This window comes from Oryctolagus cuniculus, chromosome 1, assembly GCF_051225735.1.
Source record: "Oryctolagus cuniculus isolate XC-2025 breed Fujian yellow rabbit chromosome 1, ASM5122573v1, whole genome shotgun sequence".
NCBI lineage: Eukaryota > Metazoa > Chordata > Mammalia > Lagomorpha > Leporidae > Oryctolagus > Oryctolagus cuniculus.
In genome coordinates this window covers 117,388,651-117,460,739 of record NC_142867.1, presented here as the reverse complement: position 1 = coordinate 117,460,739, position 72,089 = coordinate 117,388,651, and the positions used below count along the sequence as shown (strand labels likewise).

The following is a 72,089-nucleotide window of genomic DNA, read 5'->3' as shown; positions in this document are numbered from 1 at the left end:
TATTTAAATGTCGTATGTTAAAAACAAAATTATCTTTTGATTTAATGCAGAAGAAGTAATTACAGGACATTGTGTTAGTATAGGCAATGTCCTACGGAAAGAACAGCCTCTGTGATCCATTATGCAAATAGAAGACTAAGCCAGACAGAATATAAGAAAATGGCAGTCTCTTGAAAATCAAACACACTTAGTTTAGAGCTAGGAGAATCTTTCAAGAAGTGACTCAGAGTGCATTCCCATTTTACACTTGAAAAAACTGAGTTCTAAAGAGAATAGTGGATAAATAGTGGCTAAAATTTCATACAAGTCTATGTAGATAAATGAATTTATTCAGTTCTGGGAACTGGAGAGCCTACAGTTCTGAATTAGTACAAAGCAAAAAAATAGATCAATAAATATTTGTGTGTGTTTTTTTTTTTTTTTGACAGGCAGAGTTAGACAGAGAGAGAGAGAGACAGAGAGAGACAGAGAGAAAGCAGAGAGAAAGGTATTCCTTCTGTTGGTTCACCCCTCATATGGCCGCTATGTCTGGCGCGCTGCACCAATCCAAAGCCAGGAGCCAGGTGCTCCTGGTCTCCATTGCTCCTGGTCTCCCACGTGGGTGCAGGGCCCAAGCACTTGGGCCATCCTCCACTGCCCTCCTGGGCCACAGCAGAGAGCTGGACTGGAAGAGGAGCAACTGGGACAGAACAGGACCCCAACCAGGACTAGAACCCAGGGTGCTGGTGCTGCAGGTGGAGGATTAGCCTAGTGAGCTGTGGCGCCAGCCTCAATAAATATTTGTTAAAATACTTTTTGCCTAGGGCAGGCATTTGATGAGGTGTTAATATGCTGCTTAGGGGATATGCATTTCATATTGGAGTGTCCTTTTGAGTCTCAGCTCCTCTGCTTCTGATCCAGCTTCCTGCTAATATGCACCCTTGGAGGTAGCAGATGAAGGCTCAGGTACTTGGATTCCTGTTATCCATGTGGGAGAACTGGATTGGGTTCTGGGCTCGTGGCTTCTGCATGGATGAGTCTTGACTGTTGCAGGTATTTGAGGAGTGAACCAGAGCATGGAAGATCTCTGTCTCTCTGTCTCTCTGTTTCTCTCTCTTTATGTCTTTCAAATCAAATGGACATTAAAAAATAAAAATGTGGGGCCGGGGCTGTGACACAGTGGGTTAAAGCCCTAGCTTGAAGCATCAGCGTCCCATATGGGCGCTGGTTCTATTCCTGGCTGCTCCTCTTCTGATTCAGCTCTCTGCTATGGCCTGGGAAAGCACTGGAAGATGACCCAAGTCCTTGGGCCCCTGCACCCACATGGGAAACTTGGAGGAAGCTCCTGGCTCCTGGCTTTGGATAGGTGCATCTCTGATCATTGCGGCCATCTGGGAAGTGAACAATCAGATGGAAGACCTCTCTCTCTGTGTCTACCTCTCTTTGTCACTTTTAAATAAATAAAACAAATCTTTAAAAAATGTAAAAGCCCCCTTTTTCTAATATTAATATACTTCAACTACTGACTTTGAGCCATTCTGTTGTGCAATAAAAAATTCCTATTTATTGAAAAATGCTTATTTAGTGTGTGTGCAATTTTTAAGAAATATATTGTGGGACTGGCATGTGACATAGCAGATAAAGCCACCTCCTATGGTGCTGGTGTCCCATATGGGTGTCATTTTGAGTCTTGGCTGCTCCACTTCCAATCCCTTTCCCTGATAATGTGCCTGGGAAAGCAGTGGAAGATGATCCAAGTCCATGGGCCCCTGCACCCACGTGGGAGACTCAGAAGAATCTCCTGGCTGCTGGTTTTGGACAAACTTAGCACCATTGCTATTTGGGGAGAGAACCAGTGGATGGAAGACCTCTCTCTCTCTCTCTTTGTAACTCTGCCTTTCAAATAAGTAAATAAATCTATATAAAAAATAAATATATTGTGAAACACTATGTTGTACTTGGTTTATTTTTTGAATGAACCCTGAGTTAGAGGAGTATGTGATTTACAGACTAGGGCTTTGGTTTCCAGTTCCAAAGTGGGTCCTTGGCTTAGGAGGGTAAGCCACACCTTTCATCTCTACTAAGGAGTTTCAAAGTTGTTTTCTTTCATTCTCCTCTCCTCTCCTCTCCTCTCCTCTCCTCTCCTCTCCTCTCCTCTCCTCTCCTCTCCTCTCCTCTCCTCTCCCCTCCCCACCCCTCCCCTCCTCTTCTCTTCTCTTTTCTATCTTAGATCTCCCTTTCTTCACTACTTCATTTTTTATTCAATGGAGACATGGTAAGGCGTTGTGAAACTTCTTGAAAAAGGCACTATCTTAAGGCAGGAGAGAAAAATATTCAAACAGTAATGGCCTAGTCCTTTAAAAATATTTATTTAGAAGCCAGCATTGCGGTATAGCAGGTAAAGTTGCCTGTTACTCTGACATTGCATATGGGTTACCAGTTCTCATCCTGGCTGCTCTACTTCTGATCCGCTCCCTGCTGGTTGCCTGGGAGAGCAGTAGAAGATGGATCAAGTGTTTGGCCCCCTGCCCTCATGTGGAAGACCCAGCTGAAACTTCTGTTTCCTTGCTTCAGCCTGGCCAAACCCTGGCTATTGTGGCCATCTGGGGAGTGAACCAGAGGATGGACTCTGTCTCTCTCCCTCTCTGGAACTTTGACTTTCATATATATATATATATATATATATTTTACAGAACATGACTATGCAATCTAGGCTTGGCCAACAAAGTGTTTCAACTAGACTTTGAATCTGAAGTAAGGGACAATAAAAACTCACATAAGAGTGTGTTCATTTAGATTCATCGTTAGGGATTTTCACTTGGTTTTCTACTGCTTTGCTAATATAAGCCATGCATCAAATCAAACACTTGAATAAATATTTCTATGTATTGGCCTTTTTATTTTAATAGAATAGATGTTTAGAAGGGAGTAACTAGATCGCAGAGTATCTATATTATAAGCCTCATTAATTATTTTCATATTACTTTCTCAAAAAAAACTTCTATAACTCTTCATATATGTGCCCAACAACATAAGGTAAAACTTCATTCATTCATATCAGCAATATATGGTTTTTATTAGTTTTTTTTGAGTATGAATTGGCAGCTTGTTACATTATTTTGCATCTCACTGACTAATAATGAGTTAAAGCATTCTTGCTGGTTCAAGTCCCAGCTTCTCCTCTTCCAATCCAGCTCTCTGCTGTGGCCTGGGAAAGCAGTGGAAGATGGCCCAAGTCCTTGGGCCCATGAACCCATGTAGGAAACCTGAAAGAAGCTCCTGGCTCCCGGCTTTGGGTAGGCACAGCTCTGGCCATTGTGGCTATCTGGGGAGTTAACCAATGGATGGAAGACCTCTTTCTCTCTCTCTTACTCTGCCTCTGCCTCTCTGTAACTCAGACTTTCAAATAAATAAATAAATCTTTTAAAAAACCACATTCTTTCAACACTATTTGGATGTGCTCTCTTGATCCATATTCTTTTTTAAAAAAATTGAGAGGTAAATTATAGACAGAGAGCGGGAGAGACAGAGAGAAAGGTCTTCGGTCCATTGGTTCATTACCCAAATGGCTGCAATGGCTGGAGCTCGGCCAATTCAAAACCAGGATCCAGGAGCTTCTTCTGGGTCTCCCATGGGGTGTATAGGGGCCCAAGAACTTGAGCCATCTTTCACTGCTTTCCCAGGCCATAAGCAGAGAGCTGGATCAGAACAGGAGCAGCTGAGACATGAACTGGCGTTCATATGGAAAGCCGGCACATATACAACTTCCCAAGACTTTAAAACTCTGTAGAAACAAAAATATTTAAACAAAGACAAATTTCAAATCATATTTTACATTTTGATAAAACAATGCATTAGTAGTCTTGATTTACATATATCAAAAAGAAAATGAATGTTAACTCAAAGGAAAGAAAATGCATAAATTCTTGAAAAGCTGATTCACAAAATAAGATACACTTATGAAATATGAGTACTAACTAATAAAGACAATTAAAATTATGTGAGAAGAGTGGGTAAAGTGGCCCAGCAGGTTAAGCCACCATTTGGAATGCCTGCATCCCATATCAGGGTATGTGGTTTGAGTTCCAGCTCCTGTTTTCAATCCAGCTTCCTGCTAATGAGATCTTGGTGAGACAGCAGATGATGGCTGAACCCCTGGCATACACATGGGTGACCTAGATGGAATTCCAACATCAACTTTGGACTGGAACTTTTCTGACAGTTGAGAATCAAGCAACAGATGCAAAAATCTCTTCTCCCACCATCCCACCTGTCAAATAAATTGAAAATAAGTAAAACTCATTTAAAAATAAAATTATGAGAGCAATAAAATTTAATTATTACTTATACAGTTGTGAAATATTTATGTACCTGTAGGTATTTCTTTGGGAAAAAGCCACTCTAAAATTCTAGACAACAACAACAATATTTGGGAGTTGTTTTCCTCTTAGGTATAAATAATAGTTCTCAAAAGACATCAGCTACCCCAGGAGTGTTCAGTTAAGAAATGCATAGACAAACATGCCACATTCAGGGGAAACCTTTCATTGGTCTCTTCTTGCTGTTTTTTGTGCTCATCCAGGGAACCTGAAAACTCAAGAGCAGCTTCTTCCCTGGAGACATCAAGTCAAGTTAAGCTCCTACTCATCCAGTCATCTTAGTTTTTATTGCCTGTACTTCACCGGGGTTGGTTCTTGAATAGAAATGAATTACTCTTCCTCAACAGAGTGTATTTGTTCATCAAGTGACATCTTGGGAACTAATACCTGCACATAGCAGATAGAATGAAAAATATTGTGTAGAAATGTCAGACAAGTTTTACTGTTGAAATTCAGTAGTACTGTAAGGTAAGTTATAAGAAAGGAAGATATAGCTTATATTTCAATGTTTTCCTTCCTTCCTTTATCTTAAACTTCCTTGCAGAGAAATGTTATTTGGATCTCATCCTAATATCTGTTATGTAATCTCTCAGAGAGGTGGATGAATAGATAGATGAGAGATGAATGATAGATGAGTATTATAGATAGATAGATATATAGATAGATAGATAGAATGGATATATACAGGCAGAGTAACCCAGTGGCTACAACATTAATAAACTTGCAATAGCAGATAAACATGTCAAACCTTGACTAGGATGATTGAGATTCCTGTTTCGGGCTCCCTTGGACTTTTCCTTATGAAATTTTTCATATTTTATGACAAATGTACATGAAGTTATCCTGGTGATTTGACATTGTTTATTATATAGTAGAAATTTCAAAATTATATCGTTCCAGTTTTGGAGTTCTAGATATCCATCTTGGTAATTACAATCATTCTGTTTCTGTTACTTATTTTCATATCTAGAAAAAATATTTTAATGCAAAGTAAGCCACATTCCCTAGAGATAAGATATAGTTTACCTGGTTTATACTCAGAGCAAGCAGATCCTGGTTTCTTTCTTAGTGGAGAACCTGTTACATAACCTTTTCCCATGGGAAAATTAAAAACAATACTGAATTCTGGAAAATAGGCCAAAAAATTCATTTCTGCCTTTTTAACTTATACAAAATACTGATTTTTCTTGACATTAAGTTGACAAAAGTCCTCCTCTAACACTGGATTGTTTTCTTTTCTCAGGCACTAGATTATAAACAAGAAACATAGACTTGGCAGAACTATCCTCTTGTATATGAGTGTTTCTAGAATTACAAATATGTGGGGCAGAGAGGAGGATGTGAGCAAAATATGACCTCTAATGAAGTCAATATTGGGCAAATTTTACATGTCTAGGATAGAAGGCTCAAACAGTTAAGTGGTCTCTACCTGAAAGACTGTGATTGGGAGAGAACATATAAAGTTTATATCCTTAGAACTTCATAACAGATGTTCAAATGGAGGAGAATCGGGGACCTGCACTGTCTGAGACCGGTTGTTCACAAGACCATATGAGAGGATATGGGGAATACCACCATGGAGTTCGACTGACATGCTCACTGGTTCTGAGAGAGCAAAGAGATGCCCTTTTCAAAGCAAGCACTGGTAACCATGGCAGGGATGAAGGTTTCACAAACCTAGCTTTGAAATTGAGAAGAAGCCTCTGGAAACACTAACAGATTTATGAATTCTGTCTTTCTGTCTGAGGTCAGAACTGCAAGACACAGTGTTGTGTGATTCACCATCACATACTGAGCAGTTATCACAAGCCAGGTACTATACTGAGTACTTGATTTGTGTTACCTTATCTCATACTTTTAACTACCCAGTCAGTAGAGATGTTAACAATGCCAGGCAGCAGATGAGGAAACTGGAGAATGATTTTTGGGAACTGTGGAATTTTCAAGTAATCATTACCATCAACAGCTGCTAAGTTCTTGGCTGTTTAAGGTTCCCTATGAACCCTGAAGAGGAAGTAGAATGTGCTGAGTAGAATCTCAAATAGCCTCCAAGATCACCACTGCCTAGTGTACTCTCCTTGTACAGTCAGCTCTGCCTGAGTGTAGGTTTGACCACTGAACATGAGGGTCATCACTCCCTTGAGGTTTTATGCTATGTGACACTTTGTCTTAAAAGTAGAGACACTCTGCTGTGTCTGAAGGACAGGGCTGTGTTAGGAGAACCCTAGGGACTAGGGCTTTCTGGGTCTTGGGGTGACTTCTCAGGGCTGAGAGTGATACAATCTGTCCACAACTAGGCAGATAGCAGTGTCTTCATTCCCAATGTAAGGAATTCTGCCAACAATCTTGTTACAATGGATGAGGATCCAGAGTGTAAGAAGAAATTGTAGCCTCAGTTGAAACTGTCATTAAAACATGCTGACACCATGAGCAGAGGGCCCAGCTACCTTGTCCACAGAAAAGTGAGAACATAAATTTGAATGCTTAATGACACTAAATTTTCAGTAATTTAAAATATAGCAATAAAAAGCTAAAAGTACAGGTTTCTCCTATGCTTTTTCTGCATACATTTGTATGCATCTCCAGAGGTTTGTGTGTGTCAGTGTATGTGTATCACAGCACTCTAAAATCCTCACAGTATATAGAATAAAAACAATTTTATCCTAGAACATAAATGTTTTGTAATCCAAGCTAGATTTTTTCATAGCAAACATTTTTATTGCACATTTAGAAAACCCTGCATCTTAGCATATTTGCGTGTGTATGAGTGTATGAAAAAGAGACACACAATAAGATGCTGAAGTTATTTCATTGATTTTGCCAAGCAAAATTAACAAGCAAAATTAAGTATAACCCTATAATTATCGACCAAAGTTATCACAGTTGCCACATAGAGAAAGAAATCTCTGTCTCAGTTAAGTGCTAACTGTCTTTATACCTCATCTCTAGGAGAGAGGCCAATGGAAGCGGCAGTGAGGAACGTGAGCCTTGTGACAACGTTCTTCCTCACGGGCCTTCCCCACACACCAGCCCTGGGCTCCACACTCTTTGGCGTCTTCCTGGTGGTCTACGTCCTCACCGTGCTGGGGAACCTCCTCATCCTGCTGGTGATCAGCGTGGACTCTCGCCTCCACACCCCCATGTACTGCTTCCTCACCAACCTGTCCTTCATCGACGTGTGGTTCTCCACTGTCACGGTGCCCAAAATGCTGATGGCCTTGGTGTCCCCGGACGGCGGGGCCCTCTCCTTCCACAGCTGTGTGGCGCAGCTCTGTTCCTTCCACTTCCTGGGGAGCACCGAGTGTTTCCTCTACACAGTCATGTCCTATGACCGCTACCTGGCCATCAGTTACCCGCTCAGGTACACCAGCATGATGAGTGGCAGGACGTGCACCCTGCTGGCCGCTGGCACCTGGCTCAGTGGCTCCCTGCACTCTGCTGTCCAGACCACCTTGACATTCCGCTTGCCCTACTGTGGGCCCAACCAGATCCAGCATTACTTCTGTGATGCACCACCCATCCTCAAGCTGGCCTGTGCAGACACTTCAGCCAATGAGATGGTCATCTTTGTCACCATTGGGGTGGTGGCCTCGGGCTGCTTTCTCCTGATAGTGCTGTCCTACGTGTCCATCGTCTGCTCCATCCTGAAGATCCGCACCTCAGAGGGGAGGCACCGAGCCTTTCAGACCTGTGCCTCCCACTGCATCGTGGTCCTGTGTTTCTTTGGCCCTGGAATATTCATTTACCTGAGGCCAGGCTCCAAGGATGTCATGGATGGGGTTGTGGCTGTTTTCTACACTGTGCTGACCCCACTGCTCAACCCAGTTGTGTACACCCTGAGGAACAGGGAGGTGCAGAAAGCTCTCCTGAAGCTAAAAGACAAAATTGCTCTTGTTCTGAGTGAATAAACAAAGAAACACACATGCTCATTAAAAAAGTGACGTAATTAGTTATCCATGTTCTCCATGTTTGAAATTATTCAAAATTGCCCATTCAGTAATGTGTCTTTCAACAATTTCCTCATGAATTTTTTATTTATGTTGAACATATCATATTTTATTGTTCTATTTTCCTGCAATAGAATTCTTGTTACTTTTTTATAAACATTGTGATTTGGTTTTGGTACAGAGAATTCACTTGTTTATATAATTACATAGGGAATATGCTTTTTTTGTTGATTAGTTTTGCATACAATATTGGGAACCTACAGTCATGGAAAAACGCTTTAGGGGTATTAATAAATATTAGAGATCATTTCTTTCTGGCATAGAGGCGTGAATACTTTTAACTGTTCTATCAGTTGTACAGTTTCCTTGTGTGTAAGCACACCAGGGTGGAAATTCCTCCTTTATAATAGCTACCCCCTAATTTTCTAAGTAGACTTTTGTCTCTCTTCACAGGATTTCTTTACCAAGTTCTTGCAGTTATGTGATCCTTTTGTTACTGGAAACAACAACTACCTTATGAGAACCCTGCAGGTTTTTTATGTTGGTAAATGAGATTGGGTCCCAGACAACGTTATCAGTAGATAAGATATTCTGATCTGGAGTTTCCTATTTTACCCAACAAGAAAGAAGTCCATTTGTAGTTCAGGGCAGGCTTATGGTGGTTCTGCTTTCTGTAGATGGTAGTGGCTGGCCATGCTGTCCAGATAGTTCCTTCTGCCATCATCTTCGAGTCATGGAATTCACCTATATCAAGCTACAACCTGTCCAGAGCCGGAACGAACAACATTACAGACCAGGACCAATGGTACTTTTCATTTAGAAGGTAGAAAAGAAAATGAGTGTTCTTCAAACAGTCTGTTGAAAATGAAGTTAGAATATGAGTTGAATTAGGTGCACAAAGTTGAAAGCTGTATCTAGTTTTTTTACAGTACACATTTTCCAAGAACTTTTGAAGACAATTCATGTAGATAGACAACTTGTTATCATGGGATTTCAGTGTATTTATTGCACAGAACAGACAAAGTCTGGCACAAACAAAGCACTCGAAAAATCCTAATGCATAGTTCTGTAACCCAGGTGCTGTACATCTTGTGGGCACCTACATGGAATGGAATAGAAGTACTAGGACTTCATATAAAACAAACACAAATTCAAATCGGTTTAGAAGCAATTTTATGTTCTGTATGTGAATTTCCCACCTGTGAAAGTCTTTCTCAAAATACTGTTATTAGGATTAAAAAAGTTATTAGAAGTAAAAGTGCACTGAGAAGGGTTAATTTATAATAAATTCTAATTAACAGTTTTAAAATTCAAATCTGTTACCACCTTCCAGGGAGTCTGATTTTGAGAGTCACATGTTTACAGGTTATTTCAATAATTTCCTTACCACTAACATAGTAATTGTACTGATTTTTCCAACTTTTGACATATGTTTGAGAAATGAATGTGTATATATATATTAGAATATGTTGTTTTAAAATAAACATATTTTGAAATGATTTTGGTAATAAAGCTAATTAAATCCATTGCCTCACAGGTTACCTTTGTTGATTGTGTGTTATCACTTGGATCTATGCTCTTAGCAAATGTCCACTACACGTATATTATTATGAACCACAATTGCCATCCTGTACATTAGTTCTCCAGATCATGTTCACCTTATAACTGCAAGTTTGCATCTTCTGACCCATATGTCCTCTTTCCTCTCAACCCTCATTTCCTGGTAACCAATGTTCAATTTTCTTACTAAGTTCAGCTCAACTTTTCCTTTTTAGTTCCATATTACAGTATTTGTCTTTCTGTGACTGATGTATTTCACTAAATATAATGTCATCCAGGTTTATCCAGGTTGTCACAAATGACAGTTTAATTCTTTTTTTAACCCTGAAAAAATTTATTATATACATGTACCACATTTCCTTTACTGTATATTGACAATAATACTGCAAGAATCTGGTGTACAGAATCTCTTTGACATATTAATTTGTTTTCCTTAGGATTGTATAATAAGGTGTAGAATTACTGCATCATATTGTAATTCTATTTTAATTGTTTATTTGTTTGAAGGAGGGAGTGATGAGAGAGAGAGAGATAGAGAGACAGAGAGAGAGAAAGAGAGAGAGAGAGAAAGAGAGAGAGAATGAATCTTCCATTCTCTTGTTCACTCCCCAGATGGCTTCAAGGTCTGGTTCTGGTACAAGCTGAAGGCAGAAGAAACTGAGGGCTCCATCTGGGTCTCCCAAATGGACGGAAGGAACACAGTACTTGGGCCATCCTCTGCTGCTTTCCTGGACATGTTAGAAGGGAGCTGGACTGGGAGCTGAGCAGCTGAGACTTGAACTGCCATTTTGATCGGGGATGTCAACATCGCAGGCAGCAGCTTTGCCGACCCCTAATTCATCATTTTTCTAGAAATCTTGATACTGATTTCCTTAGTGGCTTCACTAATTTATATTCTCATCAACAGTATACGAGAATCCTTCTTTTCCCACATTATTGCCAGAGCTTAACTTTTTGAATGTTTGATAATAGCCATCTGAACAGGTGATCTTCGTTGCACTTTTGATGTGTATTTCCCTGATTATTAATGACGTTGAGCATCTTCTCACATATCTTTTGTACTTTTATATTTTTTCTTTGGCAGAAGCCTAATCATACTTTTTACTGATATTAATTAATCTATTATATAATTTCATTTATAGTGTTTATTCATATTAATGTAATGTTATAAATAATGCAGCATTAAGCTATTATGTGCCATATTGTATATAACATCGCAGTGTACTCCTGCTCCTCCCGCCGCCGCCGCCCTGAGTCACTGCCTGCGCAGCTCCGGGCGCCTGGCTCTCCCTGCCAGCCCCCGGTAACTGATGGGGGCCTGGAAGGGCAGGGGAATGAGGAGCTGGCCGGGCGGCCGGCGCGGAGGGAAGGGACACAGGGACGTTGGGACGGGAACCGCGAGAGCGGAGGCCGCTGGCTGCTTGGGGCCCCTCCGGGTCGCGCTGTGAGGCTGGAGCCGCTCGCGGAGTCTGGACCGCGTAACCTGAGAGGGACCCTGGGACCGGCTTGGGGTGGCAAGGGGAGGGGGGGGACGCGCCTTGACTTTTGTTTGGGAATGTCTTTAGCGCTCCATTTTTAAAGGATACCTTTGAAAACCTTTTTTTTTTCGTTTCTTTTTTTTTAAATTCAGTCCCGTGAAAATCTTACTCGACTCTCTCCTAACCTGTGCGTTTTCTTCTGAGAAGTCTGCAGTTAGGCAGACTGGGGCATAGGTGTTTCTTTTCTCCTATGGCTTTGAGAGTCTTCTCTTTATCATTACTGTTGGAGAGCGTGATTATAATATCTTGGGGTAGACTTGGTTGAGTTGACTCTGACTAGTGAACTGTGACCTTCCTGTGAATAGATAGTTGTATATTTCTCTATGTTTGGGAACCTTTCTGTTTATTTTTACTTTTAAAAATTTTGAAAATATAGAAATATGGTTTTCTTCAAATCACTGATAATGAATTACTTTTAGTCATTTTATTAGTTATTTTTCATTACTTTAAAACATCTAAGAGGAGTTCCTTGGGAAGGAAAAGGTTTATTTTATCTTGAAGTTTGGAGGTTCACAGTTCAGAATCAGGCAGGTGCATTAGTCTGGCATCTGATGAGGTTAGAGGCTGGCCACGGGGAAGCAGGTGTGGGGAAACAATGATGAGCAGATGAGCCAGGAAGCAGAGAAGCTATGCCAAACACAACTCACATAGCTGACTCTTAGCAAGAAGTGTGAGCACCCTCGTGACTAAAGACCTCCCACCAGACCTATTCTCAGATGCTACAACTAGGTCAATTCTCCACCCCTAATCAACTTGGACACTGACACCAAACTTTGAACACCTTGAGGAGTTTGAGGAGCCAAGCTCTGTTCAACTCATAATTTACACAATATTTTTAAAAGCATCACACTTCTGATTAATTAGCTATTTTGACAAATTTAGTTTTCTCTATTAATTTTCAAGGAATTTAAATATAATAAAATACATGCAATGCTGTAGTTATGCTAAACAGAGTCACTCTAGACTAATTTATAGGCAAAACACTTGTAATATAATAAATAGTTCATAAGCATTCTCATTTTAATCATTATAAAAATGCTATTATACAGATAATGTAATCCAAATTCAGACAAATAGTAAGAGATATAGGCTTGCTTTGATCTTGAATTATTTGACACCAAAATCCATGCTGCTAATGTCTATACTACATTGTTATCAGGAAATCTCAGGAACATTCCGTGTTTTTCAGGGTGCAGGTCAATATTGATGAATATTAGTATCATGGAAATAACTAAGCATCTACTTTTATATAGTTACATTTTAAACATTAGTGTAAGATTTTTTTTTAAAAAAACTTTGTTTTCCATAGATTCTAAAACAAATCTCATGCATTCTTCAACCTCTAACAGATTTACACTCTAAATACTTAATCTAACTATATCATCCTATTTGCTTTCTATTGAAATTGTTCCATATTAAACTTTAGACTTATCAAGGAAAGGTATTTTCCTAGCCTATAGCAATCTACCTAAACCCACATGAGTCTTGGTTAGGTTCACTTTAGAATGTTCTCCTGGCTACTGACCCTTCATCTTCTTAAACAGTCACTTTCTGTCTGAAGTGTTCACAATATCAGATGTCACTTCTAAACAGGCGATTTTCCTTTGTGTTAATCAAGCTTCAACTTTCTTGATTTGAGTCCATAATAATTTCTATTGGGTAGAGATTTCCATGTAGATATAAAGATTTTTCTTCTTTTCAATTCCATTATTTGTCTCTTGTGAGCCAAGAATGGCCTGAAGCCAACACCTGAAACTTGGAGGATTTCCTTTGATCCTTCCTCTGATGTTTCTTCCTCATGTAATTGAAAAGGGTACAAGAGATGGATAAACAGAAAAGACAAAGGAGACAGGATGACTTGAAATGTTAGGGAATGATCTGAAATATTAATGGGATATATTAATACTTCAATAATGAACATTTACATCATCAAATAGTAATTAGGACAGCTTTCTTCTATAATTACTCATGGTGTCATTATTAAGCTCTAAATGCTACCAATACTGTTTTCAAAAGTAAGAAAAAGAAGAGAAATCAGAATAGGGAGCATTGTCTGTCTCTCTGCCCTCCCACCTCCCCTACCCCATTTCTCTCTCTCCTTCGCAAATAAATAAAATAAGGTAAAATAAAATAAAATGAAACCAAAATAGATGTTTGCATTCCACCTCATCAATCTTTCATCACATTCTACATTATTTTGATTTCTTCTCTTGAGTGTCTCCTTGAAAGAGTAACCCTGAATTACTGAACTAAGATGCTACCCACAGGGGATAATTATTAGTGGTGTAATTTCTTTGTTAACCTGTATTTCTAAAATACTGTGTGAGTATGGTCATGGTGTGTCTGATCTACATTCCCTGAGTCAACTAGCAGTTGAAAGGGATTTAAAGCCGGCGCCGCGGCTCACTAGGCTAATCCTCCGCCTAGTGGCGCCGGCACAGCGGGTTCTAGTCCCGGTCGGGGCGCCGGATTCTGTCCCGGATGCCCCTCTTCCAGGCCAGCTCTCTGCTGTGGCCAGGGAGTGCAGTGGAGGATGGCCCAGGTGCTTGGGCCCTGCACCCCATGGGAGACCAGGAGAAGCACCTGGCTCCTGGCTCCTGCCATCGGATCAGCGCGGTGCGCCGGCCGCGGCGGCCATTGGAGGGTGAACCACCGGCAAAGGAAGACTTTTCTGTCTCTCTCTCTCACTGTCCACTCTGCCTGTCAAAAAAAAAAAAAAAAAAAAAAAAGGATTTAAAATAAGAAGTATAGTGTTAAAGCATAGGGCGAATTAGATCAAATCTTGAATAAAGTGACTTTTATAAAAGTCCAAATGCTGATACTTGTTCATCAGTTCAGTTTTGCTCTTTCTCAGTTAATCAATTGAATAATTCCTTCTACCAATTTAATTAGGTAACTATTATTTTAGGATCAGAAGATACAGAGCTTCAAGACAGCATTTATGTTCCAGAATGCCAGTGTCTAATGGAGAGCACACAAGTAATTAGAGGACTTTAGTGTCATGATGTATTAAGCGCTGTTCTAAAAATCCATGGAAAATGTGTATTTAAAAGAAAGCTATGTATGAATTCAAAAATATTTCAGCACCAAAGAAGCTTATCTTTCAATTCCATTTTTATATGAACTGATTAAAGTAACCTTATATATGTGAGATGCCATGGTAAGACATATGCAATCTAGCCTAAGTTAAGCAGTGAAGTGAACCACCTTCTGAAAGTAAAGAGAATTAACATGCAAATAACAAAGCCCTGCCCTAACTATGTAAGTCATTATAATCCACACACATAGCTTGGACAATATAAAGTTAACTACAATTTATGTGTTTTGAGGTGTACCTTAAATTCATAAAATTTCCCTTTTCCTTTCACTAGAATTAAAAGATTCAAATCAATTTAAAATATGAGGTCACAAGGAAAAGGGAAATTTTATGAATTTGACCTCATATTTTAAATTGATTTGAATCTTTTAATTCTAGTGAAAGGAAAATGAGGCATAAATGACCAAGTCCAAGACATTTAACATTTTCTTATTCCTTAGTGATCCAGACCATACATCATCTTGGCAAGAACCTGCACCCAGTCAGCCACATGAAGGTCAGAAGGTGCTATCCTATCAGGACTCTGCAGGTAGACAGAGTTTTGGGTGGATGATATTAGGATCTTAACTCAAACGTTTACCATGTGATTCGGGTTTTCTCATGCTGTGGGTGAAATTGCTAAGATAAAAGGGACCTCCTCCATGGTAGAATAGAGGAGCATTTTACAGATGAGTCTTATCATACCTTAACTCAAAGTTACTATCAGCAAATGTATTTTTACTGGACTTCATTTTCACATTTTGTATATCCCTCAAAACATACCAGTGTATGAGCTTTTAAGATCAATAAGACACTTGTGCCATCCTAAAGATTCAATATCATCCATAGAGTTGATTCACATTCAGCAGAAACTGGAGGGAGTCACAGGAGTGCTGAAAATATGACTGAGATTTGTGCAGCAACAAGATGTCCTAGTGACAGTGCTCAGGACCATCAGATACCAAAAGAAGATAAAGGCTCTGGGTTTGAAATCTTAATAGATAAGACAAATGAGGATTTTTTACTACTCCTTTAAATATAAGACGTTGGCTATCTATTCACATGTCTGGTGATGTTTCTAAAAAGATTTCAAAGCATAATAAAATATGCCAAGTCATTCACATCTGGGAAAAGCTCTTCACATCAGTGTGAAAGAATCAGCATAGTAGGGAGCCTGCTGCTTACTAATCAGCATTCCTAACAGAGACCATACTAATTTCTGTTCAGCATTAAGAGTGAAGCTGACAGACTTTCCCGTGTGTTCAAAGGTGTCTGTGGTAGACTGAGTATCCTTTGCCACTACAAATCCACTCCTATGTCTCTGCATGGCTTCACAGTTTTTTTTTTTTTTTTTTCTAAATGAGATTAATGAGGTTAAACTTTTCCGAAACTTGTTGACAAACAGTACAAACATTCAGCCTATGAGGGCATCCTTCACCTGTATTAGTGTTTCCAATTTTTAGCAGGTCCTTTTGTTTCTATCTTAGAATTTCTGGGGCCAGCGCTGTGGCACAGTGGGTTAAAGCCCTGGCCTGAGGCGCCTGCAGCCCATATTGGCACTGGTTCGAGACCCGGCTGCCCTCTTCCAATCCAGCTCTCTGCTGCGGCCTGGGAAGGCAGTGGAAGATGGCCCAAGTCCTTGGGAGACCCAGAGGAAGCTCTTAGCTCCTGGCTTCGGAGCAGCACAGCTCTGGCCATTGTGGCCATCTGGGGAGTGGACCAGCAGATGGAGGACCTCTCTCTCTCTCTCTCTCTCTCTCTGCCTCTCCTCTCTCTGAGTAATTCTGACTTTCAAATAAATAAAATAAATCTTTAAAAAAAGAATTTCTACTGTTCTGCTACATCACCTACCTATTTTTTTATGTTGTCTATTTTTTCCAGTAGAATATTACTGTGCTAATTATATTTTCATTCCTTCTATGATAATTCCAACATCTCTGTGACATTGGAATGGTTCTGATGATTATATTTCTCTTTGTGTTTATATCTTGTAATTTTTTGTTGATAGCTGGGCGTGTTGTAATGGGTAACAGGCCTGGAGATGAAGAGGCCTTAACATGATGTTTTATTCTAATCTGTAGAAGTTGGACTGTATTTAGCGATTGTAGTTGTAGTGCCAGAGGCTTCACATTTTTCTACAGTCCTGTGTTGTTCTGCCTTTTATACTTGGTAGCATTATTCTCTACAATCACTTTGCTGAATCCCCTTCTACTGCAATGTGCTGTTATTATATTTGTCTTGTTGATGTGATGATAAAATTTGAGGGAAGACTATTGCCCTATAATATTTTGTGACTATCACGATTCTTCCTTAGGCTCCTCCGTGCATCATCTACTGCCATCCTCCACTGCCTTCTCGGGCCACAGCAGAGAGCTGGACTGGAAGAGGAGCAACTGGGACAGAATCCGGTGCTCTGCCCGGGACTAGAACCTGGGGTGCTGGCGCCGCAGGTGGAGGATTAGCCTAGCTAGCCACAGTGCTGGCCATATCAATTACTTTTTTTTTAGTACAGTTTATGGATTACAATGGCTTCCCCCACCCCCATAACTTCCCTCCCACCCACAACCCTCCCATCTCCCGCTCCCTTTCCCATTCCATTCGCATCAAGATTCATATCAACTACTTTTTAAAAAATTGTGCTATTTTTCATTGCAAAATTTCTCATCCTTTTACTTTCCATTTTGTGTGTGTGTGTGTGTGTGTGTGTCTTTTTACTTGGTGTAGTTTCTTTTAAATGACGTGTAATTAAATGATGACTCCTTCTTAGGTTGCCTGTTAATATTTTTGTTTATTTGCACTTGGCTACTGCTTCTGTAATAGTCTAACCTTTTGCTATATGTGTTGAGTTCATGGAGAAGTCACATAGGTCTCTGGTAATAACAAAGTACCTAGCAGCAATAAGAAAATTACTAGTGACAGAAAAGCCCCTAGCCAGTGACAATCTGCCCCAGATATAAATATATATCTCCAAGATTGTAATCGATATTTCAGCAAGTGTCAGCTAATAGTTGGCCTGCTTGCCCATGCTCCCTTATGGCAGATTTTAAGAAGTCTAACTCCACTCATTCTCGGTTCTGGTGAATTCTCACCATCCATTCTTACATTAAATGCTTCCATGTTTCCCTTTATCTTGTTTTTTCTTTCTTCTTTTGTACTAATCAAATTATTTAATGAATTTATTAACTATTTTCATTGTTGTATTTTACTTTTTCATTACCTTTTCTGTTTTAATTATTAACAGTCTAAGGTTTTTCTGATATCCAATATCATTTAAATAACCCATAATCAACTTTAATTGATCCTTTTGACATATTCCACAATCTTACAACCATTTATCTCCATGTAGCTATTTCATACAATTTTGATATCATCCTGATTTTGTTATAAACCCCACAAGATATTACTGTTGGTACTTTAAACAGCCAATATATTGCATGTGTGGCAAAGCTCAAACTTTCCTTTTGGATGTTTGGTAGTTGAGTCAGTTGAAACAAACTGACAATAGGCAGATTAACTGGAAAACAGGCAACACTTTTATTAATGCACATAGGTGCTCAGGAGCCATAGGGAATATGAAATTCAAAGAGGGAGCAGATGGTTGAGACATACATATCCTGCTCTTAGAGAAGGAAGCAGGGGCCGCAGGACATTTTAGAGGGGTCCCAGTAGTTTTTATAGGTGAGAATTAGTATAGAGAACAGAGGATGGCCTGAGACAAAGTTCCTCTGGGATCCAGGTGTGGGGCTTGATTTTTCAGTCTCTTCCTCTGTGATATGAGTCTGACATACCTTGCCTTTATGTGGGGAACACAACTTCCCTGCATCTACTGGTCCCTGCATACCCACAGTTTGAAGTCCCAAATTGCATATTTTGAGTACTGTTTTCTGAGTCCAAATGTCCTGTGCCCTGTCCAGTGCTGTTTGTTCCTTCTCTCTCTGTTTGATCCCTCCATCTGGCATCATTCCACATAGTTGTAGAATTTCCTTTAGCAATTGTTATAATATATGACTACATTTTACACAGTTTTATATTTATTTATTTTTTTAAGGGAAAGAGTTTATTGATGGGGAAAATCTGACAGGCAGGGGGAAGGGGCAAAGAAGAGAGAAGGAGGGCGGTTGAGAGAGAGAGAAATCAAGAGAGAGCAACAGTTATATATTTATTTACAGGGGGTTAATTCTGATACCACCAATTTTGTCATGGATATTTAGAAATAACAGTTTTATTTATTTATTTTTAGTTTTTATTTATTTGACAGGTAGAGTTATAGACAGTGAGAGAGAGAGACAGAAAGATCTTCCTTCCATCAGTTCATTCCCCAAATGGCTGCTACGGCTGGCGCTGTGCCCATCCGAAGCCAGGAGCCAGGTGCTTCCTCCTGGTCTCCCAGGCGGGTGCAGGGGCCCAAGCACTTGGGCCATCCTTCACTGCCCTCCCAGGCCACAGCAGAGAGCTGGACTGGAAGAGGAGCAACCGGGACTAGAATCTGGTGCCCATATGGGATGCTGGTGCTGCAGGCAGAGGATTAACCAAGTGAGCCACGGTGCCGGCCCCAATAGTTTTATATTTAAAAGTTATAATTTTGTCTTTTTTCCCCTACCTTTGTGAACTTTATTGAGGCATATTTGCATTCTCTAAATTCAACATTTTATTGAGGTTTATTAAGGGGTAGCTGCTTTTATACCTGCTGTTTTGGGCTTCTTTCAATTTACAGTCTTTATAAGAGTTTGTGTGCTGCTGCGAGAAACAATTCTGGGAGTAAGGTGCATTAATAAATTGTATAAAATTCTAAATCTTCCTTTTCTTGGACTTGCTAGTATATGCAGGAGGGTTAATGGTTACCATTTCCTGATCTGCCTCCTCTTTGTGCTAACACACAACAGAAGTTTTCTTCTCCATGTTCAGGAAATACATACTCAGCAAGCAACACAAACTAAAGCCTAGAGTGACCAGCCCTGTTGCTCACTCAGCTCTGTAGGCCACTGCTGTCTCATCTCAGCCACGCTGCCAATCAGATAGTTTTACCCGACACTTTCACAGGTACTCAACCCAAACATTCCAAAGTTACAACTTCATTCTCCCTTAAGTTGCTGCTTCTCTGTTTTAGTGAGCTATATCCAAGCTGCCAAATCATACAAGCTTCTCCATCAACTTTATCTCTTCACAAAGTGGGCCACTATCTGCTGCCTATCCACACTCTCAGTTCTTACTGCTGCTTCCTAAACTTGGATTTTGATGCTTTTTTCTTCCTAATATGCAATTGAAAAGCTCTTTAGTTTATCTCACAGCCCTAAAGCTTATTTTTCTTCAGTCTTGTTTGTATGTTGATACCAGGTGTGTCTCCAAATATAACTGTTACTCGATTACTGATTTGTGTTTCAGTAACTTACCCACATTTGTAAGATTAAGAATCACTTTTCCCATTAAGTATTTCATGATTTGTCTAATTTTTAGGACTCATCTTCATATAAACCCTGTGCTTCTTATATATTGTGACTGCAAGCTTTAGAAAGAAGAGCAAGGTCTGTTTATTATTTATACTCATAGTGAGTAGTAAACAGCAGACATTCAAAGCATTTTTTAGTTTTTGAATGGATAAACAGATGGATTCAGGAAGGAAAATCCTCTCCTTTCTAAAACACGAGGAAATAAAACATAAAAATCCCCATAAAATCTGGGACAAGCATTTGACATATAGTTGAGATGGAGCCTGGTTGAAATGGCCCATGTGAGAGAGCTTCGGTTCCTGCTCCAGTCTGCCTCCTGATTCTGGTTTTCATCGTGAACAGGAGACGACAGGTAATGTCTTAGTGGTTGGATACCGTTCACACACATGTAGGCCACGATTGCATTCCTTGATTTCAGTTTTGATCTGGTTCAGCCTCAGCCATTGTGGACGATTGGAAGTGAACCTGTAGATAAAATCTCTTTCATTTTCTCCTCTCATTCTCTTTCAATCTCTCCCTCCCTCCCTGCCTCTTAAATATATAAGACACAAACAACACAAATTTGAACTGTATAACATTCAAACCAGTAAAATACCAGTACTTGACAGCTTTATGAAGTGGTCAATGTTAGCATCAAAGAGTATCACACAAGAGAGTGTTATATTCCTGTAACTTCTCAATATCTTGATCTGATGCTGGGTACATAAACCTAGAGTTGTGTTAAAAATGTGGAGTACTTATCCACACACACAAACACACACACACACAAATACAAGTAAACCAGGGCAATCAAAATAATACCTGTGGGTTATATTAATTTTGATATTTCTTTGCACTTTTGCAAACTGTTACCATTAGGGCAAACTGAGAAAATAAGCCAGGATCCTCTCTGTGCACTATTTCTTACAAATTCATGTAATTCTATATTATTTCAATAATGTTTTCAATTAAATGAAGACATTGATTTTTATCTTGTATAGCATCATTAAAAGTTGAACTTACTTTCAGTATGGTTTGGCATATTACACATTTTATAGCATTTATAATCTTCCAGCATATTTCCAAGTGAAAACTGAGGTGGACATCTCTAGCACACACTATGCTCAGCACGATGAGCCTTGGTGATGCCACGTTGTTTCCTTACCAGAGAATGAAATCCTTGCTTAGTATATACTAAGTTGATCTTCAGTATATGAAGGTAATTGAAAATGAAACTCGATGAAGGGCGGGATGGGAGAGGGAGTGGGAGAGGGGAGAGCCACGGGAGGGAGGGAGGTTGGGGGGGGGGGAGCCACAACAATACAAAAGCTGCACTTTGTAAATTCACATTTATTAAATAAAAAAAAAAAACTATATAACAAACAAACAAAAGAAACAGAAAAAAAGAACTTAATACTTTACCCTTTAGTATTTTTTATGTTCTACTTAAAACTATTGGTTGAACTCTGTAATTAATACACAATTACTCTTAGGTGTTTAATTAATACTATAACTAGTACTCAAATAGTATTTTACACTTTGTGTTTCTGTGTGGGTGCAAACTGTTGAAATCTTTACTTAATATATGCTAAATTGATCTTCTGTATATAAAGATAATTGAAAATTAATCTTCATGTGAATGGAAAGGAAGAGGGAGTGGGAGAGGGGAGTGTTGTGGATGGGAGGGAAGTTATGGGGGGGAAGCTATTGTAATCCATAAGCTGTACTTTGGAAATTTATGTTCATTAAATAAAATAAAATATAAATATAAAAAAAAAGAAAAGTGTGTTTCCAAAGTCCACTGATCAGTAGCACAAGCATCAAGGCATGATCACTGCATCAGGCTATCCCCTTTCACGGTCTGTCTCCCATTCTTTGCCGTACCCTATACCATACCTTCCTAGTCATATCAAAATCTGAGCCGCAATGAATGCATGAATGATCAGATTACAGTTCCCTTCCTCTTAACCTATACCCATTTATATTTATGAATTTTTATTATTTATTCTATGATTTTAAGCCATCTAAATACAACCATCTCAAATATGCCAAGGAGGATTAGATCTGCCTGTTTAGTAAAGAGGACTAAGCAAAGATGCAATGTTTACAGTCACAGCTGCAGCACATCTTCACTTCTGGATCTCTGATAAAGCAGACTTTTCCACTGTTAAGCTGAACTGGAACTGAGTTGCAACTGAAAGTTGTAATGCTAAGGCTTCCAGAGAAATCATTATATTATTTTATGATTTTATAGAAGTTTGAGACCTTTACAAAACTATGCAAAGTTGAATCCATATGTCATGACTAAGGCAATCTTAGTCAAATATGAAGAAGAATGAGGAAACACATAATAAATGCAAACACATTGTGATTCCCCCAACATGTTCAACAGTAGGAAGTGCTGAGGTTTTGCCAATTTTTACTACTCACCAATTTTACAACTAGGTTTTTGACAAAACTCTATGTCTATAATGAATAGTGCAATTCTTTTTGGTTCAAAGAAGAAATCAAGAAGAAAACTCTGTAGAAACAAACTCTTCAAATAGGGCTTTAATTTGTTTTGCTACTCAGGGTCCTCAGGAAGAGGTTAGTGTTTCAACATTGTCTAAAATATTCTAAAGTTTATGCAAATGCAGCTGCGAAAGTTGTTTCTTTATTTTCTAGGTCATCGTTCTACAAGCTGTATTATTTAGCTCAAAATTAATTTCCAAAATAAGTAACTATGGCTTGCTGGGTTTCAAAATTCTTTGTGTGAAGAATGATTTTTTTTCTGATTTATTTTCTGAGTCCAAAAGTAGAAAAAAATAGATGTCCATCCCAGGGGAGACAATTCTCTTATGAGTTCATAGGGCCCTTGATGAATCTTTAACTTTCTAGTAACTGTGCTAAGTCAGCAAAAGGAGCCCTGGGTCTTCGGTGCTCCAGGGATAATGTGTATCATTTCTTCTAGGTAATCATCATACTCATTAAACTTTGTCCCTCTGTGGTTTGGCAGACTTGTCCTGTGAGCAAATTCCTAGCCAACAATGGATGCAACCTCACTGGATCTGGTTCAGAGATTTCCTTTTCTCAGAATTTCTAGCCTCTTAATTTAAAACATATTTACATTTTATCTGAATGCTCTTTACCTTGAATTCATACAGTTAAAGAGATGTGGTGTATGATTCTTTCAGAATTAATATATGTCTTAGCTATCAGGAAAAGGCATTTTAAAATCACGGAAAAAAAACTAGTCTAAGGCAGCAGAAACCCAAATCATCATTAGTTTTGGAGAAAGAAAATAGTTGTAGCTACACAAGCCTTTTGTGCTAATAGAAGCTTTTGTATCACCTGTGTATGGAGAACATAACTTGGGATTTTGAAGAGCTGAAGCCCCCTAAATCAACATTTCTGGCAATTAAGCTACCACATTAATCTATTTTCTAGTATTGGTTATACATAATTAATCAATGTAAGATCACAATGCTATCTAGAAAGACTATTTAATAAAATATTTTCAACTGAGCTCTGGTTAATATACTTCAAAATTTCCTTATCAAATAGATGCTTAAACTTCTATGTAACTTTCTTCTTCAAATACTTATGAATGCTATTAACTTCCATTTTATTCTCTTGGGTTATAAGCTTTTTTACTATAATGTGAATTTAAAATGTTATCTCAAAAACAAAAACAATGAAAGGTAGAAGGAAGAAGGCTGGGAGGGAGAGAGGAAGGAAATATCATTATGTTTTTAGACTTGTATCTACAAATCAAATTGAATCTGTTAAAATTAATTAATATTACAAATGAAAGAAATTACATTTTTTAAAAATACAGACTTTGTATTTTTCTTCCCAAAAGTAAACACTCCTTTCCTGTCTTACTGTGTCGGTGGAAAACACTGTTGCTGCCCACCTATCTGTTGCCAGGGCTTCCTTTGAACTCTCAGGAGTGCTGCACAACTGGTTCTGTATCTCTCCATCAAGAGATTTCTGAGGTTCACCTTCTTCAGGAATAAGAAAGGATGACTTGTCTTTCTTGGCTTTATTTCACTAAACCCTACAAGAGTCTATGTGATAAATGAGCTGGGACTTCCAACATCATGAAGAATTCTGCACTGATAATCCCTGGCATGTGGAAAAGACACAGCCGAGACCACCACAAATTCTGTGACTTGTGTTGATTTCCTAACCAACACTGTAGAAGGGTAGAGCTCTGGGCGCTGGTGTTTACCACATAGATTCATCACGGGGCCTGTGCTGCCAGTGAGCAGTTTTTCTGACATGAGTATTTTCACAATTATTTGTGCTATACAAAGTCTTTCGCATTTCCATATATTTTAGAATCAGCTTATTAATTTTTATAAAAATCTGCTGGAATTTTGATAAGAAATGCATTGATTCTCTAGAACAATTAGGGGAGAATTGACATCTTAACAATATTATGTCTGATACATGGCTACTGCAAACTTCTTGTTTCTCAACACCGCTGTGTAGTTTCATTGTTCAGATCCAGGACAGTTTGTCAGATTTATCACTATTTACCATTTTGATGCTATTTTAAATGGTAGTTTTGGGCCGGCGCCGCGGCTCACTAGGCTAATCCTCCACCTAGCAGCGCCGGCACACCGGGTTCTAGTCCCGGTTGGGGCGCCGGATTCTGTCCCGGTTGCCCCTCTTCCAGGCCAGCTCTCTGCTGTGGCCAGGGAGTGCAGTGGAGGATGGCCCAGGTGCTTGGGCCCTGCACCCCATGGGAGACCAGGAAAAGCACCTGGCTCCTGGCTCCTGCCATCGGATCAGCGCGGTGCGCCGGCTGCAGCGCGCCAGCCGCGGCGGCCATTGGAGGGTGAACCAACGGCAAAGGAAGACCTTTCTCTCTGTCTCTCTCTCTCACTGTCCACTCTGCCTGTCAAAAAAATAAAAAAAAAAAATTAAATGGTAGTTTTAAAATTTACATTTGTGTTTATGTATTGAAAATTCATAGAAAGACAATTGATTTTTGTATATCCATCTTACATCCTACAACCCAAAGTCATTCATTCTTGTAGCTTTTTCAATTTGTTTGGTATTTATTTCAGAATAGTTAATTTATAGAAAAATAGTCATGTAGTACAAAGAGTTGTCACATATGGTATACCTACCTTCCCCTATGATTACAATCTCATATTATTATGACATATTTATCACAATTGATAATCATAGTTGATAAATCATCATTAAATTGATAATAATAATGATAATTGATAAAAATAATGAACCATACCCAGCATCCTTTGTTTTTTAATTTGAACTTCATCCATCTGGGGGTAATAGATTTCAGCTTTTCTTAGTTCAGTATGATATTGTGCTATATAGACTTTATAATTTTTAGGTCTGTTATTCTATACTTAATTCGTGGAAAGTTTTCTTTTTGTAAATCATAAACAGATGTTGAATTTTATCAAATGCTTTTTCTCCATTTATCGAGATTATCATTTTGTCGTTTATTCTGTTAATGTGATTTTAATATTCATTGATTTGCAAGTGCTGTACCATGATTGCCTGATGTAAATCTCACTTGATTTTGATATATGAAAATTTTCATGCAGTGTTAGACTCAGTTTGGTAATATTTTCTTGAGAAATTTTGGATCAATGTTCATCAAGTATATTGATCTGTAATTTTCCTTTTGCGTTATGTCCTTTTTTTTTTGGACAGGCAGAGTGGACAGTGAGAGAGAGAGACAGAGAGAAAGGTCTTCCTTTGCCATTGGTTCACCCTCCAATGGCCGCTGCAGCCGGAGTGCTGCGGCCGGCGCACCGCGCTGATCTGATGGCAGGAGCCAGGTACTTATCCTGGTCTCCCATGGGGTGCAGGGCCCAAGTACCTGGGCCATCCTCCACTGCACTCTTTGAGATGTGTCATTAGATTGCTTATTTGAGATCTCTTTTTTTAGTGTAAGCACATAATGCTATACAATTCCTTCTTAATACTGCCATTGCTGTATCTCACAGGATTTGGTATGTTGTGTTTTCATTTTTATTTTTCCAAGAAAAAAATTTTTATTCACTTTTTAATTTCTTCAATGACATATTGGTCATTCAGGAGCATGCTGTTCCATTTCTATGTATTTGTAATTTTTCTATTGTTCTTGCTGGTTTCTAATTGTATTCCTTTGTGGTGTAAGAAGATATGTGATGTAATTTTCATTTTTAAAATTTACTGACTTTATTTGTGGCCTAATATATGGTCTATCCTAGAAAATGTTCAGGTACTAATGAGAAGAATGTGTTTTCTGTAACTTTTGGATGAAATGTCTGTAAATGTCTGTTAGGACCATTTGTGATATTGTATGTTTCAACTCTGATGATTCTGTTGATTTTCTTCCTGGATGATCCATCAATTGATGAAAGTAGGATGCTGAAGTCCTCCGCTATTAAATCTGTTGGAATCTCTCTCTCTCTCTCTTAGGTCTAATAATATTTGCTTCATATACCTGGGTGATCTTGTGTTGAGGATATATTTCAGAATTTTTATATTTTGTTGACTTGATTTTCTAGTCAAGACACAGTGTCTTTCTTTGTCTCTTCCAGTTTATGATTTATAATCTATTTATCTTATATATAAGGTATAACTACTTCAGCTGGTTTTTGGTTTTCATTTGTATGATATATCATTCTCCAACCCTTCACTTTCAGTCTATGTATCTGTACCTGTGAAGTGAGTTAGTTGTGGTCAGCATTTCACTGGGTCTTGTTTTTCTATCCATTTAGGCAACCATATCTTTTAACTGGTGACTTTAACCCATTCACATTCAATGTTAATTTTAATAGATAAGAACTAACTCCTGTCATTTTGTTGATTTTTTAGTGATTATATCTGCTCTGTTAGTGAATTTGGCTTCTAGTGTAGGGCTTCCTTCAAGTTTTTTTGTAAGGCTGTACCAGCAGTGATGAATTCTTTCAGTTTTTGCTCTGCTGAGAAATAATTTATTTCTCCTTCATATCTAAAGGGCAGTTTTTCTGGATATAATACTCTTTTTTAAAGATTTATTTATTTATTTGAAAGTCAGAGTTACATAGAGAGAGGAGAGGCAGAGAGAGAGAGAGAGAAGTCCTCTGTCTGCTGGTTCACTCCCCAAATGGCTGCAACAGCAGAAGCTGTGCTGATCTGAAGCCAGCAGCCTGAAGCTTCTTCCTGGTCTCTCATGTGTGAGCAGGGGCCCAAGGACTTGGGCCATCTTCTACTGCTTTCCCAGGCCATAGCTGAGAGCTGGATTGAAAGTGGAGCAACCAGGACTTAACAGGCGCCCATATGGGATGTTGGCACTGTAGATGGCAGCTTTACCCACTAGGATACAGTGTGGGCCCCCAGGATATAATACCCTTGATTGATTTCTTTTTGTCTTTCACAACCCTGACTACATCATGCCACTCTCTTCTGGCTTGTTGAGTTTCTACTGATGTCAGCTGTTAACACAGTTAAGTTTCCCTTTGTGTGTAACTTGAAGGTTTTCTCTCACTCCTTTTATGACTGTCTCCTTGTCTTTAACTTTGGTAATTTTACTGTGATATGCCTTGAAGAGGGTCTTTTTGGTTAAATCTGGTATTTGAATTTTCTTTTTTTCAGTTTATTTGAAAGGGGAGAGGGAGGGAGGGGGAAGAGAGAGAGAGAGAGAGAGAGAGAGAGAGAGAGAGAGATCCTACATTTTGTTTCACTTTTCAAATGCTCCCAACACCTGGGCTGGGCCAGCCTAAAGCCAAGAGCCAGGAACTTAATTTTGTCACCCGTGTATGTGGCAGGGACCCAAGTACTTGAGCCATCATGAGCTGCATTCCAGAGTACACATTGGCAGGAAGCTGGATTGGAAGGGAAGAAACTGGTGCTTGAACAAGGCACTCTAACATAGTGTACAAGGCATCCCAAGTGATATCTTAACTGCTGTACCAAATTCCCACCCCAACTTTTGAATATTAAAAAAAAAAGAAACTCAGTTGGCAAAACAGTGATTATCATGCTCAAAGTGCTGTAGAAAATACAGATTTAAAGAAAACATTAAATTGCTTTGAAGTAGTTGAAAACACAATAGACACAAATTGTACAACACATTCACTTTTAAAAAGTTGTAAACATTTGGTCTGTTATAAAGGCTTTTTCCAAACTGCAAAAAAAAAGTTTGCTGCCAACTTCTTAGGAAAAAATATTTAAGATTCACATTTATTGGGCCAGCGCTGTGGCTCACTAGGGTAATCCTCCACCTGCGGCACCAGCACTCCAGGTTCTAGTCCTGGTTGGGGCTTGGTTCTGTCCCAGTTACTCCTCTTCCAGTTCAGCTCTCTGCTGTGGCCTGGGAAGGCAGTGGAGGATGGCCCAAGTGCTTGGGCCAGGTACCTGCATGGGAGACCAGGAGGAAGCACCTGGCTCCTGGCTTCAGATTGGCATGGCACGCTGGCCGTAGTGGCTATTTGGGGGGTGAACCAACGGAAGGAAGACCTTTCTTCTCTCTGTCTCTCTCGATCACTGTCTAACTCTGCTTGTCAAAGAAAAAAAAGATTCATATTTATTAATAGATAATGCTGGTACTTTTTGCCTTCAGAAGCACTGTTGCTCATGTTGTATTCAAAGCAGTGAGTTACAGAAGAGGCCAAAGTCTCAGGGCTGAATTACGGAGTCTATTTCTGAAAGCCGGCAGCTGCACAGAGGCATATGCTCTCCAAATCACGCAGCCCCGATTGAGCTCAGGGGTAAGCATATAAAGGCAGAAACCAAGTCTTGTCAGAAGTTAATTACAAAGCCAAGCATTTGTTACAGAAGCTGGAGCTAGCAAGGTTACACTTATCTCAGGAGTTCCCAGCAGTTAATGTAAACAAACCTTACAGATAAAATTCTTCTAAGATTAGTTTTTGAGTAGATAGTAGTTGTGCGACTGGTTAGAAAAAAACAGAAGACACTCAAGGACAAAATGTAGTGACTCTGGGCAGGCCACAGCTCACTGGCACCTAACAAGGCAAAAAATGGAGAACACTATTCAAAACTGCAATATTCATTTATTTAGTGGTTTCTATTTAGGTGAACTTTGCAAAGTCTCAAATATGAACAATTACGTTAGCTGAGAATTTCATCATAGAGCAATATATGTTGATTTATATCTGTCTATCCATCTATTGTCATCATCATCTACTGTTTTTGAGAACTATTAAAAGGCTGCTAAAAATGTTAACCATCCAGAAAAATGAAGATGGTTAAGCGATATCTGATGTGTAGAACAAATACTACTGTTAAAATGATAGTTGTAACAATTGAGTGACATTGAAAATATTGTGATTAAATTGTAAATTAAAAGAAAGTATGCAAAACTACATGTGTAGTATGACTGTAACAAATTGAAAATATACCATAAGCATATATTGGAATCACTGGAAAAATACACCATAAAATATCAACATTGGTTGTGTTAAGGTAAATGAAATCTGTATCTTTTCTTTTTGGGATATTTATCCTACAAGTTTATAAACTTGTGATGGTACTTTCATAGTGAATATGTCACATGAGACAATGAGGTTGGGAATAGGAGAGGATATGAGGAAAGAGAGGAAATCCTCTAATTACTCTATTTGCTCCTTCATGCTTCTGGAATCTGGGGATTGAGCCACTGGGGATATTATATTAAAAGAAACCAGGTCTGTCAGTACTCTCTAATTTGAAAACATTATAAATTCAGAGTTTCAGGACCAGATTGATAGCAGGGCTATTTTTTAAAATTTTTTTTAAACTTTTATTTAATGAATATAAATTTCCAAAGTACAGCTTATGGATTACAATGCCCCCCCCATAATTTCCCTCCCCTTTCTCCCTCCTTCTCCCCTTCCATTCACATCAAGATTCATTTTCATTTCTCTTATATACAGGAGATCAATTTAGTATATATTAAGTAAAGGTTTCAACAGTTTGCACCCACATAAAAACACAAAGTGAAAAATACTGTTTGAGTACTAGTTATAGCATTAAATCACAATGTACAGCACATTAAGGACAGAGATCCTACATGAGGAGTAAGTGCACAGTGACTCCTGTTGTTGACTTAACAAATTGACAGTCTTGTTTATGGCATCAGTAATCTCCCTAGGCTCCAGTCATGAGTTGCCAAGGCTATGGAAGCCTTTTGAGCTCACTGACTATTATCATATTTAGACAAGATCATAGTCAAAGTGGAAGTTCTCTCCTCCCTTCAGAGAAAGGTACCTCCTTCTTTGATGACCCGTTCTTTCCGCTGGGATCTCACTCGTGGAGATCTTTCATTTAGGTCATTTTTTTTTTTTTTGCCAGAGTGTCTTGGCTTTCCATACCTGAAATACTCTCATGGACTTTTCAGCTGGATCTGAATGCCCTAAGGGCTGATTCTGAGGCCAGAGTGCTGTTTAGGACATCCACCATTCTATGAGTCTGCTGTGTATCCCGCTTCCCATGTTGGATCGTTCTCTCCCTTTTTTGTTCTATCGGTTAGTATTTTCAGACACTAGTCTTGTTTATGTGATCCCATGGCTATTAGTGTGGATTTATGTCCTGGGTTCAAGAAAGGAAGGTGCGACATCTTTTCTCTATGCTCTGGCACCTTATGCAAGAAGAGTTTTGGTTTTAGGATCATATTCTTCTTGCCAATAACCTTAGAAGACAATTTATTTATCCATGTTAGATGTGTTTTGCATCAGCTGTTAAGTAACGAAATCTTGCCTTCTATTGCCTTCTATCTCCTGTTTGGTTTGTACTGTTCTTCCTTTTCTCTCCCACTGCCCAATTACACTTTCTAGGTACTCTGAGTAATTTCTCCTGCTCATCAAACTGAAGGAAGCGAATCATTGAACTTGAGATAATTTGCACGTATTTCTGAATCCAAAAATTTATTTGTAAGCCACCATGGAGAATGAAATGAAGGAGAGAAGTATTGGTATGTGTATGTGTCTGTGTGTATGTGGGTGGAGAATGGCTTGTAAGGGAAAAGTATGTGTTTAAACACGGTCAGATTTTTCATTGGCCATCCTATTTTGCACTTGGTATACAAAAACTAGAAATTAGTCCCATCCTTCATTTCTTCTTATCAATACGAGGACATCTATTAGTAGGCATAGGGGCATAGATGTGTTCATTCTGCCATTGAAGCTGAAGGATAAATGCAAATATCAGAACGGGTAGTGATAGTAACACTAAAAATAAATACAAAGCTAATAATAACTTTTACAATTTAGAGTTTGGAGAAAACATCTAGTTTACTCTGCTTTGTAGGATAATTCCTTCTTGTGTTTCCTTGAGCGATGGTCCTGTATGGGTTCCACTTGAAGAGCTGGGGAGGAAATTCAGGCGTTTTCAAAAGATTCTCCTTATGATTAGGTGATGCCTCTCAGGTTTTTCCTTCCTGGGATTGATGTCAGATCCTCTGTTGACAGCAAGTTTGGATGGGGATAATGTATTGAGTATTGACTGCAAAACGATTTTGTAAATGTATCTTAAGGTAATTTGTCGAGAGACAAGTTTAGAGCACACCTATGCTCTTCAGCAGTGCAAATTTAGTTACTCAGCTAGAAACAAGAAGGTCCAGATCCAAGAGCTTGTGCTTTTCTAGACTGCAAAATTATCTTTTAATTCTGTCAGCACATATTTACATAACACATTATTTTAAATCAGAAAAAAAGAAAAACTAACATTTTCTTAAATATTTTTCTGCTTTTTCAAATGTTCCAGCTCTGGAAAAGTCTATTTCTATATTCATTGTATCTGCGATATTTTTGTTGTTACTATGTTATCACTCTTTCCTCAATCTAACATGAGGCTTAGCTGTTAAATCAACTTTATTAAATGTTTGCAACCAAGTGCCAAATACTGAGTAAATTATTTTGTATTCATTCTGACAGTTAATTTTGGTAAACACTGAATGTGTCATAAGATGTTATTATCCATTTTTCTTTTGAAGGAGATGAAGTTCAAAGAAGTTTAATAGCTTTAGATACCAGAGGAAGCAAATGGTAGGGTCAGATCAGGTTTGGAAGTCAGTTTTATATTAACAAAAAGTTCTTCAAGAGATAATTCTCTATTTTATTCATCTTTATATTTACAGCAGGCAAATAAAAAATTAATGTTTGCATGATTAAATTGATTACCATAGGCTGAACTTTATGTTCAAATGATGTTTTGGGTTGAAAATGAGTCTTTTTGTCTTCCTGTCTATATTTTTGCTGTGATCTCGATCTGGTGAAACTTTATGAGTGGGTCAGCTTTACATATGACCCAGCTCTACGGATTAATTACAGCAATGGTCTGGAGAGCTCCTGCTTCTTTTCCCTCTTCATTCTTGCCAATAACTACAAGTATCGAGATTTTTATCTATGGCATGTCTTTATTTTTGTAAAAATTGAAATATGCAGGAAATGATAAGAGATAAACAATCTAATAAATGATAGTAGTGTGAATAGATCATCAGTATTTCCTCAGAACAAATGTTGAGGACAGCCGAGGGAAATTACTTATATACAGTAGCAACATACTGAGGACTAGCATAAATGGGGTGCAAATAGATAGAAGGAAAAATTAGGGTTTCAAAAATATAACTAAGAATTATCTAGGTTTAACTAGAACTGATTTAATTAATAAAGGCAGATGGTATTAATGCTATTGGATTTTGCCTTTGTGAAATCTAGCTGAGTAGAAATTATTTGTACTGCAATACAGTGGTTATTTCCATCTCCCATGTAATACTTTCCTCTACACACTATAACTGCCTGTATGTGTGTGAGGACATTATAAATATGAATTACGTGCCTTGCTCATTTAAATGTTGAATAATGGAAAAATATTCTTAAATGTAAAAATACATAAGTGCATGGCACTTATATGCATCTATCTGGGTAGTTGCCTTATTTGCAAATACAATATGACATGGCTGATATTAAAATGAATTGGCCGTGTGGTGATGGAGAAGATGGTTCTGATATATGCCTGTTTCCTTGTTAATGAACAAGATTAGGAGCAACCGCATAAATCTGGTAACAAGGATTAAAGAGTTCTGCCAGCTGGAAAGACCAATTCTGCTTCTTCATGGGTCACATGAAGGCCGAATGCGAGAGATCAGTCAGCACCAGGCCAGATTTCTTACGGGTGTCCTTGCCATTCTGTTGCTTGCAGTCACGACCTTAGACAGTAATCCCTGCATTAGGAAGCTACTCTCGGTTTCTTGTGGATTTAAATTATGATTATTGCTTTTCTTTTCCAGGCTAGCCTGATGCATAAACATGAGGAACCAGAGCTCCGTGACAGAGTTCATCCTGTTGGGAATTCCCAACACTGGAGGGCTGGAGAACCTGCTCTTTGTCCTGTTTCTGGCCTTCTACCTCTTCACCCTACTGGGAAACCTACTCATCTTTTCCACTATTCTTGCTTCCTCCAAACCCCACACCCCCATGTATATCTTCCTGGGGAACTTGTCAGTGTTTGATGTATTTTTCCCTTCAGTGAGTTCCCCTAAAATGATGCTCTACCTAACGGGGCAAAGCCGCACCATCTCCTTCCAAGGCTGTGCCTCCCAGCTTTTCTTTTACCACACCCTGGGTGGCACTGAGTGCTTCCTCTACACGGTGATGGCCTATGACCGCTTTGTGGCCATTTGTCACCCCTGGAGATACCCAGTCATCATGAGCCCCAGGCTGTGTACTGGCCTGACGGTGGGCACTTGGCTGGGGGCTGCCTCCATGGAAGTGTCCTCACCTTCCTCGTCTTTCGGCTGCCCTACTGCGGCCCCTGTGAGGTGCACAGTTTTTTCTGTGTAATTCCGGTGGTGCTGCCCCTGGCCTGTGCAGATGCTGCTCTTGCACAGATAGTGAGTTTTACTAATGTGGATGTTGTGACTCTGACCTGCTTCTTCCTTGTCCTGATTTCCTGCAGTCACATCCTCCTGTCCATACTGAAAATCAGCTCTTCGGCAGGCAGACGCAGAGCCTTTTCCACCTGCAGTGCTCACCTGGTTTCAATCCTCTTGTTCTATGGGCCTGTGATGCTCATCTATCTCCGGCCTGTTTCCAGCCCCTGGCTGGATTCTGTCATTCAGGTGTTAAACAATATTGTCACTCCTTCTCTCAACCCTCTGATTTATACCTTGAGAAATAAGGATGTGAAATTAGCTCTGAAGAAGGTGTTCACTCCAGGGGACCACACTTCTCGTGTAAAGGTTTAGGGACAATTCCTGTCTGAGATCATTTGGGATCCTACAACAGGAGTGTTGCCAAATATTAGCAGAGCAAAATTTCCACTGGGCATTTGTTGGGATTCCTACTGGTCGTGTGAAGGGGCCGGGAGGACTGAGCCACTAATTTATCCCTTCAGAGAAGTTCTTTCATACTAACCCCTCCTTTTCTTTTTCTTTTAATTTTTCAAAACAACACAGCTTTGACTTTCTGTATTTCTGCTTCACATAGTCTATATTTGTTGGATCCTTGTTTGGTCAATTATCATAAAGCTGCAAATTTCTAGAGGCAGTGAGCTGTATTCTCTCCTTCCCTCCCTCCCTCTTTCCTCCTTTCCCCCTTCCCGCACTTCCGTTTTTTTCCTTGTTTTCCACTTTCCTTCCAAAATTTATGCCTTCCTTTATGATACTATAGTATCTCTCCTGGCATTCAGCAAAGCTAGGTTTTAGACTGAACAGGGCATGGAATTTGAAAGTATCATAATGCAGTTTGGAAAATTTACACTCAATTTGTAAGTTGTTTGGTTTTAACCACATCTTCCTGTTAAAATTTAATTCATTTTGGAGCTTTATACTGCTTTGGCTTTCAGAGAAATCTGGTGTTGGATTTCATTTTTTGTGTCTCAAAGGAGAATGTGGCCATTAATTTATTTGTATAGAATTAGAGGATTGATTTTCTAAATTTGCAGAGGAAAGACTTTTTTTGGGCAACATTTCCTATCTTTCTTTTTTTTTTTTTGTTAAATATTTACTTATTTATTTGAAAGTTAGAGTTACAAACAGAGAAAGACCCTCCAACCACTGGTTCACTCCCTAAGATGTTCACATTGACTAGGACTGAGACAAATCAAAGCCAGGAGCCTGGAGCTCCATCTGAGTCTCCCACATGGGTGGCAGGGGCCCAGATACCTGGATCTTTCCCCATTGCTTTTCTCAGTCCAATTGAAGTGAGCTGAATAGGAAGTGAATAGGAAGCAACTAGGACATAACCAATGTCCATATGGGATACTGGCCTCACAAGTGGCAGTTTTACCTGCTATGCCACAAAGATGGTCCTGCCAGCATTTTCTATCCACTGCAGGTATACTCCATTCTTGAACATCTCATATATCTATAATTAATTAAAATTAAACCACTATCAATATTTATTATTCATTTTTTGAATCTTTCAACATTTAAACTTTGACATTTAATCAAATGAACTTCAGGCCAATGGCTCATCTGTTTATATTCATCTAATCACATACATAGATTAAGCGATACCATTTAAAATCTGCATACTTGCCATATTATAGTGTTCTAAGTGCTTTGGACATACTGACTGAATTAACTCATAAAATCTGAGGAGGTTTATATTATGTTTTCCTTTTATAGATGAAGAAATTAAGGGAGAAGTTATTTGCACTTAGGCTGTCTGAATCTATAAACTCAGCCTTACATACAGTATACTGCCTTATAGGAAGTACTGAAGAATTACAAGTTTCATCTAATGATAGTTGCTGACATAGCTTACTTTCCTTATGTCATTTACTGTTCATTATTTTGCATTTATTAGCTAACGCAATCTGAACAGCGCTGGGATTATGTAGTCAATTATTGTTCTTGATTACATATGAAAGAATTGAGACACATGTAGGTTAAGGAACTGCGTATAGAAAAATAGTGATGATTCGGGGCATAAGTAGGGAAGCACTCTGGGTAACATTCAAAGAAATAAAGAAGAATGAGAAAAACTAACTTCAACTCTTTTCCGCTCTATAATAATATTCCTTCAGTCAGTAATTGATTCACTGATTAATTGAAACCTCTCAATCCAATAAGCAGCAGATGGGACGGGACGTAGATAGTGTTTGATAAATGATCTATAGAAAGAGATGGAGAGGAAAAATATTTTGGGGAACAGCATCTATGTCTCCATGAGTAAATCAAGCATTCATATGCAATCATTTTGTTTACCACTACAGTAGATAATCCAGGTTGGATATCCATTTTCTGAAATGCTTTTGGGAATAGAGTTGTGTCAGATTTTGGACTTTTTTGGAGGGGGTTTGAGAATATTTATATAGACTTGAACATAAAAAGATACATTGGGAATGAAACCCAAGCCTAAATAAAAAATTCACTCATGTCTCATATCATTCTGTTACACATTGAATGAAGGAAATCTTTTTACAATATTTAAATAGTTTTATACATGAAGCAATGATTCATGGTGCGAAATCTTCCACTTGTGCTGTCATGTCAGCTCTCAAAGTGTTTTGGATTTTGGAGTACTTTTGATATCAGGTTTTCTTTTTCTTTTTTTTTTAAGAGATTTCTTTTTTTTAAATTTTTTTATTTTTTGACAGGCAGAGTGGACAGTGAGAGAGAGAGACAGAGAGAAAGGTCTTCCTTTGCCGTTGGTTCATCCTCCAATGGCCGCCGCGGCAGGCGCGCTGCAGCCGGCGCACCATGCTGATCCGATTGCAGGAGCCAGGTGCTTCTCCTGGTCTCCCATGGGGTGCAGGGCCCAAGCACTTGGGCCATCCTCCACTACACTCCCTGTCCACAGCAGAGAGCTGGCCTGGAAGAGGGGCAACTGGGACAGAATCCCGAGCCCCGACCGGGACCAGAACCCAGTGTGCCGGCACCGCAAGGCAGAGGATTAGCCTAGTGAGCCACGGCGCCGGCCTGATATCAGGTTTTCAGATTAGGAATACTCAATCTATATCACTATGTTGTCATTCAAGGGCCACCTTATTTCCCTTATTTGCAAGTTCTTGGATCCCCTGGGTCAGTTTTGGTATTGTATTAGTTACTTGTTGTGATTCCACAAATTACTCCAAAACTTAGTAACTTTAAACAAAACCATTTATTGTCTTGCACACTTTTTGAGGGGCAAGAATCCTGGAGCAGTTTAGCTGGGCAGTCATAGCTTGAGATCTCTCATGGGGTTTCTGTCATGCTGTCAGCCAAGGCTGCAGTGCTGACTTAGGATTTGTTTGCAAGATGGCTCAGTATGTGGCTGCTAAGAGGAGGGCTCACTTCCTCACTCCTTTCATTTAGACACTTACAATGTCCTCTTATCATGGAGGTGGCTTACCTGGAGTGAGTAATCCAAGATAATCCAAACACTTGTGTTGTCAATTCAGCACTCAAAGTGTTTTGGATTTTGGAGAACTTGAATACCTGAAGCTGCAGAGTCTGGTCTCCGAAGTCACACATCATCACTCCTTTATTTTCTCCTTGTTAGAAGTGAGTCACTAGGTCTAGACCACATTCAGTATGGATGAGATTAAACTCCACTTTTCAAGAGGAATGCTAAAAAAATTTGTTCATGTGTTTCCAGGTGTGACAGATAGATTTCCTCCTTATTAAAACATTTTTTCCTTGTTGGAACTCTTCTTTTTAGGGTTATTTCATATATTAAAGAAATATTTCTTTATATGGTTTTCTTGACTTAAATGGCTGCTGTAATCTTCTCTGCCCTTGTGAGAATCTCATATCTTTTAGATTCTTTGTTCAAGTTCTGTCAGTGCTGTAAAATCTTCTCTGAACATCTTATTCCACAACCATCCCTTTCATCTATTGACTGCTAGTTCTTATTGATTAAATTAATCACTTTGTGATTAGTGAATACAAATGATGAGACTTTTTATATTGTCATTTTGGATTGCTACACGATCCATAAATTGTTTTTTAGCATTTTAATCAATGACTGACATAGAACACAAGTCAGAACAGTAGCCTTGAAGGGAACATCAAATATTTTTGGTGCTTTACTACTGATATGACATGGTGCTAGCCAAAGAGGGCAGAGTAGTGACTAACATGGATGTGACTGCTGCCCTTACAGAACAGAGAGCAGATTAGAGAAGACACATATGAGACAAATAGTCAACATGTGATGGGGATGAAATCTTTGAATAAAATAGGAGGGGTTATGAACACTTAGATTTGCCTAAAAGTTCCAGGGCCAAGAAAGGATGGAAACTAGAAAACTGGACAAAAGATGAAACTCAGAATATCAAAACCAATGTGCAGATTCTGCTCCTGTAATGTCCACATGGCAGACTTGAACACCGTTCCTTCTATTATCAGATAGCAGGTCTTCCCACTTGCAGGCAACAATTCTGTTATAAAAATCCTGGATTCACATTCTGAGAGAGAGAACATCTGTTATTAATTAAAGGCTTATAGCAGAAAGGGGCAAATCATATTGAAGTGCAAATCAATCTCCCCATTCAGAAAGGTATTGGAGAGTTTATGGAGTTGGGGTAATTGAGGAAGAGCTGGGTGAAACAACATGAGCATGCTTGTTGACTTATTCTGTTTGCACATACATCACTATTCAAAGAAGGCTCCTGAAATATGAGCAGAACTATGTTAATCAACATTATAATGAACCATAAGGTAACTCTGGTCAGTGTGGACCTGGACATGCTTCAGTTACATGGCCTGGTGCAGCCAGTTCTGTCCAGCTTCATCAAGGAAATGGAAATACAGGAGAGCAGATTTTTTTTTTTTTTGCAAGGCAACTATTATGGGATTTCAAGTTACTGGATTTCATATTACTGGATTTCAAGGCAAATGATTATTTGTATTGCTAGTATGTTAGGCAGTTTTGAGAAGCTTGTTGTTAAGCAAGGGAGGGTGATCCTTTGTAGTCCTCAGTTGTTACTATTTGTTGTCTACTTGTTATTCTAAATGCATTGAAATAATGTTCTTTAATGAATGCAATGGCATCTTAAGAAATAAATCTAGTGAGTATGATCCTAAAATATTTTAAAATACTATATCAAGGTAGCCAATGAATATTCCTGCTTTACAGAAAAAAGAGATCTATTGACAGATACTTCATTCTCTTAAAAATATTATTTCTTTCTAAATTTTTGTTTATTTATTTGAAAGAGAGTGCTAGAGGGAGTCAGAGAGAGAGGGCACTCTCATCCCTTGGTGCACTCCCCAAATGTCCACAACAGCTTGAGCTGGACTGGTGCCAAAGTCAGGAGTCAGAACTCAATGCAATTCTCCCACATGAGTGGTGGGAACCCAATTTGAGTCATCACTGCTGCCTCCCAGGGTCTGCATTAGTGGAAGCTGAGCTCAGGAACTGGAGGGGGAATCAAATGCAGATACTCTGATACTGAACACAGCATCTTAACAACTAGGTTAAATATCTGCTTCATAAATATGATATTTTTAAAAGTAAAAAATAAACAATTTCAGTGAATGATCTATCTTTCAAACTTGTCTTCCATTTTCCTCATGCCCAAATCTGTACAGAATATCTCTTCTTTGCTCTAATTCACCTCACACAATGGTTTGTTTTTGATTTTTCTGCAATGTAGGTCCTCTCCTAATCTGTGTCATGCTTTATAAATGCTATCCCTAGCCAAACTAGAAAAGGATACCAATGACTGTTTCTAGATCAGGATTGAGAAATGCATTTTCCCACACCTGGGATAACGATTCTCCCTTAAACCTATGAAAGGATCAATATAGGTCATAGCTGCCTATGGCCCTGTGCACGAGAGATTTCAGGTTTGCCCCCCTTAACCATAATCCTTTATGTCAGCTCAATACAGTCACACATCCTGAGTTCTGTTGTCACCCAAGAGTATTCAGAAATCCTTCTTCTAATTACAAATTTTTTTCTTGACTTGCCTACAATTTGATCCATTATTATGCAATTATCAGCCTTTGGTATTATCTCTTATTTATTAATGTTTGAGAAAGCCAATAAAAAGCACTCACACTTACATTTCCCTCCAAACACAGAAATAATTGAGATTAAAAGTAAAGGTGTTGGGGGTAGTTGTTTAGCCTATCAATAAGAATGCCAGTTAAGACACCCTTGTATCACATCAGCATACTTGGGTTTGATTTCTCTCCATAGCTCCTTACTCCAGCTTCCCTCAAACGTAGACACTGGGAAGTCGCAGAGATAGTTCACGAATCTGGGCTTTTGTCACCAATGTAGGAAGCTCTGATTGGGTTCCCTTCTCTCAACTTTGGTCCCATCCCAGTTCTAGCTATTGTGGGTATTTGGGGAATGAGAGAGTGTATTGGAACACTCTGTCTGTCTCTGTCTCTGTCTCTGTCTTTCAAATAAATAAAAATAAAGTGGTCAAACTACATCAAAATAACAACTTAGTTACTGATGATTATTGAATTAAAGAATATGGTTTAACTCTGTGGCTAAATATATGTAATTTTTTTCCCAAATGAATACATTTGGATTCCCTTTATCAAGACTCAAGGATCTCCATAGAGGCCAGCACCGCAGCTCACTAGGCTAATCCTCTGCCTGCGGCGCCGGCACTCCGGGTTCTAGTCCCAGTCGGGGCACCGGATTCTGTCCCGGTCACTCCTATTCCAGTCCAGCTCTCTGCTGTGGCCAGGGTGTGCAGTGGAGGATGGCCCAAGTGCTTGGGCCCTGCACCCCATGGGAGACCAGGAGAAGCACCTGGCTCCTGGCTTCAGATCAGTGCGGTGTGCAGGCTGCAGCGGCCACTGGGGGGTGAACCAATGGCAAAAGAAGACCTTCCTCTCTGTCTCTCTCTCTCACTGTCCACTCTGCCTGTCAAAAAAAAAAAAAAAAAAGGATCTCCATAGAGATTTTAATTTAGATTTCTTTTAAGTCATGTGGCAATTTGAGTGATGTATCACATTATAGCTTTCTTGATCTGTTTCTAAACTACATGATAGTATACTAGTTCTACTGTTATCAAGCAAGCTGGGCATTGAGGTATGCATATATACCTATGGCTGTGTTATGAGAAAATAAGAGGCTATATATGACCTCAAATTTCAACACAGTGATTAGTGATATTTTAAAGAAAGTATTTCTATTCCAACGAATTGTGGCTTCAAGGTACTTTGAGATAAAAGATCTGTAGAAGATGTAGAAGATACATTTACCTATTTGCAGATACCTGCACAATGGACCTGGGAAAGACCTTCTTTTAAAACAATGATTAGAAGAATAAATATATAGTTCACAAAAATACCTGTCTATAGAGTCATTCTACAACATGGTTTGATGTTATGAGGCTTATCATTGATAGGAGAAAGAAGATACGGTATAATCTTATCAAAGTCTCAAAAATTTTACAGTATTTCATGTTAGAGAATTAGCAACGTTGTGCTAATTGAAAGATTTCAAAAACTGACATATTGTATTATCTTGTTTATATCAAATGCCAAGACAAGAAAATTTTAGAGACAAAAAACAAGTTAGAGGTTTCATGGGGAAGAGAATAGGAGTGGGAATCAATTGCAAAGGGGTTCTGGAGATTTGGGAGGAAATGTCTGAAAATTAAAATTAACTTTTATATTGAGTGAAATTATGATTTATAAACTATACTTTAATAAATCTGTAGAAAAATAGAAAGAAAATAAACTCTGAACAAATGAGTAGTATATCTCTAGTGTTCTAAAGGAAATATCAACTGACAGACATCTCAGCCTGTTGGAGAACATACTGACATAGGGGAGGAAAGTGTGTCCAATGACTGTAGCAGGAGAACACTTGGTTACAGTTACCCAGTTCAGGCAGCTTCCTGAGAGAGTATTTTGCTTTGCATGTAAAAGTCTTTTCTATGTTAGCCCATGTATTTCAGTGAATATACTCTTCTATTTGTTTCTCCTTTGTATATGTGTATAAGGGCTTTAGTTTATAACATATACAGATCATAGTTTCATAAATTCTTATATAAAAGAGCTGTACGCACTTGGCTAATCCTCTGCCTGCGGCGCCGGCACCCCAGGTTCTAGTCCTGGTTGGGGCTCCGGATTCTGTCCCAGTTGCTCCCCTTCTAGTCCAGCTCTCTGCTGTGACCTGGGAAGGCAGTGGAGGATGGCCCAAGTGCTTGGGCCCTGCACCCGCATGGGAGACTGGGAGGAAGCGCCTGGCTCCTGGCTTTGGATCAGCGCAGCACGCTAGCCGTGGCGGCCATTTGGGGGGTGAACCAACAGAAAAGGAAGACCTTTCTCTCTGTCTCTCTTTCTCACTGTCTAACTGCCTGTCCAAAAATAAAAAAACCCTAATAAACATGACCAAAAGAGATCCTCACCACGACACGTTGTAATTAAACTCTCCACAGTGAAACATAAAGAAAAGATCCTAAAATGTGCAAGAGAGAAACGTCAGATTACTCTCAGAGGATCTCCAATCAGACTCACAGGTGACTTCTCATCAGAAACTCTAAAAGCTAGGAGGGAATGGCGAGATATAGCCCAGGTACTAAGAGAGAACAACTGCCAGCCCAGAATATTATATCCTGCAAAGCTATCATTTGTGAATGAAGGTGAAACAAAGACTTTTCATTGCAAACAGAAATTGAAAGAATTTGTCGCCACTCGTCCAGCCCTGCAAAAGATGCTTAAAGATGTGTTACACACAGAAACAAAGAAACACGGTCATCAATATGAAAGAAGGTAAAGGAAGGAAACCAAGGAAGGAAAGCTCACAGCAAAAGATCACAGGGAATTCAAAGCATATATTAGAACTTATCTTTGGCAAATGGCAGGGCAAAGTTACCACTTATCATTAGTCACTTTGAACGTGAATGGCCTGAACTGTCCAGTTAAAAGACACCGATTGGCTGATTGGGTTAAGGAACAAAACCCATCTATTTGCTGCTTACAAGAAACACATCTTTCCAACAAAGATCCATACAGACTGAAAGTGAAAGGCTGGAAAAAGATATACCATGCCAACAGAAATGAAAAAAGAGCGGGCGTAGCCATCTTAATAGCGGACAACATAAACTTTACCACAAAAACTGTTAAGAGAGACAAAGAGGGACACTATATCATGATTAAGGGATCAATTCAACAGGAAGATATAACAATTATCAATGTATATGCACCTAACTACAGGGCACCAGTTTATCTAAAAGATTTATTAACGGACTTAAAGGGAGACTTAGACCCCAATACAGTAGTACTGGGGGACTTCAATACTCCACTCTCAGAAATAGACAGATCATCCGGTCAGAAGATCAACAAGGATACAGTAGATTTAAACGACACTATAGCCCAAATGGATCTAACAGATATATATAGAACGTTCAATCCTACAGCTAAAGATTTTACATTCTTCTCAGCAGTACATGGAAGCTTCTCTAGGATTGACCACATACTAGGCCATAAAGCAAGTCTCAGCAAATTCAAAAGAATTAGAATCATACCATGCAGCTTCTCAGACCATAAAGGAATGAAGTTGGAAATGAGCAACTCAGGAATCCCTAGAGCATACGCAAACACATGGAGATTGAACAGCATGCTCCTGAATGAACAATGGGTCATAGAAGAAATCAAAAGAGAAATCAAAAACTTTCTGGAAGTAAATGAGGATAACAGCACAACATACCAAAACTTATGGGATGCAGCAAAAGCAGTGTTAAGAGGAAAGTTTATAGCAATAGGTGCCTACATCAAGAAATTGGAAAGGCACCAAATAGATGAGCTTTCAATTCACCTCAAGGATCTAGAAAATCTACAGCAAACCAGACCCAAATCTAGTAGGAGAAGAGAAATAATTAAAATCAGAGAAGAAATCAACATTGAATCCAAAAAAAACATTACAAAAAATCAGCCAAACGAAGAGCTGGTTTTTTGAAAAAATAAACAAAATTGACACCCCATTGGCCCAACTAACTAAAAAAAGAAGAGAAAAGACCCAAATCAATAAAATCAGAGATGAAAAAGGAAATGTAACAACAGACACCACAGAAATAAAAAGAATCATCAGAAATTACTACAAGGACTTGTATGCCAGCAAACAGGGAAACCTATCAGAAATGGATAGATTCCTGGACACATGCAACCTGCCTAAATTGAACCAGGAAGACATAGAAAACCTAAACAGACCCATAACTGAGACAGAAATTGAAACAGTAATAAAGGCCCTCCCAACAAAGAAAAGCCCAGGACCAGATGGATTCACTGCTGAATTCTACCAGACGTTTAAAGAAGAACTAACTCCAATTCTTCTCAAACTATTCAGAACAATGGAAGAAGAGGGAGTCCTCCCAAATTCTTTCTATGAAGCCAGCATCACCTTAATTCCTAAGCCAGAGAAAGATGCAGCACTGAAAGAGAATTACAGACCAATATCCCTGATGAACATAGATGCAAAAATCCTCAATAAAATTCTGGCCAATAGAATGCAACAACACATCAGAAAGATCATCCACCCAGACCAAGTGGGATTTATCCCTGGTATGCAGGGATGGTTTAATGTGCGCAAGACAATCAATGTGATACACCACATTAACAGACTGCAGAAGAAAAACCATATGATTATCTCAATAGATGCCGAGAAAGCATTTGATAAAATACAACACCCGTTCATGATGAAAACTCTAAGCAAACTGGGTTTGGAAGGAACATTCCTCAATACAATCAAAGCAATCTACGAAAAACCCACAGCCAACATCCTATTGAATGGGGAAAAGTTGGAAGCATTTCCACTGAGATCTGGTACCAGACAGGGATGCCCACTCTCACCACTGCTATTCAATATAGTTCTGGAGGTTCTAGCCAGAGCTATTAGGCAAGAAAAAGAAATTAAAGGGATACAAATTGGGAAGGAAGAACTCAAACTATCCCTCTTTGCAGATGACATGATTCTGTATTTAGGGGACCCAAAGAACTCTACTAAGAGACTATTGGAACTCATAGAAGAGTTTGGCAAAGTAGCAGGGTATAAAATCAATGCACAAAAATCAACAGCCTTTGTATACACAGACAATGCCATGGCTGAGGAAGAACTTCTAAGATCAATCCCATTCACAATAGCTACAAAAACAATCAAATACCTTGGAATAAACTTAACCAAAGACGTTAAAGATCTCTATGATGAAAATTACAGAACCTTAAAGAAAGAAATAGAAGAGGATACCAAGAAATGGAAAAATCTTCCATGCTCATGGATTGGAAGAATCAATATCATCAACATGTCCATTCTCCCAAAAGCAATTTACAGATTCAATGCAATACCAATCAAGATACCGAAGACCTTCTCCTCAGATCTGGAAAAATTGGTGCTGAAAATTATATTGAGGCACAAGAGACCTCGAATAGCTAAAGCAATCTTGTACAACAAAAACAAAGCCAGAGGCATCACAATACCAGATTTCAGGACATACTACAGGGCAGTTGTAATCAAAACAGCATGGTACTGGTACAGAAACAGATGGATAGACCAATGGAACAGAATTGAAACACCAGAAATCAACCCAAACATCTACAGCCAACTTATATTTGATCAAGGATCTAAAACTAATTCCTGGAGCAAGGACAGTCTATTCAATAAATGGTGCTGGGAAAACTGGATTTCCACGTGCAGAAGCATGAAGCAAGACCCCTACCTTACATCTTACACGAAAATCCACTCAACGTGGATTAAAGACATAGATCTATGACCTGACACCATCAAGTTACTAGAGAACATTGGCGAAACCCTTCAAGATATTGGCACAGGCAAAGAATTTCTGGAAAAGACCCGGGAGGCACAGGCAGTCAAATCCAAAATCAACTATTGGGATTGCATCAAATTGAGAAGTTTCTGTACTGCAAAAGAAACAGTCAGGAGAGTGAAAAGACAACCGACAGAATGGGAAAAAATATTTGCAAACTATGCAACAGATAAAGGGTTAATAACCAGAATCTACAAAGAGATCAAGAAACTCCACAAAAACAAAACCAATAACCCACTTAAGAGATGGGCCAAGGACCTCAATAGACATTTTTCAAAAGAGGAAATCCAAATGGCCAACAGGCACATGAAAAAATGTTCAAGGTCATTAGCAATCAGGGAAATGCAAATCAAAACCACAATGAGGTTTCACCTCATCCCGGTTAGAATGGCTCACATTCAGAAATCTACCAACAACAGATGCTGGCGAGGATGTGGGGAAAAAGGGACACTAACCCACTGTTGGTGGGAATGCAAACTGGTCAAGCCACTATGGAAGTCAGTCTGGAGATTCCTCAGAAACCTGAAGATAACCCTACCGTTCGACCCAGCCATCCCACTCCTTGGAATTTACCCAAAGGAATTTAAATTGGCAAACAAAAAAGCGGTCTGCACCCTAATGTTTATTGCAGCTCAATTCACAATAGCTAAGACCTGGAACCAACCTAAATGCCCATCAACGATAGACTGGATAAAGAAATTATGGGATATGTACTCTTTAGAATACTATACCACAGTAAGAAACAACGAAATCCAGTCATTTGCAACAAAATGGAGGAATCTGGAACACATCATGCTGAGTGAAATAAGCCAGTCCCAAAGGGACAAATACCATATGTTTTCCCTGATCGGTGACGACTGACTGAACACCAAGAGGGAAACCTGTTGGAGTGAGGTGGACACTATGGGAAACGGTGGCTTGATCAGCATAGCCCTGACTGTTAATGAACAACTTAATACATTATCCCTCTTGGTAGTTTTTTTATCTGTTCTACTTAATATGACTGGTTTAGATCTGTAATTGATGCACAGTTATTCTTAAGTGTTGAAAATTAACTGAAATGTGATCCCTGTTGAACATGGTGGTGGGAATGGGAGAGGGAAGAGATGTATAATTTGGGACATGCTCAGGCTGACTTGCCCCAAGTGGTGGAGTTGGAAGCACACCAGGGAATTCCAATTCAATCCCATCGAGGTGGCATGTACCAATGCCATCTCACTGTTCCAGGTGATCAGTTTCAGTTCACAGTTGGTCATGGTGTAGGGACTGGGAGTCAAAGGGAGCACATAGACAAGTCTAGTACCTGCTAACGCTAACTGATGGAGTAAATAAAGGGGAGAGTGATCCAACATGGGAAGTGAGATACTCAGCAGACTCATAGAATGGCAGATGTCCTAAATAGCACTCTGGCCTCAGAATCAGCCCTAAAGGCATTCGGAGCTGGCTGAAAAGCTCATGAGAGTATTTCAGGCATGGAAAGCCAAGACACTCTGGCAAAAGATCTCTGCGAGTGAGATCCCAGTGGAAAGAACAGGTCATCGAAGAAGGAGGTACCTTTCTCTGAAGGGAGGAGAGAACCTCCACTTTGACTATGACCTTGTCTAAACAAGATAAGAGTCGGAGAACTCAGAGGGCTTCCATAGCCTTGGAAACTCATGACGGGAGCATAGGGAGATTACTGATGCCATAGACAGGAGTGTCAATTGGTAAAGTCAACAACAGGAGTCACTGTGCACTTACTCCTCATGTAGGATCTCTATCCTTAATGTGCTGTACATTGAGATTTATTGCTATAACGAGTACTCAAACAATATATTTCACTTTGTGTTTCTATGGGGGTGCAAACTGTTGAAATCCTTACTTAATGCATACTAAACTGATCCTCTGTAAAAAAAAAAAAAAAAAAAAAAAGAAATTATCAATTCCCAACTTGCCTCTCACTGGGATTAAACATGACAATAGGTCTGCTCTGATTTCATCATCATTTAAAAAAAATCATCTATTATTTTTCACTTTATGTTTCTGTGTGGGAGCAAACTGTTAAAATCCATACTTGATGTATACTAAGCTGATCTGTATATTAAGATAATCGAAAATGAATCTTGATGTGAATGGAAGGGGAGAGGGAGTGGGAAAGGGGAGGGTTGTGGGTGGGAGGGACGGTGTGGGGGGGAAGCCATTGTAATCCATAAGTCGTACTTTGGAAATTTATATGCATTAAATAAAAGTTTAAAAAAAAAAGAAAAAAAAAAGAGCTGTATGTCCTATGAAGCTGACTAAATCTCACAAATTAATGAATATGAAATTTCTGCAGCAGATATTTGTTAAATGAAAAAATGATCAGAAAAGTTTTGAACATTTTTCCACAATTCACACACTAAGGTGTTTAATCTGTGACTAGTCCAAAATCCTTCTCTTTTGACTAGGTGACGATGATGATGTTGACATCTTAAAATGTTTCTAGGTTTAATACCAATAATCTTTTAGGCATCTATAGGCACTAAGAATAAAATTAAAGTTCAGCATATGGTCCCTCAAATAGAAATAGCCCATATAATGGAAAATGCTGGCAGTTGGAATGCCAGAGATGAATTTCAAAATATCATGCTCAGTGAAAGATGATAGATGAAAAGAACATATATTTTATGATTCCACTTAAAATAAGTTTCTCAAAAGGGCAAATATACAAAAATAGAAAGCAGATTAGGGTTTTTTTCTTCCCTTGGAGCCCCCCACATGCTATTCTGGCTGGAAGTCTTTGACTCTAATAAATCTTGCTTTTATATCTCAAAAAAAAATAAATAAAAGCAGATTAGTGGTTACCTAGGGCTGGCAGTAACTACAGATAAAGACTGTAAATCTGCAGGAAATTTCCTTCTAATGGGATGGAAATCTTCAAGATTAGATTGTGCTTATAGCTGTATGTGTTTATAAATGCTGCATATAATCTTTCTGAATATAGTGTAATTGAAATTATAATTTAAAATGGGTGCAATTTATGACATTGTTGTAAGATGTGTGTAACCCATTAATTTTGTGGACTGATATGTTTAGCTATCAAGCCAGATTCCTTGGTAGACCAGATCTTGAATCATTGAATTGTTCTGAGATATACCTGGTGTTTAACTGTTGGTTGAAATAGCTTAGGTTTGATCTCATAGGATCCACTTTTTAAATTTTCCCTGCAGGCACCACTCCTGCATGTACTTATCCTCTAGAAATATGTTAAGGTGAAACAACTCGTTAGGAGGAAAGCTCCAAGAGGCTTTTTTTTTCTCCCAAAGAAAAATACTGTTTAGTGCACAAAATTATTAACCTACCTAGGTGTGTTATAAAGCTGTTTGAAACATAAATAAGCAACCTTTGTGAATGCAAATGATGGAAGTGTAATGCCAAGTAATTTTGTTTTTAAAGGCAACAAATAAAGATGAGTTGAAAAAAAATAAGAAATACTTGCCAGTGAACAAAACAATAATAATTTAATTTTGAAAACAAAAGAAGAAACATAAGACTTAGCATATTTACTTCTAAAATCAAGAATCAAATATTTATTTCATTTAGTTAGAATTCAGCATAAGTTTTTCCTTTTTTTATTTATTTGACAGGTAGAGTTATAGACAGTGAGAGAGAGAGAGACAGAGAGAAAGGTCTTCCCTCCATTGATTCATCCCCCAAATGGTCACTGCCTTCCCAGGCCACAGCAGAGAGCTGAACTGGAAGAGGAGCAACTGGGACAGAATCCGGTGCCCTGACTGGGACTAGAACCTGGAGTGCAGGCACCGCAGGCCAAGGATTAGCCTAGTGAGCCACGGTGCTGGCTAGCATAAGTTTTAAATGTAGACAGGTTGAATTAATATCTGAGCTCTTTGACCTTTGGAATGAACTTTGGTAATTAAATTTTTGAGTTTTATTTTTAACATTAAAAAGTAATATCTGACAAGGATGCAGTGATAAAATAAAAGGGTTTTAAATTGTTTGGTTTAATTTTTTTTTCCTAGTAAGTAGTAATTACTAATCAAAACCATGGAGAGGAGACTTTTTTTGTATTCACTCTGGCATTAAGAAGGGGAATAGTTAAAAAAAAATGTTGCTACAAATACTTCTTTATTTAAATGATTTTATTTTTAAAACTACATATATATTAATGATTTATTTTTTGAAAGGCAGAGCCACAGAGGGAGAGGGAGATAGAGAGAGAGATCTTCCATCTGCTGGATCACTCCCCAAAAGGCAGTAAATGACCAAGGCTAGGCCAGGCCAAAACCAGGGGCCAGGAGCTTCTTCCAGGTGCCCCATGTGGATGCAGGGGCCCAAGCACCTGGGCCATCCTGTGCTGCCCTTCCCAGCACATGAGCAGGGAGGTGGACCAAAAGTGGGGCAGCCAGGACAGGAAGTGGCACCCATATGAATGCCAGTGCTACAGAAAGCGGCCCCAGCACCATGCCACGATGCAGGCCCCTAAGAATACTTATACCTCATTGTAGTTCCCACTTTGCATCTTCTGAACTATTTCAAAAGGAATTTAAGAAATAATGTTCTTAGTAGGCCTATATGCATGTTTCCGTGGACAGTCCATAGACACAGCCCTACCTAATCTTTGTCCATTAGAATACATTTTTAGGCCACAGTTAGAAAATGAAAGCAGATACATTTTGAGTTTTTAAGATACACACTGAAAGAGTTACAGCAACTAGAGCACGTAGGGGAAAATACCATTAGTAGTCTAACAGGAAAATAAAAGAGGATTTTTCATGTAAATAATAAAAGAACTTGTGGAAGTGGTAATGGGGAATTATTAACCTAACTGTAATAAAAAGTTGCAGATCTGTCTGGGTTTGCTTTGCTAACATTGAATGGAGTTATTACCTCTTTGTGTGGGAAGAAAGGAGGGAAGGGAGGAAGGTCTGCAGTCTAATTGCTCCCTCTGTTCTACACTCCTGAGTCAGCGATCCCTGGAGAATAGGCTCCTAAAGGAAGCCAAGGAGATTTATTCTCTCACTGTGGGGGTGATTGCTGCACTTTCCCTCTGGGCTCAGAGACACTGCTGGGTGTACAGGCAGGAGTGGCTGAGCCTGAGCAAGAGGAGCACCCAGCTTTTCTGTCCTTGGAGCCTGGTTCTTCTGTTCCATGTCTCTCCAAAGGGGACAGGGCAGGTGGTGATGGGACCTAGGGTTTCAGCCTCAGTCAGCCATACTTACCTACAATTTCTGAGCACCTCTTCTCTGGAGCACTTTCCCCTCCTCATCCTCCCAGGGTGATGTGCACTAGAGGAAGGAGGGGAGAGTGTGAGAGCTGGCTGTATTTGAGTTTGGACTAATGCCGACCAACTTGACTCCATGGCATGTTCTTAAGGTATTATCTGATTAAGGAAGCTTAGCTTTGAAAACCTCTAGGGCAATGGCGCATCTTCAGCCAAATTGCAGTCAAATTGCTGGAGAGACATTAATTCTGTACTGAAAGATGATGCCTGTTTTAATATTGGTGAGTGTTAATGATACATATTGTCTTTCTTTGTATCCACTAGACAATTCTCAGTTGCTCCAGCTACCAATGGAGATAGTGGTTTCATAAATCAATCACATCAATAGGTAACTCCACAACTGCTCCAAATCAACCTACAATAACTTTGTGGAATAAAAGCTCATTAAAATCAGAATATCAGTATCTTGGATAGATTTTTTTTAACCAGGGTATGTAGAAGCAGAGACTACACTAGGTACTTACATGAATTAGTGTTCATCCTCATCAGAAGCACATACATTAGGGTACTAATTATAGAGACTCAGGAAGATTTGGAGATTTTTTTCCAAAGTTGTCAGAAGTCAGAAATGACGTTTAAACCCTGATAGAATCAACTGTAAGGTTTGCTTGAAGCTCTCAGGCATCTCTAGTGTTATCTGTGTCTTTAATTTTGAGGCAACAGATGGACAAAGAAATGATGCACTGAAGGTCACGTGTTAATTAGTGTCAGAATAGAGCTGGCTCCTACTAGGAAGTTCCTGAGAGCAAATAGGTATTACCAGATTGCAGCAGAATCTATGCAGGCATTTAGTTTTTTTGGGAGAAGGTCACCTTGGTGAGACCATTCTGGGATCTTGCAGGATGAACTAGACTGAAGATGAGGAACCACACATCAATAACTGAGTTTCTCCTGATGGGAATCCCTCACACAGAGGGACTGGAACATGTGCTCTTCATGGTATTTTTGGCCTCCTATCTGCTCAATCTGCCAGGGAACCTGTTCATACTGCTGGCCATCTTCACATCCTCCAGCCTGCACACCCCCATGTATTTCTTCCTGGGAAACCTGTCAGTGCTTGATATCTTTTTCTCTTCAGTGAGTTCCCCCAAAATGATGCTCTGCCTCATGGGGCAAGACTGCACCATCTCCTTCCAGGGCTGTGCCTCCCAGCTCTTCTTTTACCACTTCCTGGGCTGCACCGAGTGCTTTCTCTACACTGTGATGGCCTATGACCGCTTTGCAGCCATCTGCCACCCGCTGCGATACACAGTGATCATGAACCACCAGGTATGTGCCTTCATGACCCTCGGCACATGGTTGGGGAGCTGCCTGCATGCATCTGTCCTCACATACCTCATCTTTAAGTTACCCTACTGTGGCCCCAATGAGGTGGACAATTTTTTCTGTGATATTCCAGTGGTGTTGACCCTGGCCTGTGCTGACACCTCTCTAGCCCAGACAGTGAGTTTCACCAATGTGGGCATTGTTGCCTTCGCATGTTTTCTTCTGGTCCTGGCTTCATACACTCGCATTGCCATCTCCATATTGAAAATCAGCTCCTCGGAAGGCAGGCGCAGAGCCTTCTCAACCTGCAGTGCCCATCTCACTTCCATCCTGTTATTCTACGGACCCGTGGTCCTCATTTATCTCCGCCCTGCCTCCAGTCCTTGGCTGGATTCTGTGGTTCAGGTGTTGAATAACATTGTTACCCCTTCCCTGAATCCTTTGATATATTCCTTGAGAAACAAGGATGTCAAGTTGGCTCTGAGAAAGGCACTGATGCAAGGAGTTCCTACTGGTGAAGAATAGCCTTCATGTTGCTCTCTATCTCCATAGTTTTGCCTCACATTTATCTGGAGACAATTAGTTTCTTACCCTGGATATGATTACTAAATGATGTTTGAGACAAACAGGTGAGATCAAGTCAACTCTGGTGTGATTTATGGCTATACTCATGTGTTTGTTCAATTTCTAATTCAACAAAACCTTTCTTAAATGTTTCCTTGATACCATGTATAATACTATGCACTTTACAAATGCTGACATATTAATTAATATAATAATCTTATTATGTAACTAATATTATTATCCCAGTTTACTGAGGAAGACATTAGTGCACTGAGAGGACACTTTTGCTGTGCCACAGAGCTAGGAAGTTGATGAACTAGGACTAAGGCCAGAGGGTTTGGATCTTGTGCTGCTGCTACCTGTTTTCCGAGAATTGTAACACAAATATTGACTTCTAATGGAAACTTCCTTTCAATTTACATGGGATTTTTCACCATTTTGCCAAAAGATCTTGCCGTTCATTTGATTTTCTTCACATATTTCTGAAATTTTTTATTTAATATTTTGATGGAATACATGTGTTTTAGTCTGATATAAAGAATTCTTGGATGGACGTTCTCTCTGTCTTTTTGTAAATTTGCTTTATTATGCTCTTAAACCTGTATGTATGAATTACATTAAATTTGTTCACCTTGTATAAATTAAAAAAGTTATAAAGAAAAAAAGTAAAAACTATGCATGAATTTCAAATATTTTATGTGTGCCAAAGTAAATATCTGTTTTTTTCCCAGGAACTTTTTGAAATGCCATCATCCTGTTCTACAGGTTTCCTTTTTTTTTTTTTTTCACAGAATGTATAATAAAGCTCTTTTTATATCAGTGAACATAGGTCTACCTTATTCTTTCATGTGGGTGAAGAAGTCCACCATATGAAATACCCATACACTATATGGGCAATTTCCTGTTGATGGACATTTTGAGATTGTTCTTACATTTCTTCATATCAGTGTTTGTGTATGTATTTTTTTCCTATAGTCTTCTAGCCTATTGTATATAAAAGAAAACCGATTTTATGTTCTTTAAAAAAATCTTCTGGAATTAAAAGGAAGTGTTGAGTTTGACTCCTTTGAATGCAAATACATTGGAAAGCTTATGTCTTTTAATATACTCTTCCTATAGAGAATAGAACCTAAGTGAGGAAAAATTAAAAATAAGAATTGGGAATAGAAGCAGGTCACAGACTTATACTATAGGTCCTTCAAATGACTTACAAATTATGCAGTGTCAGAATCACAGGATCAAGATGTAGACACAACACCATCCTAATGGGCTGAAGACCAGTATGGGGCTCCCAAGAAGAAGGAACACATAACTGCTTTCCATTACACCACAGTGAGACAATATGATGTGTGTCTTCAAGAGATCAAAGAAAATTAGCATGCATTTCAATTCAACATGCAATATTTGATAAGATACTTCACTTTCATCTTATTATCACATCTCTAAGGGCTTTTAGTACCCTCGCTGTTATTTATGATTAGGTAAGCTTTCATTTCTGATTAACTGTGTGGTTATTTGGTTGCTATATGGGTTTTGCAACAATAATTATGGTTTGTTTGGTGATTTGATATTGTGTCATTAACACTATCTTTGTTTTTACCTTTTCTTTTTTTAATTTATTTATTTATGTTTTTTGACAGGCAGAGTGGACAGTGAAAGAGAGAGACAGAAAGAAAGGTCTTCCTTTGCCGTTGGTTTGCCCTCCAATGGCCGCTGCGGCCTGTGTGCTGCGGCCGGCGCACCGCGCTGATCCGATGGCAGGAGCCAGGTACTTATCTTGGTCTCCCATGGGGTGCAGGGCCCAAGTACTTGGGCTAGCCTCCATTGCACTCCCTGGCCACAGCAGAGAGCTGGCCTGGAAGAGGGGCAACTGGGACAGAATCCGGCGCCCCGACCGGGACTAGAACCTGGTGTGCCGGCGCCGCAAGGCAGAGGATTAGCCTAGTGAGCCACGGCGCAGGTTGTTTTAACCTTTTCTTAAGTAGTTCTAATCTAATTTCCACTCAGAAACTTACTGATTGTCTTTTGATTGGGTATTAGGGAGTGAAAGGAATAAAGTAGAAAATTTAATGCTGAGGTTCTTTCATTGTGCTCCTTAGGCCATAGCCTAGAGTATGAAAGATCTAAGCATAGATGTCAAGGTTTCTTGAAGCAAAATAAACATATTTTTAATTCTTATTTAGTACAAATCTTTTGAAGTATCTTCATTCAGATCTCTTACAGATACCCTGGTCTTGATGGTGAAATATCCCAATAAACCCCATATTAAGCTGAAAATCTTGTAAGTCAGAAGTGAATTTAGTCCATATAAGCTCTAAACACCATAGCTTAGCAATACCATACATTATAGAATATTGGTTGTTTCTGCTAAAGATGGCAGGACTCACTGGTTACTGTGACTCACTTCTGCCTACATCATGAGAGAGCATTGAACTGTATGTTGCTATCCAGGGAAAAGATCAAAATTCAAAATGTCAAGTATAGTTTATACTAAATAGAGTGGGGTAAAATTGTGTCTTTGCAAAAATTAATGAAAAGAAAAGAAGGGAGGGAAGGAGGAAGGCTGGGTGAGGGAGAGGATGAGGGAGGGAAATGTGGTTATCGTCCTAGAATCATACATATGAAATACATGAAATCTGTTCTCTTTATATTAATAAAAAGAAAAAAATATAAAATTGTCCTAGAGTGAATCGTTCATGCACATTAGCATTTCCTTCTTCTTGGTCTGATAAATCATGTGGTCTAAAGATTGCAATCGATATTATCTATTGGAAATATTTGAGATATTTTTTTAAAAAGATTTATTTTATTTATTTGAAAGACAGAGTTACAGAGAGATGTAGAGACAGAGAGAGAGGTCTTCCATTCACTGGTTCACTCCCCATATGGCCAGCCACAACAGCCGGAGCTGCGCCAATCTGAAGCCAGGAGCCAGAAGTTTCTTCCGGGTCTCCCACATGGGTGCAGGGACCCAAGGACTTGGGCCATCTTATACTGTTTTCCCAGGCCATAGCAGAGAGCTGGATCAGAAGAGGAGCAGCTTTGTCTAGAACTGGTGCCCATATGGGATGCCTGAGCTTTAGGCCAGGGCTTTAACTGGCTGTGCCACAGCACTGGCCCTAATAGTTGAGATCTTATGCAAGTACTATTATACCTAAATAAATTCCAGGAAGGTAACAAGAAAATATTTAGGCAAAAAAATATCAGCTTTTATTAGCCACTCCATGTGAGCAAGAGCATATGCTACTTGACTCCCATGCTTGGTTTAATCCAGCTATCCCACTACTGGTTATATATCCAGGGGAAATGCAAACATTCTGTCAAAGAGACATCTGCATCTCCATGTTTATTACAACACTAATCACAAGTCAAGAAATGGAAGAAAACTAGGGGTCTATCCATTGATGAATGATTAAAGAAAATGTGGAAAATATCCACAATGAGCTACTACTAAGCCATAAAAAGGTGAAATCTTATCACCTGCAACTGAAGAGTTGGTAGATGGAACTGCAAGCTATTAAGTTAAGTGAAATAAGCTATTGGTTTTTTAATTCTTTTACAGTGTTGCCAACTTTTGTCCTTGTTTGTTGTGTACAAGCTGCTTCCTTGCCTTTTTTTTTTTTTAGGCTTAAGCAGAGTTGAATGTATTTGTTTTTTTCTTTCTTTATGATCCACAGCAAAGTACACAAAACATAGTAAGGGTAAAATGATTGCTGATGGATGTGAATGTGGGAGTAAGCAACGTACATGCTGAAATTTAGACTTAAAAGTGGAAAAAAGAGTAGATGGAGAAAATGATGTTCTATATGAAATAGATTTAGCAATTATTTTAGTAATAACCAAACTAGATCTTTGTTCTTTGGAATTGATTTATCAGTCAATAAACATATACAATTCAAGTGTTTTTGTTTTGGATGATAAGAAAGTCACAAATGTAACTATCAATGTGGCATATCACCCTGAATATTTTAATGCAATCTAAATGGAACAGAAAAATTGTTTTTCAAGAAAGATTTAAATTCATAAGTTATTTATTTTAAAAATTAAAAAACTGTAAATCAAACCATTGGCATGCCAAGAACAGTCTGTTAGGCATTACATATTGAATTCATATTAGAAACCAAGCTAAACATCTTACATGGTGACATAAACAGCTTTAATTTCAGGTAGGAATAATGCATGCCATCAGAAAAAGAACCTATTTCTGTTTGCAATTATGTTAGATGATGCTGGCCATTGCTTAAGAACAACAATTGTTATCAAATCAAGGAAATATACTCCTGACAAACGAAAAGCATAAATGAGGGCTAAGGGGCACAAGGTGGATGAAATTTAAGTGTCTAAATCTCTAACGATCAGTAAAAGATGATCTCATTTTTTAAAAGATTTATCTATTTACTTGAAAAGATTACAGAGAGGGAGAGAGACAGAGACAGAGAGAGAGTGATTTTCCTTCTGCTGGTTCATTCCACAGATGGCCACAATGGCTGGGGCTGAGACAGATCAAAGCCAGGAGTCAGGAGCTTCATCCTGGTCTTCCATGTGGGTGTCAGGAGCCCAAACACTTGGGCCATCTTCTGCTACTTTCCCTGGCTATCAGCAGGGAGGCGGATCAGAACTGGAGCAGCCAGAACAAACTGATGCCCATATGGGAAGCTGTTGTGGTAGGCAATAGCTTTGCCCACTATGTCACAATGCCAGTCCCAAGGATGTATCTTATTTATCCAGACAGTCAAAACATGGTAGGAAGAACTCGAAACCAGATTCTTGTATTAGAACCAAGTGGATTCTGTCCTGAAATTAAATCAGCATATTTAAGAATTTTAAAAATTGTATTTATTTGAGAGAAAGATCTCTCATCCACTGGTTCATTCCCCAGTGTCTACAATGGCTGGAGCTGGGCCAGGATCCAGAAACTCAGTCCAGGTTTCCCATGTGAATGGCAGAGACTTAATTACTTGAGCTGTCACTCACTGCTCTGCAGGGTGCACATAGACAGGAAGTTGGAATCCGGGGCACAGCCAGGACTCACACCCAGAGATTGTAATACGGGATGAGGGAGTCCTAAGCAACTTCTGAAACACCAGAGCAAACATCTGGCAAGATCTCTGAGTTTAGATTAGAAGAGCCTGGAAATCTGTTTCAACCTCCAGGAGTAAGAGCTGTGTAATCTTCAGAAAATGATCGTAACTCTTCTGAGTCCAGAATATCATTTGTAAAATGAACTAATTCTAACCTATCCTCTGTGAATATGGTAATAATTAGGCAAAAAAAGGTGTTTGCCATATTAGACACTATCTAAATGCTAGTTCAACTTTCCTTCATGAGCTGGTCTGGTTGGATCCTGAGAATGTGAAATATATAGGCCATTTAGATTTCCATATAAAACAAAATATTTTTCAAAAATAATTCTGATTTCCTATACTTCTTATAAATCTAGTATTATTTTTATATTTTGTTTTGTTTTGGATTTTGTTAAACACTGTTTCCCCAGAGTTACTCATAGTTTAAAAAAAAATCATCCAACAGACAAAAGAATGAAAAAGCAATTGAGAAGGGAAGGTAGGAAACACTAAAGGAAGATAAAGGAAAAATTTTAACAATGAAGTTAAAATGATGAGATCATAATTAATGTTCCATCCAATTTCAAGAAATAATAAACACCCAGGAGGACAGCACTGTGGCATAGCTGGTAAAGCCACCGCCTCAATGCCAGCATCCCATATGGGTGCAGGTTCGAGTCCCAGCTGCCCTTCTTCCAATCCAGCTCTCTGCGGTAGCCCTAGGAAAGTCCTCGGGCCCTTGCACCCACATGGGAGACCTGGAGGAGGCTCCTGGCACCTGCTTCAGATGGTCACAGCTCTGGCCATTGCGGCCAACTAGGGAGTGAACCTGCAGATGGAAGACCTGTCTCTCCCTCTGCCTCTCCCTCTCTCTCTGTGTAACTCTTTCAAATAAATAAATAAATAAATCTTCTAAAAAATAAAAAAATAAAAACCCCAGGAACCCATCACATGCCAGGAAGTTCATAAATACTTCTTCATTTATCTGTCAAAATCACTCCTTGAGATGCTACTAAAGCTCCATTTTAAAAATTACAACTGTTTTGTTCTGAGAAGACACCTGACCTGCACTCATACAGCTAATGAGAAACAGGTTGTCCTCCACATCAGCACCTTCTCTGGTGTGGAGCCTTCAAGGTGGGTCATCTCATTAAATTACAGATTCTTCCAGAATCACAAGCTATAAGGGAAACCGTAAACTGGAAAAATGACATAATCGGGCCAAATTTCTTAGGCCAATAGAGAACAAAATGGATGGATGGGATATCTATGTAAAACAGAAAAATGGGTGGTCACAGGGGATTCACAAGCAGTGTGACTCCCAATTCCTTTAATGATTACCTTGACTATTGAGGACTGTGCGGAAACTTCTAAGCTCTCTCCGCATCAGGCGTCTAATTGCTCCCTAAGCTCAGAGGGCTGCCGCCTGTTCAGTGTCGGGGGATACATCATGCACGGGGCTCCAGAGCCACCGTGATTCGCTTCCACAGCTACCAAGGTAGCAGCTAATTTCACCTCTGCTAACACTGAGGGAATAACCTTGGGTGCGGGGCTGCCAATCGGTGTGCAGCTTCATCTGTGTGTAATTCTGAAGGAAAGAGGCCCTGAGGGGTCTGCAGCTGGAGAACCCAGCACAATTCCCCGCACAGGAGGGAAGAGAAGTGTTAGGGATGGGGAGCTCTGTAAACCTATGTAACAAACTGAAGCTAAAGTGACAGAAAAGAAAACATTTGCTTTTGCTTCCTTGAGCCAGCTATGACCCTGTTGACCAGGTAGGTGCTTAGCATTTTCACCCTTTATCAACTTCCACTTTTTAACCTTCCCTCTAGAAATCTGGGTAGCAAGGATTGTTGGAGAAAGCACTATTCATGCTCTTGCTCATTACTGACATTTGGTATGTTCATTCATTGGAATATTTCCTATTTTCTACACATTTTAAAAACCTGTGAGATACAAGATTTGATAAACATTTTGAAGGCAGGAAAAATCCAATTTATTTCTTTTTTTAAAATTTAATATATTTTATTAAGAGTGATTCTGACAGGAAAAACATAGTAAAATAGTCCCTTTGGTATCTTACTTTGAAATTATAAGAAGGAATTTCAAAAATAGTAAATAAAATCTTAATCTGAAATTTTGTTACTTTATGAGGTTTTTTTTCAGGACTACAAACCTCATTTAACTTTTTATTAACAATTTTATTTTTATTCTAGTTAAAATATTTTTAACAGGATATAGAAATTGAACACATTTATTTGGTACCATATTCTGTTTTATACTTTGTATAATGTCCAATCAAGGTGAATACCTCTATCTCCTCAAACATTGAACATTTCTTTATGACAAAAACATTCAAAATCATGTCTTTTTTCTTCTTTTCTACTTAACATTTTCTTTATTTTTTTTTAAATATCACATTTTTAATGCACATTATAGTCAAAGGTTTAATGGCTCTATTAAATAAAGGGTTCAACAAATAGAAAGAAAAGCAGACCATGGTCTATCAGAAAAATGGCCAAGGGCTGTAAACAACAATCACATGAAAAGATATTCAATTTCATTCACATAAAGATGTTTTTTTTGTTTTGAATTTTCATCTTACAGAAAGCCATGTTTATACTGCCTTAGAATCAACAACAAAGTAACTCATTTTCCCTTGTGCATCACTGATACCATTTGTTAGCATTTTTATTTTGCTGTGTTTTAGATGGTTTGGAGGAGAGCTTACCTGAAGGGTACAAGGGCTGCAGGAGGCACTTAAATCAGGGCTCTCAATGTTCATCATCACTTGTTTTTGTTCGTCAGAAGAATTCAGAGGGCACCTGTATGGATATGTTTAAACACTTCACTAAAACTGCAAGTTATTTGGCATTAGCTATACTCATGCCCACATTAAGTCAATACATTACAAGAGTGCTTTTCTTGTAATTTTTTTTTTATTTGACAGGCAGAATTAGTGAGAGAGAGAGGCAGAGAGAAAGGTCTTCCTTCCGTTGGTTCACCCCCCAAATGGCTGCTACGGCTGGCGTTGAGCCAATCTGAAGCCAGGAGCCAGGTGCTTCCTCCTGGTCTCCCATGTGGGTGCAGGGGCCCAAGCACTTGGGCCATCCTCCACTGCCTTCCTGGGCCACAGCAGAGAGCTGTACTGGAAGAGGAGCAACCAGGACTAGAAGCCGGCACCCATATGGGATGCTGGCGCTGCAGGCAGAGGATTAACCAAGTGAGCCACTGCGCCGGCCCCACAAGAATGCTTTTATTCTTGCCCAGAGTAAAAGAGTAAACAATGGTTGCTGGGTACCTGAAATATGTGACAGCTTATTAGATGTCTCAAACTGCATTTCCTATTTAATCTGCCTAACAACTTTGTGTGAGAGAGATACATAAACTGAAGGCATAGCTAAGTCTAAAACTCAGTCAGCAAGATCCTAGACTTAAAAACCAAATATAACTGGCTTAAGAAACTTGTGTTGGGGTGAGCATTTGGTTCAGTATTTAAGATGATGCTTAGGTACTGATTCTACTTCTAATTAAATTTCCTGCTAGTGCACACCTGGGGAGGCAGTAGGTGTTTTCAATTAGCTGGGTCCCTGCGACCCATGTGGGAAAGTCAGATTGAATTTCAGCTTCCTGATTTCAGCCATCACAGCAATTCTGCAAGAGAACTCTTATCTCAGTTCACCAGAAATAAGCATTTAGTGAGTACTCATTAAATACCAAGTATAGTTATAAGAATATCCCACATTTTCAGCAGTATTTTCCTATTTACTGCATCTTTATTTCCAACAACAAATTCTTTTTATATTTATCTCCATATATTCCTAGTATAAAAGTCACATATCCCATTTCATCCTTTTCTGTACCATATTATTGAAAGTTTTTTCCTAGGAGTAAATTAAAATAACTGCCTAGCGGTTGCTCTATATTCTTTTCCAATTCATTTGGCCTAACTGAAATTGTTCAGAAACCATCATGCCTACCACTGCAAAGAGACAACTAATCCAGAGCACAGGAACCACCCGTGGCCATGCACTCTTTCTTCAACAACTTCAGCACAGATACAAGCTGAACTCAAGGCCAGATCACGCTCCACAGAAGACAGACAAAACAGGCTGGGAAAGAAAGTGAAAAATGAGTACTGACTTTATTCCAGTAAGAAATCCAAAAGGATCCAAAGACTCAGAGACCCAAAACAATAAACACATTCTCTATAGATTTGATATTGGTATATATTGTGATAATACTGTTCTGCATTAAATTACCCAATGCACAAAGACACATGCTCTAAATGGTCTACCTGTGACTGTATGAACAATTTCTGTCCTATTTCAGGTATTATTGCATTAATTTCTTTTGACATCCTTTTCTCCAGTGAGGGAAATTATTATATAACACCAATTATGAAGATGTCCAGATCTTCTTCAATCTTTTCTAGGTCAGACATTCAATGCTTTTCACTTTGATGCATATCTAAATTCCTTGTGTCAGGCATGGAATCCGAAGTCTTAGGCAGCATTTGTTGAACCCATTGTTTTCTGGGATTAATGTTGAAACATTAATCTAAATAGAATAGGATTCATTTCAGAGTATTTGAAAAATTTATTGATTCAAATAATGAATACTTAACTCCATGAGTGATGGGTGTATCTAGTGTTGGGTGTACACCTTTGTTAGTATTTCCTGAATCTGACAGATGCAGTGATGAGCAAGAATAGACATGGTTTTATTAGGGAACTTCTAATAAAAGTGTAGCTATCAATCACCTCTAACCTTTCCTTCATGCAGTCATCTAGAAATACTGAAATGCCATCTATTCAACAGATCTTACAGTGATGCTACCATTTACAGGGCTAATTAGTCTGTTCTCGGGGACCATGCAGTCCAATAGACACTGGACTCAATTTCATCAAAATTTCTTAAGTGTATATGGATAACATTAATTTATATAACAACTTCAAATGTTTTAGAAGATGAAATTAGCTTCAAAAGAAAATCAGAAAACTTTACCAAGACTTATAATTAGAAATCAGAGCAATTATTTTTACACAGGTTCATATACTTTGTGTATCTTTAAAAAACAGATCACAAAGCAACAATGAAATTGAAAACATCATCTCTCCTTGTGTGATTTACATGAAACTTCAGATGCAAGCACTGAAACAGACATGAGGCCAGGGTGCACCCTTGAGGTAATTTCATATTCTGAGCTTATTCAGTTACAATTTTCCATGGAAATGAAATATACAGGATGGTGACTGTCAGGTAAGATGGTAGGGAATAATGGAGAGTTGCTAATAAATAAGCATAAAGTTTGAATACGTCAAAGATAAAGTTCTCGAGATCTGTTTCAAAATATTGTAACTATAGTTAGTATTTTATTATATACCAAAAATAATTTTTACTTCTATACGTTACATTAGTTTTGATGATTGTTTACAGGTCTGAATAGGGTTTTGTTTTTTTCTTCTTAGTATTTGTGGAACTCTACTTAGTGTAGGGTTAATCTTAAGAGTAAAAGTAAACCATTGTAAAAATTGAGAGAGGGATTAGGAGTGAAGGAGGAGGAAGGGAGGGAGTATGGACAGGAGAGAGGGTAGGTTGGGAAGTATCACTATGTTTCTAAATCTGTACACGTAAAATACATGGAATTTGTAAACCTTAAATAAAATAAGAAAATCTTTAGAGAAAGTAGATCTCAGGGCTGTCAAGTAGCACAGAGGGTTCAGCAGTTGCTTGCAGTGCCAGCATCCCAGAGTGCTGGTTCAGGTCCCTACTGCTGCACTTCCCATGCAGTTTCCTGCTAATATTCCTGGAAATGTAGCAGAACATGACCCTAGTACTTGGGTCTCTGCTTCTCCAGTGGGAGACTCGGATGGAGTTCCAGGCACCTGGCCTCAGCCTGGCTCAGTCCTGGATGTTGTGGCCATTTGAGGAGTGAGCCAGTGGATGGAAGATCTCTTTCTCTGACTTTTCTTCTCTCCGTGTGTCACACTGCCTTTCAAATAAATAAATAAATAAATATTTTAAAAGAAAGATTTCATATTAGACATCCTTACCACAATAAGTGTTTTAATAAACATTTTAAGCAGAAAATATATAAAAGTTGCATATTTAATATATTTTAGTTTTATTGCTCTAATGATTAAAAACTTCTATTTGTTAACAAAGATTAAAAATCTCCAATCTAAGCATTAATAGGATGGTATTTCACTAAAAATGACAGTGTGCATCATGCGACTTTGCTACTAAGCTCTAAACAATATAAAACACTGTAATAATAACCAAATCTGACACTGTTAATTACTTTTCAGGTAAAAGAAATATTGTCAGGTAAGTGAATGTTCAAACTAATGATTATATCTAATTAGAATGATTAATAAACCTCAAATATAATGCTCATTTCACTCTATCATATTGTTTTGTTCTGGCGAGAGCTATAGATGCCCAACATGAAATTTGATGAAGATTCAGGACATTTGACCACATCTTTAGTAACATAGACAGTGTGTGAAAAGAAATCAGGAGGGTCAGGCTTCCAGGGTGATTTATAATTAGGCAATAATGGCTATATAATGGACCATGAACAATGATTAAATTATACTTAACTGTTTATAGTGAGGCCTTTGCTGTATTAACTATCCAATATTTTGCTATGTAATATTTCATTTTGCTTCGTGTTTGTATTGATGGAGGGCTATGATGCCCTGAGATATGAAGGTCTATGTGTGTTTACAGGCTCCTATTTGTCTATGTAAAAATTTCTTAATTATCCATCACCTTTACATTCAAAGTTTGGTGAAAATGAACGTAGGTATTCTGTGTCTTACAGTCAGTCTCCATGTTCATATTTACACACCTTTTATGAAAATCTAGACCGCCTTTCTAGGAACATGAGGAATCACACACAGCTGAGTGAGTTCATTCTGCTGGGAATACCTCAGACAGCAGGACTGGAATCTCTGCTCTTTGTTGTCTTCTCGCTCATCTACCTCTTCACCCTGCTTGGAAATTTACTCATCCTTATAGCAATCATCTCCTCCTCTACCCTTCACACCCCCATGTATTTCTTCTTGGGACTCCTGTCGATTTTTGACATGCTGTTCCCATCCGTCACCTGCCCCAAGATGCTCTGCTATCTCTCTGGCCAGAGCCGAGCCATCCCTTATGAAGGATGTGCGGCACAACTCTTCTTCTATCACTTTCTGGGCTCCACTGAAGGCTGCCTCTACTCTGTCATGGCCTATGACCGCGTCGTTGCCATCTGTCACCCACTGAGGTACATGCTCATCATGAAACCTGGAGTCTGTATGGCCTTGGTCTTGGTAGCCTGGGTGGTGGGTGGCCTCCAGGCCACCACCTTGACCTTCTTTACCTTTAAGGTAACCTACTGTGGCCCCAATCAGGTGGGCCACTTCTTCTGTGACATTCCTGCTATTTTACCTCTGGCTTGTACTGACAGCTCCCTGGCCCAGACAGTGGGGTCCACTAATGTTGGCTTTCTGGCATTAATGCTTTTATTCACAGTTTGTATCTCCTATGCACGCATTGCAATTGCCATTTTGAGAATTCGTTCAGCAGAGGGCAGGCGGAAAGCTTTCTCTACTTGCAGTGCCCACCTCACTGCAATCCTCTGTGCCTATGGACCTGTAATCATCATCTACCTGCAGCCCACACCCAATCCCTTGCTTGGTGCCGTGGTGCAAATACTAAACAACATTGTGTCACCAATGCTGAACTCCTTAATTTATTCCTTAAGGAACAAGGAAGTGAAAAGGTCCCTGAAAAGGGTATTCCAAAATGCTGTACTTATCATTTGAAAATAAAATACAGATAATATAATGGATTTTAATGAAGTGTTGTCCAATCCAAAAAAGACAGATTTCATATACTTTCCCTGATCCGGGATAACTAATGGAGTACCCAAAATGTAATGTGTTGGAGTGAAAGGACATGTTGAGATTTCACGATTGTTGTAGCCCTTGTCTCCTCTTTTGAAGAACAGTGTTTTCTTCTTCATACTATTTGTTGAACTCTTAGTGTAAGGTTAACTTTATGAGTATTAAGTAAACAGGAAATAGATATTTGTAAAAATTAAGAGAGGGAGGAGGAAACAGGATTGGAGCATGGGTGGGAATGAGGGTAGGGTGGGAGAATCACTTTGTAAATCTGTATATATGAAGTACATGAAATTTGTATGACCTAAATAAAATTTTAAAAAATGGGTTGTCTGTTGACATTATCCTGCTATTTCCTCCACTCAAATAAACAAACAGAAAACATTTCTTCTGAAAGCATTGTATTTTGTATGTCTGATGAGATTTTCTATGTTAGTGTGCCTGAGACTCCATGAAGAAACTCTGTAACTAATATTATCTGAAAAAAATCAACAAAAACCAATCCGGTTGAGAAATGAGCAAAGGACTTTAATTGACAATTCACAAAAGAAGAAATACAAATGGCCAAAAAATATATGAAAAAATTACTCAACATCACTAGCAATCCAGTAAATGCATATCAAAATCATAATGAGATATCACTTCACCCCTCTCTGAGTGGCTAAAATCCAAAACACAGGGAGTAACAATTCTGGTGAGGATGTAGACAAAGGGTAATGTTGATACAGTGTTGGTGGGAATGTAAATTAGTGCACCCACTGTGGAAAACAGAGTGGAGATTTCTTTAAAAACTAGAAATAGACTTGTCATGTGATCCAGCAATCATAATACTGTGTATATACCTAAAAGACTTGAATGCAATGTATCAAAGAGACACCTGCACCTCTATTTTTATGGCAGCACTGTGTACAATAGCCAAAACTTGGAACCAATCATGGTGTCCATTATCAGATGAATAGAAAAAGAAAATGTGGTATCTATACACAATGCAATATCATTCAGTTATAAAAAAGAATGACATTCTACAAATAAGACCACTTTAAGCAAATAATGAAGGATAGAATTAAAAGGGAGAGAATGATCCTGCGGGGGAAACAGGACACACAGCAGACTCATAGAATGGCAGCACTCCTGCCTCAGAATCAACCCTTGGGACATTCGGATCTGGCTAAAAGGTCCATGAGAGTCTCACAGGCATGGAAAGCCATGACACGGTGGCAAAAAACAATCTAAATGAAAGATCCTGGTGAACAAGACCCCAGCAGAAGGAACAGGCCATCAAGGAGAGAGGCACCTTTCTCTGAAGGGAGGAAGGAACCCCCACTGTGATACGGCCTTGACTAAACAAGTTCAGAGTCGGTGAACTCAAGGGGCTTCCATAGCCTAGACAGCTCATAGCAAGAGTCTCGGGTGATTGCTGACGTCATAAATAAGAGTGCCAATTGTTAAATCTACAACGGGAGTCACTGGGTACATGCTCCCCATGTAGGATCTCTTTCCTTAATGTGTTTTACTATGAAACTTAAAAACAACAAAGTTGCAGTTGTGTGAGTACAGCCTATTGAAATCCTTGCTTAGTAAATACTAAGTTGATCTTCAGTATATGAAGGTAATTGAAAATGAAACTTGATGAAGGGTGGGATGGGAGAGGGAGTGGGAGAGGGGAGGGCCATGGGAGGGAGGGAGGTTGGGGGGGGAAGCCACAACAATACAAAAGCTGCACTTTGTAAATTCACATTTATTAAATAAAAAAATAACTACATAACAAACAAACAAACAAAAAGAAACAGAAAAAAAAGAACTTAATACTTTACCCTTTTAGTATTTTTTATGTTCTACTTAAAACTATTGGTTGACCTTTGTAATTAATACACAATTACTCTTAGTTGTTTAATTAATGCTATAACTAGTACTCAAATAGTATTTTACACTTTGTGTTTCTGTGTGGGTGCAAACTGTTGAAATCTTTACTTAATATATACTAAATTGATCTTCTGTATATAAAGATAATTGAAAATTAATCTTGATGTGAATGGAAGGGGAGAGGGAGTGGGAGAGGGGAGTGTTGTGGGTGGGAGGGAAGTTATGGGGGGGGGAAGCTATTGTAATCCATAAGCTGTACTTTGGAAATTTATGTTCATTAAATAAAATATAAATATAAAAAATTTAAAAAAAGAATGACATTCTACCATGTGTAGCAAAATGGATGCAACTGGAGGACACCATTGATGCTTTTAATTTGGTGTTGACAGAGAAAAGTTTGAGAAATGTACCTAAAGTAACCCTCAGAGCATCTGCCTAGTGTCGTAATCTTCAGTTAACATTTATTGAATCCTTGTTATTTATTAGGCACGATGCAATGGCTCTGAATGTTTTGTTAACAATAATTATGCATATTTATGGATTATAGTGTCGTAAATCATTACATGTATACATAGCATGCTGACAAAATCAGGATAATGAGCATCTCTCTTTCTTTGACATTACTTTAAGATTAGACCTTTGGTGCTCAGTTCTTTTATTTTCCCATTAAGTAAAATATTTTCCCATAAAATAGAACATAGATTACTTTGAGCTACAGTCTCCCTACTATGCTCTGCAACCTAGGAATCCATTCCTCTGAATCAACTCTGATTTGGTACCCATTACTCAAATTCATTCTATTGCCATGCTCACCCTCCCAGACTGTATTAATCACTATTCTGTGTTCATAGTAGATTTTTTAGCCTCCACTTACAAGGGAGAACATGTAGTATTCATCATTCTTTGCCTGGATTGTGTTACTTAACATGGTGCCCTCTAGTTCCACCCATTTTGCTGCAAATGACAGAATTTCTTTCCTTCTATTACTGAATGATATTCCATTGTGCATCTATACTGTATTTCCTTTTCCATTCAGACTTCAGTCCCATGAGCGTTTTCTCAGGAATGTCTTCCTCCACCCTCAAGGAACCTCAGTGGATCATACAGGTCATGGTGTAAATACACAGCTATTGATACGGCAGAGAAACAGGAGTGAGCTACTCAGGATATAAACACTCCGCCATTGAACTTTTCTTCCTAGTTCCTAACACACAGCAATTAGAGTTTATTTGAATTATGCCTCTCTTCTCTATTACTAGATTGTGAGCTTTTTGGAGGTAGTGGCCATGGGTAATTCCTGGTCTCCAGAATAAAGCAGCTGTGGCACATGATGGTAGTTTCTAATTAAATTTTTTGACAGATAGAGTTAGACAGTGAGAGAGAAAGAGACAGAGAGAAAGGTCTTTCTTCCATTGGTTCACCCCCCAAATGGCCGTTATAGCCGGCGGTGCACCACTCTGAAGCCAGGAGCCAGGTGCCTCCTCTGGCTCAAGCACTTAGGCTGCAGGGAGCTCCAATTGAAAAGGAAACAAAGTTGCTAAGCCTTCGCTCAACAAGGCCGCTAAGCCTTTGCTCAAGTTTGCCGCACTTCTGCATTTCAGTGACTCAGTGTTTCCAACAATCCAAGATGGCCCCCAGGGGAGGTACCTAGCCTGACAAGAGACTTCTGAATTTGTGAACAGTATGTGTCCACAGCTGTGGCCCTTGAGGGTGTGCCCGGCTCATGTCCTGCCTTACCTTTCAGCTGGTTGGCTCGGTTCCCTTGTGCCCTGGACAGCCCCCTTTTGTGTCTATAAAAGCTCTTCCCCTCCCAATAAAGTCGAGAACCCGGCTGCTCCCTGGGCATTGACTGATCTCTGGTCTCTGGTGTGATTCCTTTGCCGCCAACACTCATCATCCCGTTCGGCCCCCGAGCTCCCCAGGCTGGCCCTGAGGAGCTCTATGGGACCTGCTGCCCCATGAAGAGCAGGTCTGAAGGAAGCAGGGGCCCAAACACTTGGGCCATCCTCCACTGCCTTCTTGGGCCACAGCAAAGAGCTAGACTGGAAGAGGAACAACTGGGACTAGAACCCAGCACCCACATTGGGTGCCGGCACCGCAGGTGGAAGATTAACCAAGTGAGCCACAACTCACTTAAATACGATTTTTTGAGGGAGTTTATGTAAAAATTTATTTGACCAAAAATGTAGAAAAAGTGATACTGTTATTTATGATACAGTTGCAAGAATCTGAAAAGTGTGGGTTTTATTCAGTTGAGCAATTTGCCAGTGTATCTTTTAGGTGATATGATGCTTAATAAATAGGAGTGAAGGGCAGGGGCCTCAGATTAGCTCAGATTAGGGCGATTTCTTTTCTAATCAGAATTGTAACCTTGAATTGGCCCCCACATCATTGGGGAATATAGAAAGTTTCAGTCCTGAGATGCTAAATACACACACACACACACACACATATACGAGAAAGCCGATATATAAGAGCTGAAACATGTAGTTGCTGTCCACGAAATACTCCATATCTTTTTTAATCAGAAATTTCTTGTTCTTTTATTAAATTGGTCCTGAAGAAGGAATTCTAAATCCTGGATAAAAAAATCTTCACCTTGCAATCCCCTGAAGTATGGAGAGGAAGTGAAGCTAACTATTTTTCTAGCCACCAGAAAGTCCTCTTCTGTTCAATATGTATTCATAGAAAAAACTCTTGCTCAATTTATTGATGGAGAACAGCCTTTTTATATGGCTGACCCAAACAGGACTGAACTTCATATTCCTGTAGACAAGCATGAGTCATTGTTGGCAAAAGACACCTGCTCCTTAGGTGAGAATGAAAGAAACAGAGAGGAACATAACATCAAGGAACTATCCAGAAAATACTCGGGAAATTACTGAGACTACTTCCCGGGCATTCTCACATGGACTGCTCAGAGCATGTTTGTTCTCCCAGGAAGTGTGTGGAGGGAGGGCAGTGGATCTATGGTTTACAACTTCCCAAAATAGCCTTCCCCCAGCCCTTTTTGTCCTGGTGGATGGAAAATCCCCACCCATTTTAATTTGGCAGGTGTTAGACTCCTGTAATCTCATAAACAGGGAAAGTTATATTTGTCAGCATTTTAAGTTAATCCATGACTAGCCAGATCATTAAGAGTCTGTGTTCTTGAAATTATGGGGTTGTCTCCTCTCCCAGTAACCAAATGCCCTCAATCCTAAGAGAGTATGTTCAATATAAAATACCCTGCCTATCTTAAGAATCATTCAACTTTAGGATAAAGATAGAGCTGAAAAGGCTGGTGCCATTAAAAAAAAAATAAGGAAGGAATTCAATTTAATTGGTGCTCAAACCTCTGGTGCAAAATATTTATTCACTTATTCATAATTGGCTTGATGTTTCCAGCAAAGCAGAGATGCAATAACAAAAGAGACTTCTGTCAAAAAAAACAAAAACAAAAACAAAAACAAAAAAAAAAAAACAGAGAAAAACGTGGAGCTCTGTAGTTCTATGGGAACATGCCTCTTCTGTCTTGGTTACTTTCAGTGAAGTGCATTTAGGGTCTGATCCAGGGTCTGCCATGAGCTCGCGTTCTCTTCCTTGGCTTAGGTGACTTTTTCTTCCAGGTCATCAATGGTCTTTTCCAGTTTTGCAACTGTTCTCTCTGCAAATTCAGAACATGACAGCCTCTTTCCATGTGGCTGACAGAGGCTTCATTTCTTCTTCATGTTTATCCTTTCCAGAATACCTCGCTGGAATCTCAAATTTATTCACATCATCCAATCCTGTTAGCTCTTAAGTTCATTTCTTCTCCATAATTTTTGATCATTGTTATGATTGGCTCCAAGTTTCTCAAATCCCTTCTTCCATCATGTATTCCTGCCCAGTCTTCAGTGAACTCACTCCTGCTGGTAGACATTTTTAGAGAAAAGTCACAACCCAGCTCAGCTAGTTTTTTTTTTTTTTTTTTTTTTTTTTTTTTTTACAGGCATAGTGGGCAGTGAGAGAGAGACAGAGAGAAAGGTCTTCCTTTGCCGTTGGTTCACCCTCCAATGGCCGCCGTGGCCGGTGCACTATGGCCGGCGCATCGCGCTGATCCGAAGCCAGGAGCCAGGTACTTCTCCTGGTCTCCCATGCAGGTGCAGGGCCCAAGGACTTGGGCCATCCTCCACTGCACTCCCAGGCCACAGCAGTGAGCTGGCCTGGAAGAGGGGCAACTGGGACAGAATCCGGCACCCCGACCGGGACTAGAACCCGGTGTGCCAGCGCTGCAAGGTGGAGGATTAACCTAGTGAGCCGCGGCGCCGGCTCCAGCTAGTTTTTTAATTAAAAAATCCCTTCTTTTCTAGTTTGCTAGTAAGGGTGTTACTTTTCTGTAGTGGCATTGCTTCCAGTCCCTATTGGGATGACTACTAACATAGGTTTGAAGATATAACACTTCTTCCTCTAACAAAGAATGAAAGCAAGACTCTCCAGCTCATAGAGGATGAAAAGATCTCAACATCTCCCATTACCACTTTCCTAGGAAGTTTATAGTAGAAAGTCACTTAAACTGACTCTAAGTGGAGATTCCTTTCTTGGCTGTGTTAAACTGGAATAACTGTAGATTAGACCCATCTCTGTAAGTGGGTGACAAAGTTT

The 72,089-nt window shown here is 39.1% G+C and overlaps 3 protein-coding genes, 1 long non-coding RNA gene and 1 pseudogene across 4 annotated transcripts; 4 read left to right on the top strand and 1 right to left on the bottom strand.

The window, feature by feature from the left end:
- The first annotated feature begins 7,318 nt into the window (after nt 1-7,318).
- LOC100345816 (olfactory receptor 10G9-like) lies at nt 7,319-8,266 on the top strand. The gene has a single exon (XM_002708324.3). The coding sequence runs from the start codon at nt 7,319-7,321 to the stop codon at nt 8,264-8,266; it is 948 nt and encodes a 315-aa protein (XP_002708370.2).
- A 24,705-nt stretch (nt 8,267-32,971) lies between these two features.
- Nucleotides 32,972-34,391, top strand: LOC138846157 (olfactory receptor 10D3-like; annotated as a pseudogene).
- Nucleotides 34,392-37,857: 3,466 nt separating this feature from the next.
- Nucleotides 37,858-60,689, bottom strand: LOC149128574 (uncharacterized). The gene is made up of 3 exons (XR_016213327.1): nt 60,440-60,689; nt 50,757-50,822; nt 37,858-38,229 (listed from the first exon to the last, which is right to left on the bottom strand). It is a non-coding gene; the product is annotated as an uncharacterized LOC149128574 (long non-coding RNA).
- Nucleotides 51,677-52,609, top strand: LOC100355426 (putative olfactory receptor 10D4). Its single transcript, XM_002708350.3, has one exon. It carries the CDS (start codon nt 51,677-51,679, stop codon nt 52,607-52,609), a length of 933 nt encoding a protein of 310 aa, XP_002708396.3.
- Nucleotides 60,690-64,598: 3,909 nt separating the features above from the next.
- Nucleotides 64,599-65,525, top strand: LOC108178137 (olfactory receptor 10N1-like). The gene has a single exon (XM_017347582.3). The coding sequence runs from the start codon at nt 64,599-64,601 to the stop codon at nt 65,523-65,525; it is 927 nt and encodes a 308-aa protein (XP_017203071.3).
- The last annotated feature ends 6,564 nt before the right edge of the window (nt 65,526-72,089 follow it).

What these genes read in the sequence shown, in the direction of transcription:
- LOC100345816 (XM_002708324.3), top strand. Translation starts at nt 7,319, where the DNA reads ATGGAAGCGGCAGTGAGGAACGTGAGCCTTGTGACAACGTTCTTCCTC.
- LOC100355426 (XM_002708350.3), top strand. Translation starts at nt 51,677, where the DNA reads ATGAGGAACCACACATCAATAACTGAGTTTCTCCTGATGGGAATCCCT.
- LOC108178137 (XM_017347582.3), top strand. Translation starts at nt 64,599, where the DNA reads ATGAGGAATCACACACAGCTGAGTGAGTTCATTCTGCTGGGAATACCT.